The sequence below is a fragment of the Muntiacus reevesi genome, chromosome 3 (genome assembly GCF_963930625.1).
Source record: "Muntiacus reevesi chromosome 3, mMunRee1.1, whole genome shotgun sequence".
NCBI lineage: Eukaryota > Metazoa > Chordata > Mammalia > Artiodactyla > Cervidae > Muntiacus > Muntiacus reevesi.
The window spans coordinates 131,837,471-131,908,874 of NC_089251.1; the positions used below are offsets into that span (position 1 = coordinate 131,837,471).

The following is a 71,404-nucleotide window of genomic DNA, read 5'->3' on the forward strand; positions in this document are numbered from 1 at the left end:
ATGTGGGGTTGGGGCCTGCTTTAACGCCACCCGTCTTCAGATCTGCAGGGCTGACGCTGACAACCCCAAATCTGTGAGTCTCTGTCTAGTGCTTGCAGAGGGGGCGGGGAGACTGGTCGGCTGGCCACTCCCTAGAGGATGCTGGACCTTCAGACAAAGCCCAGGGTGGGAGTCCCGGGGGAGGGAATCACTGAGGAAAGTGAGGCCTCTCTGGGCAGTGTGGTGAGCAGGCAGGTATGGCGAGCTGCCAGCTCTGAAGTTCCAAGCAGGGACCTTCTTGACCCCAGGTTGCCTGTTGCCCACCGTCTGCCCACTCAGAGGCCTCAGGCTCCAGGTTCTCCGTGGCCTCAAATCTAGACATTGATCCGCAGCGCCAACAGGAGGTCTCGTCCCATCTCCCTTTGACTCAGGCCTCACTCTAGCAGAGGAGACCTGTCTCCACCACAACTGCCAGGTGACTGAGGGGGTCCGAGCTAGGACTGAGCCCCTGCCCCAGCTCAACCCGGGGAAAGCCGGCGGTCTGGGACAGAAGAGACTTGGAAGTTTCTCAGACAGCCAGGCCTGGAGAGACAGGCCTGGAGACATTCAGCCCCAACTCGGGGGATGACAGGAGGCCCTGCGTGGCCCCACCTCCTGTCCCCTCACCCATTTTCCCATCACCACCTCTGTGGTCTCCATGGTAACCCAGTGGGGCCAGCCTCCCGGGGGGGAAGCGGGCCTGGACCACCGCTCTCCCATCATGCGGCCATGAAGCCCCCCTCTCTATGTGGGGCAATGCCCCACATGCATCCGCTCAGTCCCCACAAGGGCTCCAGCTCAGATGAGAATTACAGAGAGGAGCGGGCCAAGGAGAAGCAACGCCCCGGTCTTGGAGAAGACACAGTTGGCTTCCAAGATTAAGGAGGCTGTATTTTGAGAGGTGGTTGTGCTGGGCGTTGTACTGTCTTTGTTTTTTAAAACCACTAAAGTGCAAGACTTATTTTGCACTTTTCTCTACTTTTTTTTTCTCATAGGTTTTTGGTGTCTTTTTTAAGCATCCTTTCTTGGTTCCCTAATGGAGTATGTAGTTTAGCTATTTCCACAGACTCTGGCCTCCTCTCTTTAACTTTTTTTGGATGGAGGAAAGGGGAGGTGGGGGGGTCAGCCACTCTGCACCCATTCACCCCACCTCTCTGGTCCCCGGCCACCAGCCTGAGTCCCGGACCGTCCACCACCACCACCACCATCACCATCACACAGTAGCCCACAAGGATAGACAGTTGTCAGACAAGATTCCTTCAGATTCCGAGTTGCCTACCGGTTTGTTTGTTTGTTTTTTAGACAGCAATAATCACAGCACATATTACTGTAGTTCTTTATAGTTTGACATACATACATACCATAGTGTTATTCTTCTCTTTTTTTGTTTTGACTTTCCTGTTTTTAAATAAATGCTCATAATCTTTACTGGTGAAAAGGATGAAAAATTAACCAGCAAACAAAACCTGTTTGTGGAATAAAAAAAAAAAAACGAAAAAGTGGGGGGAAAAAAATCGCCTGAATGTGGAAGAGCTCGCCTCCTATTTCGTGTTTTGTACCTAAGGAAATAAAACAAAACAAAAAACCCCTGAGGATCTCACGTTTTATTAAAAGAAGTGAAGATTGCTGTATGCTATTTATTCAACTTATAATTTATGTTACTCCTTGATCTTTGTCTTTTATCGTGACAAAGCATTTATTTAATAAAGTTATGCATTCAGTTAGCCTGCCTCAGCTTCCTCCTCGGGCCCAGGGAAGGTAGGTGAAGGGAGACAGAACAAGGGGAAGAAGGGACCAGTGGAGGCAGGACTAGGGCCTGCGCCCTCCAGAGGGACCCCCGGGACCCACCCTCCCACCCGGCACTCTGGTGCCCCCTTCTCTAGCTCTTCAAAACCTTTTCAGTGAGGATACATAGCACTTAAGAGGGCCAGTGGTCCTGCAGAGTCAGCTGCTATTACCCCTAGGACTATTACCATCATTACCATGTAAGCTTCACTCCTGCTGCTAAAGAAAGTCATATTATTTATTTATTGGCTTCGCTGGGTATTTGTTACAGCGCAAAGGCTTTCTCAAAGTTTCTCTAGTGGTGGCCCTCTGCCACATGGGATCTTAGTTTCTGGACCAGGGATCAAACCCCAGACTCCTGCATCGAAAGATAGATTTTTAACCACTGGACTGCCAGGGAGGTCCCTAAAGAAAAGTGATCTTAATTGACTCTCAGGTAGGACTTTAAGGAAGTCATTGCTAGAATGTTCCTCGCAAGATCTTAACTCCTGGGAACCTCTGGTCGAGGTGAATCCTACCTCCGGCTTCTGCCCAGCTCCCTGCTGCCGTTTCCACCCGGTGAAGAGGAACGTTATGAAATGGCTAACCCTCCATCGACGTAAAGTGCACAGTTCCTACTTCTGGCCCTCCCTTCCTCTGGCCCCTTCTCCTCTCAGGCTCTTCTCCGCATCTCCATGTCCCCCCTTCATCTGTGAGTCCAGAGTAGGCACCGCCCTTGGTGTACCCTGACTGCCCCCAACCAGGGTCTCCGTCTGTGGGCACAGCAGGGAAATGAAGCTGCAGGCATCTCCACTCAGCCGAGCCCGGACCTGGTACCCTGCCCCGTCCGGTCACATGGCAAGCAGGGTCATTGATGGTGCCCCTGCCTGGTGAGGAGCTGGTCTGTTGCCGGGCACACGGGCTCCTGAAGCACAGATGAAGCTCTCTCCCCTGAGACTGCCCAAGCCCGTGCACAACTTTGCAAACATACAGCCATTCAGCCGCACCCAACAGTGACGGAAGAGTTGGAGGGTGGGACAGCGGTGCTGGGAGGTCCCGCTTTCCTCTGCAGGGGTGCTGATGAGCTGGGGTGGGGGCAGAACGAGCAGCGTGCGGGAAGGCCATGCTGGTCCAAGTCCGGCCACAGCACACCTGTGGCCCGGGGCCTGTCTCCTGGCCCCTCTGTCGGCAGCTGCTCACCCACATGCTCCCTTGGGGTGGGGGGCAGTGAGCTAGGATTCTTGGCCCCTTTGTTCCTCCTTCAAGGCTTGTCCCAACCCCGGACCCACTCCACCATGCCCCCTGCCCCTACAACCCTCACCAACCAACACCCTGTTCACCTCCCCACGTCATCAGGAGATCTGGCTCCAGGCTGCTCTGCCCTTCAGCCTGCTCCTCCTTGCACAGTTCATCACTGAGACCCACAGTGCCTTGCTGACCATTCATTCATCTGGGGGCCTTGTGATCTGGACCCGGCAGGGGCCTGGGGTCTGCTCCGTCCCACATTCACCCTCAGGTGTGGGGGCTGATCGGAGACCACACTCTGTTAGCGAAAGTGGTAGTCCCTCCATTGTGTCCAACTCTTTGAGACCCCATGGACTGTAGCCTGCCAGGCTCCTCTGTCCATGAAATTCTCCAGGCAAGACTACTAGAGTGGGTTGTCATTCCCTTCTTCAGGGGATCTTCCCAACCCAAGGATCAAACCTGGGTCTCTTGCATTGCAGGTGGTTTCTTTGACATGAGAGAAGCCACACTCTGTTCCACACTCTATTAGAAATGTTCTCAACTCCACTGCAGTCCTCCATCCACTGCAGCCACTCTCTGAGCCTGGGTTCTCTCAGGGGTTCCACACGGAAAGTCTGAAGATGCTACTTTCCCATTCCAAGCCCAGCTAGCTCTTCAGTGAGAGAAATGAGGTGAGAGGGCTGCAGTGTCATCGTTTTACTCCGTGGAGAACGAGAGCCTTTGGCCTCCCTCATTCTGTTTCTCCATTCATCAATCCCCCCCCCCCCCCCCCCCGCCAGCTCGGCTTCCTTCCCCCAGGAGCCTGGAGCCCACGGGGCTCCCCCGTTAGCATCTGCTCGTCTGGTGTCCCTGCCCTGCGGCCCCTCGGCCCTGGGGGACCTCCCCTTGGCACTCCTGCCCAGCCCCACTGAGCCCTGCTGGAGAAAGTCCCAGCGTCGTGTGGGCTGACCCCACCAAGGGGTCACCGATCTCCAAAGCCCGCCTGGGGGTCCCCCCTCTCCTCATCTACTACACACCTCCATGCTCCGCCTCACACTGCCGTCTTGCTACCAGAGAAAACCAAGACCCACCTTTGAGTACGTCCTACTTCCCCTTCCCACCCCTGATGGAGTCAGCCACTAAACCACTCTCACGTTCGCTCACACCCTTGACATCACTCCTCCTCTGTTTCCAAGCGACGGTCCCCTTCCTTTTCTCTCTCCACCCATCCCCTCCACCAGCCATCCCCTCTCCTGCTGCACTGGCGACAGAGGAGAGGCAGAGAAGGGGACGCGCAGGCCGATGGGACTTGCTCCTGAACCAGATATTAGGATGAGAATGACGGGAGGGTCAAGGATATTTTCTCCACCCAAAATCCCCCAGACAACTCAAGTTCAATGTGTCCAAAACTGAACTCGTACCATAAGCTCATGTACTTTGCCCATCTGATTTTATACCTCAGAAGCACAAAGTTCAAAACCCGAACAAAATTTGGACTCGTCATCCCCCCCTTCCTGAACTGTTCGCTCTTCATCTCCTTTCTTCTCCTCCCCCCCATCTCTGCTCTTAAAGAATGGAGTCACCATCCACCCAGCTGCCTCGGCCTGGCTCTCCTTAACCACTGACACCTGGTAAGTTCCCAGATGCCAGGAATAAGCCACCTCGTTGACAGCTCTCCAGTCTGACTGTTCTCATCACCTCCCCTGCCCGCTTCAGACCATGCTCTCTTCCCACCTGGGTCATTGCAGTTTCTTCCTGCTGGGACCTTCCCTCCCCACTCGTGTCCTGCATGCTAAACACCACACTCGGAGTTCACTTTCTAACACAGAGATCTTGACAAACCTACACAGGATATTAAAAAGAAGAGACATCCTTTTGTCAACAAAGATCCATCTAGTCAAAGCTATGGTTTTTCCAGTAGTCATGTATGGATGTGAGAGTTGGACCATAAAGAAAGTTGAGCACCAAAGAACTGATGCTTCTGAACTGTGGTGTTGGAGAAGACCCTTGAGAGCCCCTTGGACTGCAAAGAGATCAAACCAATCAATCCTAAAGGAAATCAACCCTGAGTGTTCACCAGAAAGACTGATGCTGAAGCTAAAGCTTCAATACTTTGGCCCCCTGAGGCAAAGAGCAGACTCACTGGAGAAGACCCTAATGTTGGGGAAGATTGAGGGCAGGAGAAGAAGGGGATGACAGAGGATGAGATGGTTGGATGGCATCACTGACTCGATGGACATGACTTTGAGCAAATTCCGGGAGATAGTGAAGGACAGGGAAGCCTGGTGTGCTGCAATCCATGGGGTCACAGAGTAGGACATGACTTAGCAACTGAACAACAACCAGTCACATTATCCTCTGCCTAAATTCCTTGACTCTTGAGAGCTTTCAGTCCAAAACCCTTCAGCAAGACACCCAGGTCCTCCTGGTGGGTCTCCCTCACCTTAAACCTCCCATTCCACAGGCAGCCTCAACCTCAGGCAGGCCTCCACAGTCACTGTGTAGCTCACGCTGGTCCCTCGGTGTGAACCCCACCATACACACATGCACACACTCACATACACACACCACTCCTTTCTCCAAACGCCTACTTCCTCCTTACGCCTCTTTGCCTCCCCCAAGACACAGATGTCCCTCTTAATTTCACCAGGCACACTTCTGTTGGTGGCTGTTTCCCTCCACTAGAATGTCAGCCCCTCCTGGACAGGGATCATAATCTTTTTCTTCTTTATATTGTGAAACCCTAGCATTGAACACAGGATGCAGTACGTCTGCATGTGTGTGTGTTAGTCGTTCAGTTGTGTCCAACTCTTTGCAACCCCATGGTCTGTCCATGGGATTCTCCAGGCAAGAATACTGGAGTGGGTTGCCATTCCCTCCTCTAGGGGATTCTCCTGACCCAGGGATTGAACCCGCGTCTCCTACATTGCAGGCAGATTCTTTACCATCTGAGCTACCAGGGAAACCCACAACTGCAAGTAGGCAGCACTCATTATACGACAGAAATGACTTTATATTCTCAAAGCAATTCTTTGAGAGAAATTATCTCAATATCTAAAGATGAAACAAATGAGGTTCAGAGGTTAGAAATGTGTCCAAAGTCACCTAAGTCAGGGAATTCCCGGGCACTCCAGTGGTCAGGACTGCACTTTCACTGCCAAAAGCCTGGGTTCAATCCCTGCTCAGGAAACTAGATCACACAAGTTACCTAGCACAGCAAAAAAAAAAAAAAAAAAAATTCACATACACTACAAGTAGTACAGTCCCAATTCCAAGACCGCCTTATCTCCAAGCTCATGCTCTCAACTACCCCATCACATGGAGCTAGTATTCCAGACACATCTGACAGATAGATGTAGTCACTACAGCGGTGATTCTCCAAATTCAGAGGGTACAAGAACAGGCAGTCCAGAATAGATTCCATAGATCGCAAGTTTAACAAGCATCCCCAGCTGACTCAACGTGAACTCCTGGGACCAACCCTTAAGCAAATGACTCTTTGAGACCATGTAAACTCAGATGCAGTTCCCTATATTGCCACACAGTGGCAGTATAGCCCCAGTGTTCATCAACTTCCCGTCTTAAAACTAAAATTGGAAGAGGTAGGTAGTCCCAGAAGGTGAGCGATCAGCCTGACATCTCTGATCAGCAGAGATTACTGCCCAGCCAACCATCTTCCCACATGGGTGCAATTCAGCTTTCCCTCTGAAAAAGTTTCTAGGTCACACTATACATCAGTCAGCGTGTTTCCTGTAGCGAAAGCCACAGCAGAAGCATTTAGCTAACGCACCCGTAAAAAGAGTACAAGGGGGCTGTGGGCAAGTGACACGAAAATGGACAAAGAGACTGTGGCATCCTCGGGAGAACTCTGCAAAAAACATTACAGAAAGGACCCAAGCGAGTTAGCCACCTTGGGGTACGGGGGTCTGGCACGAGCACTGACCCCAGCTAATGGTCGAATCCTAACCTCCGTCATTGGGTACACTCATATAGCTTTCGGAGCACAACCTCATCTGTTGTCTCACATTGACACCACCCTGTTATCAATTGGGTGACATTAGGTATCAACCCTGTTGAGGCTGAATCCATCCCCATTCGACAGGTGTGGAAAACTGAGGCTCAGAGAAGGTGACTAATGTAGCTCTGGGCAAATGAATAGGTAAGTGGTGGGACAGAATTCAAACCCAGGTGTCTCAATTTCGGCTGGAAAGCACTAGAACCTTAATTAATTTAATTTAATTAATTAAAACCCCTTGCCTAGGGTCCACTCTAGACCAATCAGATCAGAATTTTTGATGGCAGGGCACACAGCCTCAGGATGAGAAATTTTCTAGTGCCTCAGTCGATTCAAATATTAATCAAGTTGAAAACTGCTGCCCCAGCCAGAACAGCAGCCACCGGCTGCCGACGACCGCTGAGGGGATCGGAGAAGGGTAGGGGGAGCACCCTCGTGGAGGGACCGGTGACCCACAGGGCACAGATCCAACCAGCGCCCAAAGCCCTCTAGCCTCTCCAGGAGAACCTCCCTGCTTCCGCCCGCAGAGGGCAGTATAACTCAGGGCTGAGCGGCAAGCCGGCCTAGGAGTCAGGGGCCCCGGCGCCAGGCAGTGCACGTTCGGCATCTCTGGGGGCCTTTTTCCTTATCTGCGAAGCCGAGCTAACAATAATAGCACCTTATTTGGGGATTCCTGAGGACTAACTGGTCTTTAATGCACTCCCGGGGCAGCCAGCCACTAGCCAGTACAGCCCAGAGCCTCTGGCTAGGGATCTGCCTGCTTTGGGGGACCTGCTTTTTTTTCTTCTCCAGGCCTGGCGTCCTTCTGCCTCTCCTTCCTGAGTTGCTAGGTGGCTGACCAGGAGGGTGGTGGCTCGGGCATGCCTGCCTCTGGTCCCCTCCTCCACGCAGTAAGGGGGAGGATGTCACAGAAGGGGCGCTGTGCAAAGTGAGGCCATGTGTGAACAGTGGGCCTGAAAGCACCCAGCACTTCCCCCGTGACCTCCTGCAAAGCGGAGTTGCTGTTTACCCGCCAAGTTGTGTCCATCTCCTTGAGATCCCGTGGACTGTAGCCCGCCAGGCTCCCCTGTCCATGGGATTCTCCAAAGCAAGAGCACTGGAGTGGGTTGCCATTTCCTTTCCCAGGCGTCCTCCCCAACCCAGGGATCAAACCTGCATCGCCTGCGTTGGCAAGCAGATTCTTCACCACTGAGCCACTAGGGAAGTCAGCGAAGTGGGGAGCCCCCGGAATTGGCCGGGGCTGGAGATGCCAAGAGAACCGAGCAGGCAGAATTCTGCTTCAGAAATAGGCCCGTGTCTGTGCCCCTTCCCTGGTCCCTCGGCCGTGGCCAAGGGATGCTGTTCTGGAGCCAGACCGCTCCGTGGGCCCCTCAGCAAGCAGGTCTGAGACTCGAGTCACAACAGCCCCACGCACTTCCCCTGGGGGTGATTACATGTCTCCTGCGGGGTAAGAGAACTCTCCTTGATTTGGGGGGCCAGAGGACCCCAATTCCAGCTTCTGGGATCCCTTTCTTTCTCTGCAGTGTCATCTCAATGTGAGATGAAAGAAGAGACACGGCTCCACCCCTCCTCCCCCAGAGCCCACCCGGGGGCAGGGGAGGTTGGCCAGACTCCTAGGACTGTGGTGGGGGGCTCCACCTGGATTCCGGACTTCCTCCCGACCCATCCATCTCATTTCTGTTATGAATGGGGACCCGAGGCTGGCCTGCCCGGCTTCCCCACGCAGTTGGAGTAAAGCTGGAAGGAAGGAGACTGGCAAGCCTCAGAACCTCTTTCAGGGGAGGGGGCGGGCAAAGACTCAGGCAAAAGACACACACGCTTTATTTTTCCTTCCTTTAATCTTAAGCAAAAGAGACACAGGGGTTCAAAAATAAAAATTTCTTATTTTCCCTCTCCCAAACATTTACCCCAGCTCCGCCACTGCAACCATCCCCTTCCTGCCCAGCAGGGCCTCGAGCAGGGAGGGTGCAGGCATCTCCAGCTGGGGAGGGGGAAGGCGGGGCGGGGTGTGCCAAGCTGGTGCCGGGCTCTTTCCAAATATAAATACACATGTCAGAACTCCTGGAAGCTCCGCCCCCACCCACCACGCATGCGCCCTCCATGCTCTGCCCGCTCCGAAGAGGGGTGGGGGTGGGGGTGCCAGGCACCGGCTGGCCGTGGTTCACTGCATCCGCTGGGTGTGCACCCCCCGAGCCCCCTGCTGCTCGTTGTAGAAGAGATGACACTCGGGGTCCCCCCGGATGGTGGGGGCTCCCTGGATCAGCTTCCCGGTGTTGGGGTTCACACACCAGCACTCCCCACGCTGCCCGTTCAGAGACATCTTGCACTGAGGAGAGAGGAGGACATAAAGGACACCCCGATAAAAACAAGGGGGGTCTCACTGAAATGCAGACTCCTGTTCCGAGGTCTGGGTGTGTCTGCCAATTCCGCACGGACATTTAAGCTCCAGTGGGATGCTGGTGATGCTGGCCCAGGAACTGCGCTCTGGTTATCACCAAGGCTGCTGGGGGTGGCTTCAAGAGAAAGGCTTGGCCCCCACACGTGGGGAGGTCCCATCCAGCAGACGACCCAGTGTACGGGATGGGTGGATGTACACTTGTAGGGAAGCCGAGAATGCATGTAATGGTAAAAGGTCTTGCTCTATGGGCGTGGTGTAAGCAATCTCTTTGCTGCTTGCTTACAGTCCCTATCTAACATACATTCATTGAATCCCCACAATCACCTTGCGAATTAGGTACCAATGTTTTACCACTTTACAGATGGTCAGAAGGAAGCACAGACTTGGCCAGCGGCACAGAGCTAGTGAGAGCCACAGCTGGTATACCAACCCAGGCATTTCCCTCCCAGGGTGCCTGCTCTTAACCCATGAGCCAATTCCTCTCGAAAATCCCATTTATCCATAAGGTTCAGAAGAAAAGATTGCTATTGCTTCTTTGGCACTCCAAAATAGCTGGCTTACATTTAGTAGGGCAGGTATGTGAACTAATAGCTTTTAATGCAAGGCTGATATTTCAAGGGACAAGATGCCTGGGCTAAGAAGATGGGGAAGTGAGATCCCCTGGGGGTCAGCAGAGCCCCGTACCCCATCTTCTGGCTCCACACACCCACATTTTTAGTTTTTTATTTGGTGTGCCAAGTCTTAGCTGCAGCATGTGGGATCCAGCTCCCTGATTAGGGATTGAACCTGGGCCCCCTGCATTGGGAGTGCAGTCTTAGCCACTGAACCACCAGGCAAGTTCCCACATACCCAGCTTTTAAGTCAGCTCCAATACCCACTAGGATCACCAGGAGAGCCTTTGAAAAGCCAGTGCCCAGAAAGCACCCCAGACTCACAAAATATGGATGTCTGGGGGTGGGGTCCAGGCACTCGTATTGTTTTAAAGCTCCCTAGAGAAGCCCGGTATGCACTTGGGCTCAGATCCTCCACTGGAAAACAGAATGGCTGGTGGACCCCACACTCTCTCAATCCTGCCTTACATGTAATGCACACGGACCTTTTCTCCCTACACAAGGGATGAGCTTGAGAAAGTGAGCAGTGGGCTAGGTTAGAGGACAATCCACCAAGATTGAACAACTGATAACAATCACCACTATAAACTCTATGTGGTTAGGTAAATACACATAGATCATTAAAGGCATACGAGCAGAGTGGAAGAGGGAGGAAAAAGGATTCTTTTCTTTTAAAAACTTAAACTTTCTTAATTTTCTCTAATTTACTCATGTTGTTGTCCACTGTTTAGTCGCTAAGTCATGTCTGACCCTTTTGACCCCATAGGACTCTAGACCATTAGGCTCCTCTGTCCATGAGATTTCCCAGGCAAGAATACCAGAGTGGGTTGCCATTTCCTTCTCCAGGGGATTTTTCCAACCCAGGAATCGAACCCCAGTGTCCTGCATTGGCAGGCAGATTCTTCACTGCTGAGCTACCAATGGAAGCCCTCTTCCATTACTTGTTTTAGTAATATTTCAAGTGGTGTTTCTCCATTCCTTGAGATATTGGAAAACCAGAGAGGCTACCTGGTTTTGAATGGTTTAAGTCAGTGATTCTGGAAGTGGGGTCCAGGGATCATCAGCATCTCTGAGAGCTGGTTAGACATGCAAACTCTCGGAACCCCCTCGACCTTCTGAATGGCAATCTCCTGCAGCCGAGTCCCCAGAATCACCTGCAGGTGATTCTAATGCTCAGTAGAAGTCAAGAGGCACTGTTAGGAGGCCCTATCTCTTCTCCAAGAGGCTCCCTCCCATGCTAACCGCTGCTGGCAGGTAGCCGGGGAAGCGAAGTCAGCCTCAGAAGGGACTGAAGCCAACAAGCCCCGCCCCCGCCCTCCCTGGCCTGGCAGCTGGCATCCCCACCCCTCCTCGCAGAAGACTGGTCTCGGGCTCAGCGCTGAGACCTCAGGGGCTTACTGGTGGCGTGGGGGGGCAGAAACAAGGCACACCCGGGCCAAGGACACCCTCACTCACCTGTTTGAGGTTGTACAGGCCATGCTTGTCACAGTTGGGGATGTGTAGGGAGTAGAGATGCTCCAGGGGGCCCCGCTCATCCGGAAGGCGCATGGTGGAGATCCGCTCCAGGACCTGGTCCAATTCCTGCTGGCAGGGGGTCTGCGGGCACAGGCAGACAGACAGGACGCTTAGAACAGGCTCACGCAACGCCAGCCCCGGCACGCTTCAGAAAGGAGCCCATGTGCAGAAGGCCCCTTTCCCAAGGCCACACAGCGAGCTGGTGGAACCAGGAACTTCTGACACCCAGCTCAGCAAGCTCACTGCCCTACCACCAGGCCCCGCCCCACTCCAAGAGAAAGTCAGCCTGCAGTCTTCTCCCTTCTCCTCCATCCTTTCAGGGGCCAAAATGGGATCTACTTGCAAACACTGAATTCAAGTATCTCTGCCCCATCCAGTGGCCCAACCATCATTCCCTTCCATAAACCCATCCAAGGGCCAAGACAGCAGAGCTGAGCTGGAAAAAAGGAAGAAGGGTAGCTGAGTGAGGGTAGTGTATTGCAACAAGAGTGGGCAAGTTCAAGTGGGGGTGGTGATGAGTTAGTTGCTAAGTTGTGTGTGACTCTTTCGACCCCAGGGACTATAGCCCGCCAGCTCCATGGATCCATCTTCATCTCTGGCATTTTTTTTTGGGGGGGGGGGGGGGCTGTATCTCAAAGCCAAGCAGGGCTTCCCCAGTAGCTCAGCAGTAAAGAATCCGCCTGCCAATGCAGGAGATGCAGGTCACTTCCTGGTCAGGAAGACCCCCTGGAGTAGGAAACGGAAACCCACTCCAGTATTCTTGCCTGGAAAATCCCATGGACAGAAGAGCGTAGCGAGCTACAGTCCATGGGGTCACAAGAGTCAGACACATCTTAGCAACTAAACAACAATGAAGCCAAGCAGAAATGTGGAAGCTTTAGAAGGGAGGGACTTCAAGAACCCATATGTCCAGCCCATTTCACAGCCAAAGATGCTGAGGCCCTCAAAGAAATACTGATGTGCCTGAAGAAACATTGAATGTTAGCAGCGGAATCAGAAAGTACTGTGCCTGCAGCACAGAGGACATGGATCTCATGGGACACTCCTTTGACTGTCCTCCCACCCACCCCTCCAGCCAGACCCAACCCTCTCTGACCCTGGCAGGTGGTGGCCGCAGCTTCTTGGGCTCCTCCAGGCCGAGGTGATGTTTGCCACCCTTGCCCATCTGCCGGTGCTGCTCCGTGACCTTCTCCCGGAACACGGCCAGCTCCTTCATGCCAGACTTGAGGGGCTTCCGACCGGCACCGCCTCCACCTCCCAACAAGTTCACGTTCCCATCCACGTGGTTCTCGACCAGGCCTCCCTCGGAGTGCTCCTCGCCATTGTCTGCAGAGAGGGAGGAAGAGACTGAGAGCTGCAGGTCTAGTGTCCCCAGATGTGGGCCCCCCAGGGACCGGCTGAACCCCTGACAATGGCAGGAAAGGGGATGACCGATGTCTAAGTAACAGCGCTAAGCAAGATACGTGGATGATCAATTTCAGTTTCACAGCCACTAGGAGTACCAGCTTCTCCCAGCTTCTACAGACGGAGAAGCTGAGGCTCACGGAGGACCGCTTCTTGACCAAGATCACAGTCCAGAATGTGAACGCGGACTCTCACTCCAGAAAAGAGCCTGGGTCACCTACTCTGCTCTGGCCATATCCCAGGAGGCCAGGCAGGGTTGAGGGATCGAGTGGGCAAGGCCCTCACCAGGGAACGGGATTAAGGCCATCAACTCTTCCCTAGAAAAGACCTCTCAGATTCACCCACCACTAACCTCCCCTGTTTAAAGTCTTCATCATTTATGGTCTGAAAAGGCATGGATTGGACGAGTTTGTGAAATTCAAGCCACAGAGAGCACTGGTGTCTGGTGGTTAGTGAGGCGGAGTCAGGTCGCCACCAGAACGCAGCGTCCAACACACCCTCCGCCGTCACTGTTCATCAGCCCGCCTGCCCCCTTCTTGTGCTGCCGGCATGGACACTCCCTCCTACAGCGCGAACCAGGGACCCTGACTTGTTTCCTGGTCTGTCTATGCATGCTGCCCGCCCCCCCATAACAGGGCTTCCCTGGCGGCTCAGATGATAAAGAATCTGCCTGCAGTGCAGGGGACCCAGGGTTCGATCCCTGGGTCAGGAAGATCCCCTGGAGAAGGGAATGGCAGTATTCTTGCCTGGAGAATCCCATGGACAGAGGAGCTTGGCAGGCTATAGTCCATGGGGTCACAAAGGGTCAGACACAACTGAGCGCCTACCACTTTAACCCACGACATCAAGAGCTCCCAGAACAGAACAAGGACCACGCTGTGGTTTCATCTTATTGCAGGGCGTGTAGCCTCATATCCAAATGACTCTCCAAGGTCCAGCCATTCCGTTTTTGAACTTTCTTAGACCCCCAGCCAGTCAGCCACAGGGAACAGCTCCTACTGTGTGCATAGCTCATGTGGCATGCCCCACACCCCCGCCGTCTCATGTAGGCTTAGGTGTGTCCAGCCAGGGAACAGTGAACGGTCTGGAAGGATCCTGACCTGGGAGACCATTTCCGGAGAGCTCCAGGTAGGCCAGGAGCCCCTAACAGACACAGCAGGGGCCTCGGGGCCTGAGGCAGCACTACAGCCCCCTGCAGGCCCAGGGAACACTCAGGGCTATCTCCAGACAAACCGTGCACATTTTCTCTTCCCCTTGAGTGCACCTCCAAAAACTTAGTCTGGGTAACATACCCAAATGTCTTACAATAAATACTCCTACACAAGCACTTCAGGCAAGGTGCTTAGCACTCGGCAGTCCCTTCAGAATTCAGGCACAGCGTGGTGGGCTGTCCCAGGTAGTGTTGTAGGGAGGAAAGCTGACCCTTGCCTGTAAAAGAAGGGCCGTGATAACCTCTCTGGGTTGTTGTGAGCTTTGGTGTTCACTCCCTCATCAGCTAAGGGGTGGGACCCTCCTCCATGCCTCGGGGAGCCGGTCCCTACATTCTCAGAGCATCTCCTTCCAGCAGACTCCAGGGGATCAGGCCAGCAGGGTCCCCGCAAACCCAGGAGTTCAACAAAGGCTGGCACCCATCCTTTCCCTTCACACGGGCCCTGCTGCCTGTATGTCAGCTCTCACTAGCCAGAGGAGAGGATCCCTTTAGAACCAGATACATTATTTCCAGAGACTGGTGAGCACTGGTTAGGAGGACGGACTCGGGCTAAATCCCAACTCTACCGTCTTTTATACCAGCCTGTATTTCTCCCGCACATATACTCGCTCTGTGCATCTGTTTCCTTAACTGCAAATTGTTGGATAATAATAGTTCCTACTTCACAGAACAGAAACGGGTGGACGCAGAAACTAAGTCCTGTTGGTGGTGATTACTTTGATGACGACGAAAATGGTAATAGTGATGAAGGGATGCTGACGACATCTGCCTCAGTGATCTGCCACGCTGGCCATGTGGAACCGGACCCAGAAACAAGCAGCAGAGGAAGGTAAGTTTCACGAGCATCAGGACGGCGGTCACCACACCCGAGCGTTGTAAAGCAGTGATGCTTTTCCCACAAGACAGGGAAAGTCAGTGCATGAAAAACCCTGACGGTTCACAGCAGTACTGCTCCAATAAGCCTGGTTTCTGCATGTCTGGTGTCCAAGGCCACCACAGAATCAAATCAACAAAATTAAAAGGAATAAGAAGGAAGGCATGTTGTTGGTGCAAGAAGTATCAAATGGCAGAGAGGATAGAGGACAGTTTAAAAAAAACAGAAGAACTCTGGGGATGTTCAGTGCCCCACAAACAACTCCACAGCCACTGATGACCTGACCCCTGAAAACGTCCACGTTGTGTGGCCCAAAATAAGACTCATGTTGATAATGTGACCTTGTGTGTGTGTTAGTTGCTCCGTCGAGTCTGACTCTCTGTGACCCCATGGACTGTACAGCCTGCCAGACTCCTCTGTCCGTGGAATTCTCCAGGCAAGAATACTGGAGCAGGTTGCCATGCCTTCGAGGCATGCAAAAAGGGAAAGGATAAACATGTCAAGTATTCAGTATTTTTTTTAAAAAAATTCTATCCAAAATTGTTAAACTTTAGGAAAGTAAAAATTGAAGTATTTAAATGAGTAAGCCTTCTGAAACCCAGAAAATGTTTCTCCAGAATGGCTATTTCCCCAGAGGCTCCGGGTAGCCCAGATTTCATCATAAATAACCAAATGCAGGTGATTTCCTATTCCAGAAACCCCAGCACCACCCGCAGGGGAACGCGGGTCTGAAGCATCTGACACCAGATTGGGTGGGAGTCTGGATCCAACATATTCTGTATCAACCTGCCCCAGACGCTCCTCACCCTGCCCACCTCCCCTTTTTGTCTCTGAGGCCCAAACGGCAGAAACCCAGAGGCCCTAAGAGAAGGTGCTCCTGGTTCCCCAGCTCAGGTACCAGCCATGTTCCCCTAATGGGGGGCTGGCTACAGCTTTCCTCTGGAAGTGTTCAGGCAGCTGAGGCCAACCACAAAGAAGGTAAGATACCCCCCTCCCTGATCAGATATCAGAGGTGGAGGGTAGCAGGCTGCAGCGAAGGTTTGAGAAAGTCTGAGATAAACCTGGTAAATAAACAAGGTGGTCTGATTCAGGTTACCCTCCATCTCCTTCATGTTAACCTTGACGGATGAGGAAGATGTTGGCACAAGTGAGAGAGAGGAGGACTCAACCCCACCCTCACCGCCAGTTCTGCCATTTCCATTTCTACAGGCTTCTTTGCCCCTGGACCCATGGGACAATTTCAGGCTCTGTCCCCATCTCTGCTGGCACGGTCCAGGGAACACAGGAGGAAAAGAGCAAGATGATTACAAGTCCTGCTTCCACACAGGAACCACGCAGGACCCCATAGGAAAGACAATACAGGAACCTGCGGATCGCCCTCACCCAGCCCCAGTTCACCCTGGGCACGACCCCAACCTCACCATATCCTGCCCAGCCAGCTTCCTACCCCACCATGGCAGAATTTCTGGAGACCTCAACACCACTTCCAGCATTCCAGACCATGCATTCTGCAGACCAGGGAACTAGGCAAGGGCTCTGGGAATCTCCCACCATTTCTGGAACCATCTGCTCTGCTGTCTGAAGCTGTGACTCTCAGAAGCTCAGCTGGCTCCTCTCTTTTCACGGGAAGCCACTACAGAGGCTTAGATCAACACAGCCCGTCTCCACTGTGGCTGTAATCACACTGCCTCAGGTTGGAGGAGGGCAGGTCAGCCTGCGTCCTCTCGAGGAGCTTCCGGAAAGGGCCTACTCGCAGGAACCAATGTCTGGAACATTCTTGAGGTTGGGGTCTCCTGACCTCAGCACTGCTGGCCTTGGAACCAGAAGATTCTTTGTTGGGAGCTGCCCTGTGTGAGGCGCCCAGCACCATCCCGGACTTCCACTCTCCAAAAGCCAGCAGCGCCCGCCCCAAGTTGCAATAATCGAAAATGCCTTTGAATATTACCGGGTGGCTCCTGGGAGGCAGAAATGCCCCCAGGTGAAAACCACCGTTCAGGAGTTAGGCTTTATTCAGAGGCCTGATGCTCTCCATGGCTCAGTGCTCAAGACCCCCGGCCCTTCACAAAGCAGCTCCGAGCTACACTGTACCCCCTGCCCCGCCTCAGCTAAGACCCCCTCCACCACGGCTCCAACCCCAGGCACGCCTCTGGTCTCCGAGCCCACCTTCTTGGCGATGGTGGTGGGGACCGCAGAGAACTGGCAGCCTGCTGACCCCTCTTTCCCAACTCTCCCGGCACTAGTATCACTGTGCCTAGAGGTGAGCCCCCAGTTGACACTCAGAACCAGGTCCTCGGAAAGGTCTGGAAACACTGGGTGGAGGCGAAGGGCACAGAGAAGAATGCTCATTCAGGGCCTCTGGCTCCTGGCAGGGCTGGCCTGTTCATTACGCACCACATGGGCACAGTACCCAGAGCCCCAAGAAATGTTTTCATTTCTTTTTAAAAACAGAAGAAAAAATAATAAACTTTTAGGTCACAGCAAACATCCTCATATAACACTGATACGTATCCAGTTATAAAAATATGATTTTAAAACATTTTTTGTGGGGAAGGGGCCCATGGAGGCAAACATGTCTAGGGCCCCCAAGTCATATAAAATAGCCCTATGCTGGGTCCCAGAGGACAGGGCTCCAGTGAGCAGTCTTATTCCAGGAGTACAGAGGTGGCTTCCTGTCCCGAGATCTCCCCGACCGCTCTGAGCTGAAGGTCAGTTTGTCTACCCGGAGGCCGCCTGGGTTCGGGTATGTTCCTGGAATCCACTCCTTTATTGATTTCATCATTGCCGATGAAAGCGCTAATAAGATGAGGAAATTCATGGGTCTGGTTCGCTGTCGCAGGTGCTGACACCCCCCACCTTGAAGTGGAAGCCCAGGGCCAGGGAAATGCAATCGTTTCCCGGGATGGAGATGAGAATGGCCTGTAGGCTAAGAAGAGCCTTGATTCCTTGACTGCTCCTATTACCAGCCAAAGAGGTTCAAGCACTCAGCCTACAAAGCCTAATCAGCTTGGCTGAATCCCAGCTTCACCACCGAGCCGTCCCACCCTGGACAAATTACCTAAGCTCTGTGCCTTCACTGCTCATCTGTAAAATGGGCACAAACAGGATCCACCCCCATGGGCGGCAGGCAGGATCCCAAGGGCTGCATGCATACACAGGGCCAAGCACACAGGGCTGGCCCTCCCTCGAGGACCAACCCACAGGGCACCCCCACCCTCTGCGGGACAAGGACATCGTCCCGTGTTACCAAGCTCTGCCCATCCGCCCTCTGATAGGTGGCAGGGCAGTCCGCAGGAAAACATTCCACAGGAAGAACTCCAGCTAGAGATGGAATTTGCCCTCAGGAACAAAAATACCAAGTTGCATTTTTTTTTCCTGCCTAGGAGAGTTTGGTTCAGAATAATATTTATTAAGCAACCACTTATGTATGCAGCTCCGTGGGCTGCAGTGCAAAGGTCACTCTAAGAAACGGTTCTGAGCAACCCGAATCATTGAACTGGAAGAGCTTGAAGGCTTGGAGATGACGGACAGGGAACTCCAAGCCCCCTGAAGAGATACTGCCTAAGGACTAGCAAGCAGTAGCTGTTCTCCTCTGCCTAGCGACCCAGGAAATGGGTCAGTGCTGCAGCAGGCAGTTTCCTAATGATACACAGAAGGTCAAGCTTTTCCAAGTGGGGAAGATGACAGGAGAGTCAAGTCGCACCTGTGGGAGGCTTGTAGGGCAGGGAGAAGGCTGGTCACGCAGTAGGGACACTGTCCCAACTTCACCCCTTACACACCCGGAGGAAAGTTGAGAAAGGAAGGAGGAAGAGAGGAAATGGATGAGGTGTCCCATTTTACAGACAGCAAACTAGAGGCCCAAAAGGACCAGTACCTGGGTCTCCAGGAGCACACACAACCTCTCTGCTATTGTCAGAAGTGTTCTATAATTGGCCTGGGGTCTCCACCCTGCTCTGTGACCCAGCCTTCCTAACCCACCCAAGGAGGGTGACATTCCAGCTGCCTACTTCTGTGCATAAATACTAAAACTTAATTTGGGGCACAGCCCTTTCCCCCTCACTGTCTTCTTGTTTGACTGCAGCACTGACAACCTTAATTAACAAAGACCTTTGTGTCCAACAGACCCTTCCTCTCATGAAATGTTACTTTCTCGTCCTGCGATGCTCTGACCCCTGCTCCATTTGACAGCTGGCAGATTTGTTTTCTTGAGCTCCAAAATCGCTGTGGACAGTGACTGCAGCCATGAAATTAAAAGACGCTTGCTCCTTGAAGAAAAGCTATGACAAACCTAGACAGCATATTAAAAAGCAGAACACCATGTTTGTATAGTCAAAGCTATGGTTTTTCCAGTAGTCACGTATATAGATGTGCGAGTCGGACCAAAAAGAAGGCTGGGTGCTGAAGAATTGATGCTTTTGAACCGTGGTGTTGGAAAAGACTCCTGAGAGTCCCTTGGACAGTGAGGAGATTAAGTCAATCTTAAAGGAAATCAACCCTGAATATTCATTGGAAGGACTGATGCTGAAGCTAAAGCTCTAACGCTTTGGCCACCTGATGTGAAGAACCAACTCACTGGAAAAGACTTGATGCCAGCAAAGATTGAGAGCAGGAGGGGAAGGGGGCAACAGAAGACGAGATGGTTGGATGTCATCATCGACTCAATGGACATGAGTTTGAGCAAACTGCAGGAAATAGTGAAGGACAGGCAAGTCTAGCGTGCTGCAGTCCATGCGACTGCAAAGAGTCGGACATGACTTTGAGACTGAACAACAACAATTTCTGATTTATAAGAAACCTTAGCACACTCTGAGGAAAACAAGCCTTAAGACTCTTAATGGCAACCCCCTACCCCTTCCTGCTTGTGCAGGGCTGATGAGAAAAGAAGACCTTTCCCAAAAACCATCACACATCATCATCATACATTAACACATCTCCTTTTTTATTCTAAAGAAACCCTAGCCATTTTCCAACCTTCTGTCTCACAATTATTCAGAAACCTAAGGGCTGAGGGCACCATAGAGATGATCTAACCCAACCCTACATCCATCACTCTCTCAGTGAACTCACTTCCTTCAACAGGTACTAGCATCCCCAGGCCCTGCGAGAATACATTGCAAGTAACAGGCCAAGGGAATGTTGGCTCCTTCCCTGGTTCCATCCCGGCTGGGTACAGAAGTCACATGGGTCTTTGTTGATTTCCCCCAGAAGGCACTTAAGCTTGACATATACGTTGGGCAAAAAAATAAATACTAACTACCATTTTTCTCCTCCCTCTCAGATAACTTCTCCATTAATATCCATGGCCGTGGACAATTCATTCACAAACTCGAATGGGCAGGAGTTAAGAGCCCTGAATCCCAATCCTGGCTTTGCCACTGACAGGTCACCTGTGATTTTGGCCAAACCCTTTAAACCTTTCTGAGCTCCAATTTCTCAAAGCTGAAAAAAAAAGAAAGAAAATCATCATTGTACTTAAGTGAAGGCTGAAGCTGAAGCTCCAATACTTTGGCCTCTTGATGTGAAGAGTCGACTCACTGGAAAAGACTCTGATGCTGAGAAAGACTGAAGGCCAAAGAACAGGATGGCAGAGTATGAGATGGTTAGATGGCATCACCAGCTCAATGGATGTGAATTTGAGCAGACTCTGGAAGAAGGTGGAGGACAGAGGAGCCTGGTGTGCTGCAGTCCATGGGGTCAGAGTCAGATATAACTTAGCAATTTAACAACAAAAGTAAAGGCTGCTACTTAAATAGTCTACACCATTTGTAGACTCCCAATGTGGACAACCAGGCCTTGGAAGAAACATGTGTATCATCTAGTTCTGGAATGAGTAAATGAAAGGTGCATTTGTCAGGCAGAGGGGAATGGAGGGTGATATCTGATCTGCAGAATAGCCAAATGCATGAAGTTGGGTGGAGGTGGGGGTGGGGTGGGGACTAGTGAAAAGAGAATTGTGCAAAACCATCTACTCAGGTATTTCTTCTGAAACGATTCTGTTGATTATACATATATATATTATGTTGCAAACATCGAAGCTCTCTGCCATCTGATGAAGTCCTTGGGCAAGGGTGGATTTGCCGAAATTACTTTAACTTTGCTTACAGAAACTAAGGGAAGGAAGGATGGGAGGATGAGGGGAAGAAAGAAGGGAGAAAGGGAGGGAGGAAAGACAAGTCTCATGCCGCTGTGCACACACAGGTGAGGCAGGGCTCCCAGGTAAACCTGCCAACAAGTTTTCTACTTTTGTTGAAGAGAATCTGAAGCCAATCCCTCCCTTTGTATGGCTGACTGTGCTCACCAGACTCGCCCAGCCTGTGGCCACTGTGTTCAGTAAAACAAGCTGCCCAGAGGCTGGGGTGGGTAATTCAGGCTATGCTGGGAGATGGGGAAGGTGGGGAAGGTAGGGGCAGAAGTTAGAAATGGGTGGGGTAGAAAAGGGCTTCCCTGGTGGCTCAGATGGTAAAGAATCTATCTTCAATGCAGAAGACCTGGGTTCAATCCCTGGGTGGGGAAGATCCCCTGGAGAAGGGCACGGCAACCCACTCCAGTATTCTTGCCTGGAGAATCCCATGGACAGAGGAGCCTGGCATGCTACAGTTCATGGGGTCACAAAAGAGTTAGACATGACTGAGCAGCTAACACATCCACACAGGGTACAAAGAGGGCCTATTTGTTATTCTTCAGCTAAAGTTAAACCTTGAGGTCCCTAGTCTCTCTGGGTGAGAGACATCACATGTCATCCTCTACTTTTTTTCAGATGGTCACGGGCGGCTGGCAACTCTCACAACCTCTCACATGGGAATCCTGAGCAGTGCGTGCATGCATGGATGTCAGCAGTGGTGACATTCCAGCCCAGTTAATGACTCTCCTATCAGGCCATCTACCCCCTGCTCATACCCAGATTCATTCCAAACTCCCTTCCCGTTCTTTCCCCCACTCTGAGCCCCTGCTCCCTGCAAGGGCAACCACTAAGCAAATCTGACATCTCTCAGATGCCACCAGACCAGTCGCTCCTCTGTACGGTCTGCAAACAAAGCAAGTTTCAAACAAAAGAGGTTTCTGACCACCCTCTACGTAAGGAAATGGCTGCAAATGAGCAGCCTCTTCTGATGTTCTAGACTCACAGAAAGGAGGGAAAGCTAGGAAGGCTGTTGACAATCTTGATATCAATCTCTCTGGCTCTTCAAGGACAGCCTGGCTCGCAGAGCCCCAGAGAACCGTGCTGAATTCGACCCAGGTGGTCACATCATACAGGTGCAGGTACTGACCCTTCTCACCTGAGGACCGTGCCCCTGCACCCCCACAGCTACCAGGGCCCACCACCAGCTGGAAAGCTGGGTGAAGTCTGTGGAGGGGGATGGCCAGTGGGCACCCAGCCCCATCCTCATGCTGGGAAGGAACCACCACTAGAGACAGCGACAGTGGACAACAGGAGGGCAGAGGACAACCACCTGCCAAGCCATTCTGAGCCCTTGCAGGATTTCCTTTGGAACAAGGGCTCTTGGGCTCAAAGCCTTGGCCAACTGGTTCCAGTGTGGTGGGGAGGGCAGTGCCGGCTGGGAAGCTGAAGCCCCCAGGTTCTGATCTTGACATCACCGCCAGGCCTGGAGTTCTGGGTGATGCCAGTTGGGTGTCTCAGATGTGCAGGCCCCCCGGTGCTCAGCTGTAAGTTCAGGGAGTGAGACCAGGCAAATGTCTCCTAATCATAGCTATTCATCAGATCTGAAGAGCTTGTGAAAAACAGAATCCTATACTCCAGCCCCAGGGCTCCCTTGATGGTTCAGCGGTAAAGAACCTGCCTGCCAATACAGGAGACACAGGTCCAGTCCCTGGGTCAGGAAGATTCCCTAGGGAAAGAAATGGCAGCCCACTCCAGTATTGTTGTCTGGAAAATCCCATGGACAGAGAGGAGCTTGGCGGGCTACAGCCCATGGAGTCACAAGAGAATCAGACACAGTGACTAAACACTACTCCAGCCCCAAAGCTTTGGAGACAGCAAGACCTGGGTGGGGGTCAGAGACTCTATACTTTTAACAGCCCCCTTCTAGTTCAGGGCCCCATTCCTGCCTCGGCTTCCTAAAGAATTTCTTGGTGGTGGGAGAAAAGGCTTCGGCTCAAGAGATCCGGCTTCACACGTACACCATGCAAAGACGAAGTCTCATGAGCTCTCTGCACCTGCTGACAGGCAGGTTCGTAAACAGACATGAGTCTACGCTTGGATGCACATAGAGGGGCCGTTCTTGGCCAGGCACCGTGGAGGTTTCTAGAGCAGCTCTCATCTCACCCCCTCCCCGCCAACCTGAGTGAGCAGAAACACAGCGCAGGGCCTCTCTGCCTCTGCGATCTCCAAAGGGCTGCTTCATAAACACCAGGGTCATTCCTGGAATCGCCAAGGCCTGGGGAGGGTCAGGGCTGAGGCAGACAGTTTGAGAAAACAAAAACAAGCTGAAATTCAGCACAGTCCTCTGGGGCTCTGCAAGCCAGGCTGTCCTTGAAGAACCAGAGAAATTGATATCAAGATTGTCAACAGCCCTACGCGCTTTCCCCCTTTTCTGGGGGTCCCAAGCATTTCTCATCTGGTTCAACGAAAGTCATCTAAGAACCTGGCAAGGGGACCTACCTGCTGAAGGTCCAAGTGAGCAGAGAATGTGCTTTGGTGCAAACTTGGACCAGAGGCTAACAGAAAAAAGAAGAATGTGCCTGACCCAGTAATTCTGCTTCTCTCTGACTTGTGCACAAAAACTTTCATTACAGCATCACTGTACTTGTGAAAACTATTTAGCAACTGGATCCAAAAGCCTTTCAACAGATGAATGGATAGATAAACCAATAAAGTAATACAATGAAATAATCAGAGCAGTTAAAAAGAATAGCTCTGACCTGTGTCTGTCAACATGGGTAGATCTCAAAAACCTAAAGTGGATGGGGGAAAAAGTTGCCGAAAGAAACCTTTTATGTACATTTTCCCATTTATTCTGAAAGAACTCTGAAATGACCAATTAGCAAATCTGTTTAGTTAAGGAAGAGAAGCAGTGAATAATGCTAACTGGTTGTCTAGAGCGCAGGGGCAGGGAACAGGGGGTGGCTGGTGGAGAGGAGAAGCTTTAAAAAAAAAAAAAAGATGGAGGTAAATATGACAACAAATATCAACCATTCCCAGCTATGGGTGGTAGACTGGCATTATTATGTCATTCCTAGTACTTCCTGCATTTTTAAAATTTTCTTTTAAAAGAAACTCACTCCATCCACTCCTCACCCTCCTTGTCAATCAGGGACATCAGTAATTACAAGGTGCTCTGTGAACCCCAATGGCTGAAAGAGGACCGCACCAGTGACATGGCCAACTTCACCCCCACTCTCAGAGGGCAGTGTCACCAGAGACACCTGGAAGCAGCAGGGGTGAGACTGACCACAGGCTCCTGGCGAGGTCTCTGCCGCATGAAAAACTGGGAAATGAATCCAGAAAGGCTTGAAGAGAACAGAAGAGGGCCACAGGGTCAAGGAGGGGAAGATGCAGGAATCGCCACTCAAGGGCCACTCACGCCCAATGAAGAGAGATGACTGTTCTGGCTTCTTGAGAAGCAGAGAGGTAGCAGCCTTAACCTAAAACGGGAGAGATCCAGCTTAGAAGCCATCCGAGAGTTTCACAGGAAGAACGAAAACGAGGGACAAACTGCAGGCGGAAAAAAATTACACATCCTCTGTAATGAAATTACACATCATCATTCAGGAGGAAGGACAAGGCCCTCCAAGTGTCCAACAGCCACTTGACTGAGTGGATGACTCGCATCCCTGGGCCAAGCACCCTTGTAATTGGACCCAGCTTCCTGCACAGCCCTGGAGCCCGAGCGTGCTGGCACAAAGCCCTGGGTCCATGCTTTTCCTTCCTCTCCCAAAGGAGGGAGCTTCTTGAAGACAAAAACTTGGACCTAGCTTCCATAGGGCTTTTTTTTTTTTTTAAAGTACTTATCACGAAAAGAGGGCAGGAAGGAAGACATATTGTGTGCTCAATTTTTTGGAAGAAAAAGGTTGTCCCTTCTTTCCTAAGACTGCAGATACTCTTCCTTCTGAGACTTCATCCACCAGAAAAGAGCCCCATTATTTCACGTCAAGATATTCCCAAGAGCCCCATTATTTCACGTCAAGATATTCCCAAGAGCCTTGGTCAAAAGGCTAAAAGAACCACTTGCATGAGATTTAAATACATCTCTACTGACTTGATTTCTTCTTGGATAATAATCAACTTTTTCAAATGCCTGTGTTGCTCCCCTCTACAATCCGAAAGCATGTGTCGTTGGGGAGGGACAGATTGGGAGTTTGAGATTGACAAGTACACACTGCTATATTTAAAAACAGATAATCAACAAGCACCTACCGTATAGCACAGGGAACTCTTCTCAATACTCTACAGTAACCTAAATGGGAAAAAAACTTGGAAAAGAACAGATACATATATATGTATAAGCAGGGCTTCCCCGGTGGCTCAGCAGTAAAGAATCTGCCTGCAATGGAGGAGACAAAGAAGACATGGGTTCAGTCCCTGGGTTGGGAAGATCCCCTGGAGGAGGGAATGGCAACCCACTCCAGTAATCTTGCCTGGAGACTCCCATGGACACAGGAGCCTGGCGGGATCCAGTCCGTAGGGTAGCAAAGAGTCAAACAAGACGAAAGCAACTGAGCATGCACACACATATGTATAACTGAATCATTTTGCGGTCCACCTGAAACTAATACGACATTGTTAATCAACTATACTCCAACATAAAATAAAAAATTTCAGAAAGCATGTGTTATAGGTGGTATGACTGTATCTGCAGAGTCAGTCTCATAGCTTGTACACGTGTTTAATCAGTGTTTAAACGTTAGGAAAACGGACTGTCTGAAAAACATCCCACCACTCTGGCCTAGAGCATTCTGTTATATTACTTCTTCTCATCTTTCTGGCCTCTCCCTCACCATCTAAGCCCCAGAGCATCGAGAGTGGTTAGGAGAAGAGAAAGGCATGAGCAAACTGAAGCATGAGCTGGAGGGAGAAGCCACTTCCCTCAACTGGGAATCACATTCAAACAGCTGTCCCTACACTCAGCTCCGATGCCACCACACACACCTCCCAGAGAGCCATAAACACTGGCTTCCACCCACTTCTCTCCTCCCACCTTCCCCTTCTGCCACCTCTTCTCTATCCCTGGGCCACTCCCAGATATCCCCGGGGCCTGCCAAACTGAACCCAGGGGATGCAAAAAGAAAGTAAAAACCTGCGGAGATGTCCAGGATTGCCGGCCACACTCTCAAACCAGCACAAGAAGCGTCTTGAATATAAATAAGTGTCTTTAAATAGGTCACCATGCTTTCTTTTCCTTCAACTAAAAGTTCACTAATTTTTGTCTGATATAATCCTGCAGCACATCCATTGTCTTCCTTGGTTTAGAGGCAACAAAGGAACCGGAGATAACTAGCAGGGCCTCAGGTAAAAACCCTCCCTTCTGGGGATTGAAGGTGCCCTGGTGAAAACACAAGGTGGAACAATGGTACCAAAGGTCGCGACTGCCCTCTGGAACATCGTCCACCACGGACTCCATTCTGAACTTTCCAAAGCAAAGGGCAGTGGTCCAGGTAAGCCACACCCTGTGGAAGTTAACTGTGCAGCTCAGACTGAGACCTGAACCCACGGTCTTTTAACTGAGATCACACACCTGGTCTCAGGACTTTAAGAAGCTCAGGTTCTTGATGTCTCATCACAGAAAGAATTCAGTGAGAGACAAAGTGACAGGTAAGAAGCGGATTTATTTAGAGAGAAACACACTCCACAGAGTGTGGTCCACCTCAGAAGGCAAAAGCGGCCTTGAAATATGGCATGCTTAGTTTTTATGGCCTGGTAATTTCTGGGGCTGGGCTTCCCTGGCGGCTCAGACGGTAAAGAATCCCCCTGCAATGGGGGAGACCTGGGTTCGATCCCTGGGTTGGGAAGATCCCCTGGAGAAGGGAATGGCTACTTCAGCATTCTTGCCTGGAGAATTCCATGGACAGAGAAGCCTGGTAGGCTACAGTCTGAGGGGTCACAAAAAGTCAGACAGCAACTTTCACTTTCTTCCAATGAGTGGGAGGATTATTCCAACTATTTTGGGGAAGGGATGGGGATTTTCCAGGAATTGGGCCACTGCCCACTTTCTGGCCTTTGATGATTGGCCTCAGAACTATCATGGCACGGGGGGGTGTATCATTTCACATACTGATGTATTAAGATAGACTGATGCTCAAGGTCTAATGGAAGCCAACTCATCCACCATCTTGGACTTATTTGATTATAATCAGTTTATGTCATGTCCTCGGGTTATGTCATTCTTTTAAAGTTTGTGCCCTTCCCTCCTTTCAAAAGCAGAAACACTTCCCTGAGATTCTCAAGTGCTCCTTCTGAGTTTCTAACCCTGTGCTAAGTAGTTTGTGTATAGAAGTCCGTTTTATCATCAAGCAATCACGTGAGATTGATAATTTGTCTCCTCTCACACTTGACTAAGAAGCCACAGGATGTGGGGCCCATGGCACAAAATCACATAGCAACAGCAGAGCCAAAACCAAAGCCCAGGGGCTTTACCTCCACAGCTCTTAACCAGCCAGAATGGCACTTGCTCACTGGCATCATGGAAGACTCTTGACAGAGACCGTGTAACCTCAAGGCTTCCCTTCTTCTTCCTTTCTTCCCCGTCACATTGTCCCTTCCCACCTCCACAGGACCCTCTCTTGTCTTCTCAGAGAAGAAAGCCATCAGTCATAAGTGGCCCCCTACCCAACCTCTAAAGCATTTAGGATCCAGTAAGCCAATCCCTCCTAAAGAACACTTGGCTGAGATGGTAACGAATCTGCCTGCAATGCAGGAGAGCCGGGTTCAATCCCTGGGTAGTGAAGATCCCCTGGAGAAGGGAATGGAAACCAACTAACATACATCCCTCCCCACCTTCCTTTATCTCGCCTGACACACCTCTTGCCACTGTTGTCATAGAAACCACCCAGAGTTATCAGGCAAATGCAAGGGCAGGGCCCAGGGGAATTGCCATTTTCATTTTATCATGGCCTCAGGCACTTTCGAGAGAGTAAATCCTCCATCTACAGGCATCTTGGCACCTCTATCCAGAAGTCAAGACAATAGACCTAAAAGAAACTCCCTGGGGAGTTGCATAAAGAACATTTTTGAGAAGTTATGCCTTAATTACTACCTCCCAGGGAAAAGGAGCTTTTCAGAGCAGCAGTATATAATTCACTGCTTCTCTGCATGTGTGAATCTGATGGGATGGAGCTCTGGAATGAGAAGCAGGAGCCCCAGACTCCATCCTGGTCTGTACTTGCCTTGGCTTTGGAACCTGAATACAGCCTTGATTTCTTCACCCATCAAGTGGGGAGAATCCTGAGGCTAAAACAGTTAGTGGCTGGGGGGGTGGGGGGGAACCCTACTGGCATTTAAATGGCAGTGAACAAAGTCTAGAAACAAAAGCAATTTAATTATGATTCTTTTGCCATTTACCCCGTGAGGTAGACCCTTCACTCCCTGCAGTCCTACAAGCTGGGATCACTGCCGCTGGAAAGCACCGATCTCCCCAATCCCTATCAGGAGGGAATCTCTGCTCCCCACCCTCCTCTCCCCGACTTACCAAGGCCTTCCTGGGCTCAGGGCCCCTCCTCTCAGGGCTTCCTCGCTCCCAGAGCTCAGTTCCTTGAATGAACACAGGCTGACACACCTATACCCGTTCACTAATTAGAAACCTCCCCAGGCTCCGCTCGGGGCCAACTGAAGCAGAGCCTGCGGGCCAAGTCCCCAGCCCGGCAGCTGGAGGCCTGCCAGCCCCTGCCCCCCTTTCTCCCCAACCTTCACTCCTGCCCTGCCTCCCAACAGTCAGGAAGAGACGAGGGGCTGGCAGCCAGAAGGGGCCCCAAGGGCTGCCAAATGCCCCCCTCCCCCCTGCAAAAAAAAAAAAAAAGCAGGGGGAAGGGGAAAGGAAACAACTCTTGACTACAGTCGACTCTGTATTTCTTTCCGGGGGAGCCGGCTTTCTGAGCAAGGTCTCCCTCTGCGTCCTGACTGACACCCAGGAGCGGAGCCAGCCCAGATCTTCCCTGGCTTTGTTAAGGATCAGGAGTGGCCCAGGAGGAGGGGGGAAGGGAGGGCTCAGGAGCCAAGTGGGGGGAGGGGCAGACAGAGATGGTCCATTTTCCAATAGGGGAAAAAAAAAATGTCCTATGGCCCATCCACTCTATTCACAGTGGGGGTGAGGGTGAGGGAGGGGGCAGTTACTCTGGAATCTGAAAGCCAACACATTTCACTTCCCTAGACCCACCGCCCCATCTGTACGGAGGGCGTATCCTCTCCTCCCCTCCCCCACCACCAACACCAAGGTGTCTAAGAAGACCCTCCACCCCAGATTCCCCGGGGCAAATTCTGTGCCTTGTCCCTACTGGTGTGGGTTTCACAAGTTATCTGTTGCCCCCTGAAGACTCAAGCACCCAGCTTTCTCTGCTTCCTGGGGTCTCAGCTCCATCAGAGGTTTGACACTGAGTCGCTGTCATGTCACTAGCCAAACAGGCCATTCAGAGGGTTTCCCGGGACCACGGGTGGAATCGGACATTAGGAAGAACCCCAACGCCCAGAAAACAAGCCCCCACATCTGTTGAGAGCCCTTCAGTCCCCAATCCACTCAGAAGTGAGGTCAATGCTGGAGAAATCGGAGTAAGGAAACATCACTTTTTTGGACAGAACATCTGGTTTCTTTGCCAGGATCATGTTCAACATTCTGGCACCCGAGGCTCAGACAGGATGAACCTGAAAACCCATGTTCCTGGAGCGGGGAAATGGCGCCATGGGGTCTTCACTGGCTGCGTGGACAACACAACAGCTCATCCTGCACACACCCTATGTACCCAGTGTGTTAGCACACGCCGCTTCTGATCCGCGTCTGCTGAAGCTGGGTCCTGGCAGGTGTCCTGTGGAGGCCATCCGTGGAGGACAGTGCTGCCCGGCCCCGAAACGTGGCCTCAAGGACTCCCCAGTCCGCTGAACGCCAGCGACTGGAGGGCTGGGTCCTAGAGTTCAGCTGGCAGATGAAGGCAGGACTCTGCTTCTGGGCACTGGGGTAAGTTCCTAACCATGTCTGACTGCACCCATCCCATTTCTGAGCTGCACAACTGTCCAGGTCAAACTCTGGGGCCCCCTCTGCTCCCACAGCCACTCCACCCACATCCTGGACACTACAGTCTCATTAGAAAAGACCCTGATGCTGGGAAAGAAAGAAGGCAGGAGGAGAGGGGAACAACAGAGGATGAGATGGTTGTATGGCATCACCAACTCAACAGACACGAGTTTGAGCAAACTCCGGGAGATGGTGATGGACAGGGAGGCCTGGCGTGCTGTAGTCCATGGAGTCACAGAGAGTTGGACACAACTGAGAGACTGAACAACAAGAGTGAAGCTGCCAGAGGAAGGAGGGTCAGCCCCAGACCGTGATGCACAAGCCCTAAAGAGCACGCCTAACTCATCCACGGGCTTCCCTGATAGCTCTGTTGGGAAAGAATCCGCCTGCAATGCAGGAGACCTGGGTTCGATCCCTGGGTTGGGACGATCCCCTGGAGAAGAGAAAGGCTACCCACTCCAGCATTCTGGCCTGGAAAAATTCCATAGACTTTATAGTCCATAGGGTTGGAAACAGCTGGGCACGACTGAGCGATTTTCACTAACTCATCCATAAAACATGCAAGTCTTGGACCTGAGTCTTCTGTTTACTGTCAACTGGGTTTATGCCGCATCGAAAGCACAGTTTCATTACCTTTTCTCCCAACAGCCTCACTACAGTCTGTGAAAGTGGATCCAATGTGGATGCTTCCAATGTATAGAGAGAGAGGTGGAAATCAAGTGAATCATTCCAAAAAGAAACTACACCCAAGTGCTTAGGCTTTCTATGTACTATTTATCTTTACACACTCGCATACACACATGCAGACATGACTATATGCAGTTGATGCTATCAACTCTTCCTTTACAGATAAGGAAACGGAGGCTCAGAGAAAATATATCTCTTGCCTTGGGTGGCAAGTATGTGGCAGAAACTGGGGTTTGAACCAAAGTCACTTCATACCAGGATGAGGCCCCGCAACGCCAGGTACAACCTGCAGAGACAAGTGGCCTACCTGACACAGCCAGTTTGACCTTTGTTTTAAAGGCTGGCTGACTAAGCATCAGAGAGAAGTCGCTTGCCAAGATTAAGGCAGCTAAGAGAACCTACTACGTGCCAGGCATTCTGCATTATCATAGCTGATCTCACACACACCCCATTTAAGAAATACAAAAGACAAGACTCACATCACTCAGGGTCTGAAACAGGCTTGCATTGGAACCCAGGTCATTCCACCAGCCAAGGCCAGGCTGCTTTCACTGTCATTCCCTGCCCACCAGCTCCTCTCCAGAGGCCTGTGCTGGGGCCCTTCTGTCTCTCCTGGCTGCTGCACACTGGCCACTTCCATTTCTGAAATCCCCAAGTTCCAGGACTTGTGCCTCTCAAAAGAGCTGAGGGAATCCAAATTACTGAACGAACAGTGGGCCAAGCATCACCTGCATGTGGCAGGTGTCCAAGAACAAACCTTCTGGTTGATGGGGTCACAGGCTTTTGCTGCCAAAGGCCCCCACTCCTGCTTGGTCATGGAGGCAGAGGGGTTCAGAAGAAAGGGAGCCAGGTTAGCTTCTCACCTCACTACTTACCTGCTAAGGTGACCCCTCCGCTGAGCCCCAGAGTCCACACCTGTGAAATGGAGGTAAAAGGCCTTCCTCGCAGGGTTGCTGTTAAGACAGGAGATGAAGTAGGCAAAGAAGTTGGTTGCGACCAGGACAAGGACAGATGAGAGGCTGCCTGCCATCTCAGCGAACTGGCCAGAGATCACAAGGAGAAGCAGAGGGGCTCTGAACATCTGCCAACCAGACCACCAGCGTCCTGGGGCATTAGAAGTATAACCTCACTGATCTGTGTCTTGGCTGTGGCAGAAGCAGCCTGAGCAGGAACTCCCTGGGAGGATAAGGCTTCCCCCCTCCAACTCCCACCAAGCCCAGCTCCTGCAACGCCAGCTAACCGCCCTTCTCATTTAAGAGTCAGGTTTGGTTCAAACATGCCAATCCCCAATTATCTATATGGTCTCCATCTACTTTTGGATCTCTGAGGATGGCTGAGCCAATCTATTTCCCACGTCATTTTTTTTCAAGCCATGTCCACCTGCTTAGCATCCAGCAAGGTGTTCTAGAGCCACAAGAGGAGAAGCATGGGAGAAGAGAATGGTTTACAGGCTGGAGAAAGCAGAGGTGGACAGAGAAAAGAAAGACTAAAACTAAATGCAGTCCCTGGATATGCAGTCTCCTTAAAAACAATAATAATGATGACCAAACATATTTTTTCCCGTAGTTTTGTAGTATGTGAGGAGCACCAACAACAAAACCAAACGTGGGCCCAAGCCTGTTCATTTTCTGCTTCTCTCTTTCCCTTTAGCACTTCCTGCCCTGCCCTCCCCTCCTGCCCAACACCCCCCCAATCCTGCATTTCATTAAACCAAGAATTTTTGGAACTTGCTCATATCAAAACTTAGCAATTGTGTGTCCCATTTTCTATGGCTGCTGCTGCTAAATCACTTCAGTCGTGTCCAACTCTGTGCGACCCCAAAGACAGCAGCCCACCAGGCTCCGCCATCCATGGGATTCTTCAGGCAAGAACACTGGAGTGGATTGCCACTTCCTTCTCCAATGCAAGAAAGTGAAAAGTGAAAGTGAAGTCGCTCAGTCGTATCAGACTCTTCCGACCCCACGGACTGCAGCCTACCAGGCTCCTCCGTCCATGGGATTTTCCAGGCAAGAGTACTGCAGTGGGTCGCCATTGCCTTCTCTGTTTCCTATAGCAGAGAATAGCTAATCTGAGAAATGACTAGAAGCTAACCTGATCAATGGGCTAGAGAACAGAGATGCTCTCAAAGTCATCCTCTGTCGGACAGCTGATGACTCTAGCTGAGTAACCGCAGTTACTCTCAGAAACCCTGTAGGCATTTCTAGAGGAATAATCTCCCCCAAAGAAACTGTGTGCCTGAAAAGTTTATTTTAAAGCTGAGTGCTAAGGTAAGCTAACAGTGACAAAATCTAAGCCTCCCTCTTCCCTCTGCCTGCCAGGAAACTCAATGATCCAATCAGGTCAAGAACCACTGCATAGAAAGACACGCATGTCCACAACAGACAAGTTCTTCTTTCCCCCTAGACTCCACCACTTATCCTAGTTCAGAGGCTCCTTACCTCTGGTTTTGTTTCTCTAAGTTCTCTGACACTGTTATATAGGACTTTTTTTTCCCTCAAAGCTCACTTGAATACCCCATTAAAGGAATAGATGGGGTCACTGTTATTTAGTCACTCAGTCATATCCAACTCTTTGCAACCCCATGGACCGCAGCACACCAGGCTTCCCTGTCCTTCACCATCTCTCAGAATTTGCTCAAACTCACGTCCACTGACTCAGTGATGCCATCCAACCATGGGTCATTATTTCTACACAAAGGGAACGAGCTCAGTGAACTCGAGGCAGGAGTGGAAGGTGAACAGGGAGCCTGCAGGCAAAGACTCCAACACTGCCTGCCTCTGCCAGGCTGGTTCAGAACCTGGGGAGTCACGCCCTCCAGACCAGTCCTGCCTCCAAGGCCATAGCGCAGCCCGGAGCCACACCCAGCTTGATCCTGTAGTCCAGGAACTGTAAGTCTCCGGCCTCCCCAGAAGAACCCAGGAGCAGCAGCCCTCTACTCCCCCATCTCCCCTTCCAACATACTCAGGCAGAGCGGCTTAGCAGAGCTAGTTCTGGGTGTTCCGTCCAGAAGGGGGTGGGGGTGGGGGGGCCGGAAGGTAGTGATGCTAGCAATCACTGACAGTGGGTCCCACTCATTCCGCGAGACTATTTTACGACTTTGAACTCAGTATGCAAATTTATGCAAGACAAGATGCAAAGCAGTGCTCCGAGCCAGAAGTCCCGTTGCTTTTCTCCCCCTTCTTTGAAGCTGCACTGAACCACTGTAAATCAGCCCTCGCCTCTGCCCCCCTTTATGCTGCCCCAGCAACTGCAGAGGCAAAGCCTCCCCTGGCCCGCCCGCCGGCCCGCCGGCCCGCCTGCCCTGGGACTTTGAATGACTGCACATTTCTATAGCACCTTTATAAGTGCAGCGGGCCAGACGGCCACTTGGGCGGCTCCGCCCCTCGGCATAATCCCCGGCATTGTACGCGGCGGGGAAGGAGGCTGGGGAGATGCTGGAGGGAGCCAGTCCGGCCCGGCCGAGGCCCTGAATTCTGAAAGGGCCCGGACCGGCCCAGGCCTGCTTCCTTTTCTTTCCCCAACATTTCTAGGCACTTCTGCACACTCCGCTACCGAACACACCCACACATTTCTTAGGTCCAGACTTCAAGCAGGTCTCAGGGTCCCCCTGCTATTTTTCTTCCAGGCCCACCTACTCCAACCCCCCTTCCAGCGCAGCCCCCCCTCGCCTCCTTGTGACTTCTGGGTTTCTTTGAAACCAATCGGTCCCAGCCCATCACCACCATGGGATGCAGGCTCAGCACCCGCTGATGTGCCCAGCCCCACCCCCAGCATCCCAGCCATCCCCAGGAAGCCAGCAGCACAGCCCCTGAGTCCTGGGAACAAAGACAAAAGAGCTAACAGCAAAGCCGGAACTGCTGGGGTTTGCTGCCTCGAAATAAGAAGGGTGTGTTTAAAATGCTCAAAAAGCAACCTGCTCACAGAGGAAGGCAGGCTGGGATGGGGAGGGGGGCGTTATTCTTCAGAGTGGGGGAGAAGAGATGGGTGATGGAGTGGAGGCAGTGGCGTTTAGTGCTAAGGTCTCATCTGGGCCACCCCACCCAACTCGGACCTCCGTATTCTTCACTCATCATCCCAATCCCTGCCCCAGCCCAGGACCCTCTCCTGCAGAGGAACCTCCAAACTCGCCCCTCTCTCTTCCCTGCACCCCCACCCCGACCCCTCCCCACCCCTGCAAGCCCAGGCTTCTCCCAACAGTGTGCCCTCCCCCCAGCCCTCCTCACACTGCAGACACCCTGCTCTTGGCACTTCTTTCCAGGGCACCCACTCAGCTTCCACCCCACATTCCCCGCCCCCCCCCCCCCCACCCTGGTGTCCCCTCTTCCCAACGTGCAACACAAGAGAAAAATGCGGAAGGCGGCTGTCTGGCCATTGGGAGGCAGCTGGGGCTAGCTGGCGGAAAGGAGTCCCATAACCAGGCAGAAAATCCTGTGACATTCTTCCCGTGAACTCACCCCATTGTCCCCGAGTTCCCCTGGCGACTCCAGCGAGGAGTGCATGGGGAGAATTCCCCACATCTGGTCCCTTCTGAAGAACCTTAACCTGCCTCGGGGGTTGGGAGGCAGGAGAGTTGGTTTTTCAGGCAGAAAGTGAGAAGAACGAAAAACGAAAAAAAAAAAAAAATACTAAAACGTTTAGGAAGGACGTGTACTACCGCACTTGGTTACAACAGTCAAAATCCAAAGGATTCTATGAACTTGGAGGCCTTTTGAACGAAAGTTCACCCTGCTGGGGGAGATGTTTCGTTTGTCAGAAAACCACAGTACCCCCGGTGGACCACGGCGGGGGCGGGGAGGGGGGTTGCGGACGCAGGGCTGGGGGGATGGGCGCCCGCAGTGAAAGGACTTTGCAGATTCTTTTCCCTGGCATTAGCGCTTTCTACGAGAAGCTGGAAGGGTTAACCTCCAGGCAGGCTGGGGAGGGAGGCAAGCCCCAGCCAGAAGAAAGGGACTGAGGGGTTCCGCTGGAGGAAGCCCTGACTTGCTGTGCACTCAAGGTCAAAATGCGACCGTAAAAAAATTTCAACTCTGACCCCTACTTGTCTTCTCAAGAAGAGGCAAAAAACAATAGCAGGCTGAAGGAACGGGGTGGGGGGTGGGGGGTGCGCAGGGGGAAGGGGGTCAAGACTAAGAAGGGAGCAAGAATTTTTCACTTTTTCTTTTCTTCCTTCCTTCTTTTTGTAAATGTCTCTAAGTTCGAGAAACTTGGTCAGACTCGCTTGCTTTTTAAACAACGGCAGCAGGCAGTGAACACATTTCACCACTGTCTCCAAGAGGAAAGAAAATAATTACAGCTTCCTCCAGACCACTGAAGCAGGAGGCTTTTGTAATTAAAAAAAGAAAAAGAAAAAATACAACAACAACAACAAAAAGTGAGATATTTATAGTCTGGTTGTGTCCAAAAAAAAAAAAAAACTTGTTGGGGGAAGGGGGGCGGGGGCTAGAGCTCCTTACAAAGAATCTCGGAGCCCCGATTCTATGGGACAGGAAGAGCTCCGTCTATTAGGATGGGACGGCGGGGGGCGACACCTCGCTCCGGTAAGGGTAGTTGCGTCCCGGCTGGGGCATCCTCCCGCCCGGACGCCCGGGGGCCCAGATGCTAAAAGGAGCGGCAAGGCTGCCCGCGCCCCAGACTGCATGCAGCCGACGACCTGGCTTGAGTTACAGTGACTCAACGGTTGGGGTCTCCTTCTCGCCTCCCAAATGCTCTTTCCACCCAACACAAAAGCGAGCGCCTTCTTCGTCCTCTCTGTAAAATAGCAGCGTTCCTTTTTTTTTTTTTTTAACTCCTCCTAGGCAGCCCACCCTACAAAAAGTATGCACAAGTCTTTTCTTCTCACCTCACAATCCCAGAAGGAAGGGACCTCAATGCGCCGCTGCCTTCTCCTAGCGCCCCCTTCTCACTAGAGGTCCCTGGTGTCACCGGTACCCGCCACCCTCCGCCCCCGCACCCCCCACCCCGGGCAGCGTCCTCCACCAGGACCTCTCCGGGAACCTTCGGCCGGCGACCACCAGCTCAAGTGGTGCCCCAGATAAGCCTCAAGCTCCTACTCCCATCGATCTTACCAGCACCCTCCTCCCCAACAAATCCCCCCTCCAAAACAGAAGTCGGGTACCTTCCACCAGGGAAGTCTATGGTAACAGGGATGCCTTCTCTCTCCGTATTATCCCCCACCAAATTAGTAGCCGGGGATCTTCCGCCCCCTCCAGCTCCAGTTCCTCTCCCCGGGCCTGACTTTCGGGTCTTCCCCCCCTCCCAACAACGCCCCCACCCCACCCCCACCCAGAGCCGGCCCAGGACCCTGCTCTTCCTCCGTTAGAACGGTCTCTGAGGTCCCGCCGTACACTCCTTCCCTCCAGAAGGGCCGCTAGCCGGGCTCCCCACCCCCCCGGCCTCTAAGTTTCTCCCAACTAGTTGTCCCAGCCCCGCGTTACCTGCAACCTGCTCGGGGCTGGCGCTATACTCAGCATCCCCGTGCTTCTCGCAAGTGCCCTCGCCGTGGACCAGCGCCCGCAGGGGCAGCTCGGAGCCCGGGTTGGGATAGCAGCGCAGCCCCTGGCCGCAGCGCGGGGTGTACACGCCGCACCGCTCGCCCTCCAGCCGGGCGCACACGGAGCAGCAGCCGCAGCCCGGCTCGCGGACCAGCTCGCAGGGCACGCGGGCGTCGCCGGCCGGCCCGGCCGCGGCGCCGGGCGGGGGCTTGCAGGCGGCCAGGCTCTCGGGCGTGCAGGGCGGGCAGCGGAACAGCACCTCGGCGCGCGCCCCGCAGTCGCCGCCGCCCGCGCCCAGCAGCAGAAGCAGCAGCAGCGGCGGCAGCAGCGGCAGCGCGGGGCCGCCCAGTCTCAGCTGCATGTTGGCGGCGGTGAGCGCGACGGCGGCGAGCGAGCGGGCAGGTGGCACGGCCCTGCGAGCGCGGGAGCCGCCTCCTCCGCTTCTTTCTCCACCCCCGCCGCCGCAGCCGGGTCCTAAAGGGCCCTGCTTCTCCCCGCCCCCTTGCCTTCTCCCCTCCCCCTTTTGGAGACCACCCCCTTCCCCCGACACTCCCGCGCGCGGGCCTCTGCGTGCGCGCACGCCCACTCGCCCACCCCCACCTCCTCGCATGCAGCGTGGGTCCCCTACACCCTCTGGCCTCCGTCCCTTCACGCACTTCCACCCCGGGCTTCCTGACTCCAGGAAGATGAGAACAACTTGGGGGTTTGGGTTAAGATCGGCGCGGGAGAGGGCAGGAGTGGGTGCTTTTGTCTCCTGTTTTCGGTTCAATTCGGAAGGACTTCATTTGTGCGCTTCCCATGTGGCCGGCGCTGGGCTCACTGCTGGAGGGAATGCAGAGGACGTCAGGCATGACCTTCAAGTAGATTTCAGTCTACTCCCAGCAATTCCCTCCATCCTCGGGTTTTCCCCCACTGCTGACGTGCTGCTTGGGACAGTGACTTCGGAGTCGGGAGGCTGTTCACGTCCTCTAGATCACCCTACCCCCGAACTGCCCCTCTTAGGGACTATTGCAATTTCCCAACCCTGCAGGCATCTGGTAACGTGTAAGTACCTGAAATACAATTTCTGGACACTAAGAAATCTCCTCTCTTCCGGGCTTACTCAGCTCCACACCCCTCCCTCCGCAGAGAATCCCTTGGGGACTTGCCCCACCACACCCACTGCAGATCACCCTGGACAAGCAGGACAGAACACCCTGCTTCAGGGGTCTGAGGTCAGAGGTGTGGGAGAATGCCCTGCAGTAAGGTCGTTTAGAGCTCACTCCATTAAATGCAGGTGGACAAGAATGGCCTCTCTTCATTGTTCAGCTTGATTTACTGACTCATCCATCCAAGCTGTCCCCAACTCACAGAAATTCCAGACTGGACCCCACTTGAATTATCACACATCTCTTGTGACCCTAACAAAGATTCTTTTCAGATTCTCTTGGTAGGGATAGGGATTCAGATTCTCTTGGTAGGGATTGAACTGCCTCTAGCCTGGGTCTGATTTCTCAATACCTCCATGCCACCCTTCCACGTGGCCACCTGGCCTGGAAAGTTAGCACCATGCCCCAGGAAGGCAAGTGCCTGATCTTAAGGAACCAACAATGTTATGGGGGTGAGTTTGGTGAGATGAACAAATAACTGGTTGTCAGAGGCTTTGAGGAGGAGAAATGTTTAAATGGCAAGGTGATGGGGATTGCAGGGGTGGATCAGAATTTAAATTGAAGCTTGGAATTCTACCAGGGGACATACAGACATAGCAAGGGCGTCCTGAGCAGAGGGACCTGCTAAAGCAAAGACCTGAAAATAGGAAAGCAAGGATGGAGAAAGGCTTGGAGGCAGGGGGAGGACTGGCAGGAAATCCAGTTGACTTGGGTGGAGGGTTGGCTTCATATAGTGGGCAGGGAGGTGCAGCCTCCATGTTTGGGCAGAGGAGTGAAATAGAACTGGACTTCTGGAAATCACAGAGCTGTATCTAGTGCAGACCTGATGGAACTAAGAAGGGACAGGCATGGGAAGCTGTTGGTCACCCTTCAGTGACCCTAGCATCCTGTGCCAACCTTGTAACATTTGTTTCTATTGGTCTCATCCGCTAGAGTCTGAGCATCTTCAGAGTAGACACACTCTGGCATGATGCTGTCCAATAAAAATCTATTGCAAACCACAAACGTGAACCACATGTGCAATTTTCAATTTTCTAGTAGTCATGCTAAAATATAGTAAAAAGAAATAAATGAAACCCATTTTAGTATATACTTTATTTAGTTTCTTCAAAATATCATTTCAAGGTGTAGTCTATATTAAAAGTTATTAGAGATTTAACACTACTTTTTTCATACTAAATCCTCAAACTCTGAGGTGTATCTTATGCGTATGTGTCTGTGTGTGCTCAGTTGTGTCCGACTCTTGGCAACCCAAGACTGTAGGCTTGGGCTACAGCTACAAGGACTGTAGCCTACCAGGCGCCCCTGTCCATGGGATTTCCCAGGCAAGAATACTGGAGTGGATTGCCATTCCCTTCTCCTGGGGATCTTCTTGGTCGAGGGATCGAATCCACATCTCATGCATTGCAGGCAGATTTGTTACCACTAAGCCACCTGGGAAGTGCCAATTTTCTGCTTATAGCACATTTCAATTTGAACTAGCCTTGTAGGCACTCAATAAATGTGCTGAATGAATGAAAAGTATGGTCTCTGGAAATACTCTCAGGGCCCTGATAATCCGTTGCCATTGCAGTGCCCTGTAGCTAGAGACGAAAGGTAAGGCTCAATCATGAGGCTGTTGAGAGGATAGGAGAGGCATTCATTCATTCGTTCAGCTCCTCACTTATCTTTTGAGATGCATTCTTCTTCCATCTCCTTTAAAGTTCTTGATCTCTTAGCCAAGAACCATGGAGATGAGCAGGCAAAGTAAGGCTAATTTGACACATGCCAAGTGCTCAATGAAAATTTTCTTTCTGATGAGTCTGAAGATCCTCCACCAATTCTCTTTGTTCCCTGATTAAGAGTAATCCTCCTCCCTGTGTATGCACATTCGGTCGCTACCAGCAGCCCCATCTTTTTTAAGTCCTTTCCTAACCACCCTGAAGTCTACAGTCCTACTCCAGAAAGTCCACCTTCTGCTGCGGCTTCAATCACAGAACATCCTCAGTGGACTAAAGTCTCAAGAAGAGGAGCAAGGGCTTGACCAAGACCCCATGCAGGTTACTAGCTGGCCTGGGACTCCTCCGTTTTGTTCATCACTGGAGTTGCAGGGCCTGGAACAGCGCCTGGTACACACAGACTGGATAAATCCTGAGTGAACTCAGGTACTCAGCTCCTAGCCCCCTAGAGCATATCTATCTTTACATTTCTCATGAGTTCCTCTGTGATGTCCTTAGGCCTGTCCTGAGAGCCTGTCTGTGCTGAGGATGAGGCAGTGAGGACTCCTTGAGAGATGGGGACAGGCTGCAACTGGTTTACTCCCCTCCCCCTAATCCCTGCCTATTTTCCATTTGAAAAGTGCTTCACAAACCCCACCCTCACAAGGTTTACCGTAACTAAGTACCACCTGTACTATTATTTACATAATATTTTCTTAATGAAAGTCAATCCCCCCCTTTTTTTTTCCTTTTTTACTTAAAGCTTTTTTTAATGCAACTTTATATCACTACCATAAATGGAAGAGCAGTATTGATGGATGGCCATATATAGATAGCAACCATAAAAATAAACACAATGAAAACAAAACAATGTTACTCAGTTCAAGTTGCTTACCTCTTGCTTGCTGCAGCCTCTGAGGCTGGCATACTCCTCTGGTTAACAAAAGATGAGCCAAGTCTAAAGAGCAGTAGTAAAGGCAAGCCTGACACAAGCTGAAATTTTTCTCCATTAAGTCATCAGAAGGAGAGGAATATTTTTTAAAACATTTTATTGAAATGTAACATACATGCAAAAAAGTACACATATCATAAACTCGAGGACTGTTTGAGGAATTCCATATAACCTGATGAAGAAAGATCATTAACAGCAACAGAAGACCCCTGCCTGCTGCCTTCTGGTGTTACGTCCCCACCAAGGGAAACCACTATCCTGACCTCTACTAGCGTGGATGAGTTTTGCCCATTTTTACATTTCATATAAATGAAAACATAAAACATGTAGTCTTTTTGTTTCTGACTTCTCCTGCTCAGCCCTACACTCATGAGATCTGTCCATAATCTTGCGTGTAGTTGTTCGTCCCGTTTCCTCTTAGGCACACATTTCCGTGGCCTCCCTACCTAGATGTGAAATTTCTGGATCATGACATGTACCGATGCTCAGCTCTCGGAGATCTGGCCAGAAAGTCATGCCAAATAAATGTATGAATCTATCCTCATAACAACAGTTTTATAAGGGTTCCACTTTCTCCCTATCCTTACCAACACTTGGCATTTCCCGTCATTTCTCAATGTATCCGTTCTGGTAATATGTAGTTGTATCTAATTATGGTTTTATTTTGGAGTTCCCTGATGACTGAAGAAGCTGAGCACCTTTCTAATGATAGAATAGGAGGAATTTTCAAAGGGAATTGTGTCATATAATGTGATGTAATGTCATGTCCATGTATCATGATTATACATCTTGAGTAGCACCTAAAATCATCTTGCATGTAGGAGTTGCCACCTTTTTTATTATGGGGTTTTAACTGTAGTTGTTTCAGGAGGAAGGGAAAAGAGAAAAGATTAAGACTATTGCTTGGGCAGAGGAAGTGTCTTCTACTCTCTATCCATCCAGTGAAGTTGCTCAGTCATGTCCAACTCTTTGCAATCCCTGGGACTGTGGCCCACCAGGCTCCTCCATCCACAGAATTTCCCAGGCAAGAGTACTGGAGTGGGCTGCCATTTTTTTCTCCAGGGGATCTTCCCTACCCAGGGATCAAACCCACGTCTCCCGCATTACAGGCAGATGCTTTACCGTCTAAGTCACCAGGGAAGCCCTTGCTGCAGACCAGCTATCCACTTCTTTGATGCGTCCTGAAACAAAATGGACAGGCAAGAGGACCTTCTGATTCAGTGGTTGGAAACCCCACCAACCAACATGAAAACTGAAGAATGTGCTCTCAGAGGCCAAGGCTGCATGCTCTGTGGGGGTTTCCCAAATGAGCATGGTGTACCAGGGCAACAGCGTGATCAGATCACCATCATCATCTTTGTCTTCAGAACATCTTTACCAAATACCTCTCCCCAGATGCTGGCTTGGGCCTTTGTGCAACCCTTTCCCTTAGAAGTTACTGAATCAAGCTGGATGACTCTAACGTGACCAAAAGGAGAGGACACAAAGGGAAAGAATCGGATGACAACGTGAGCACCAGAGGCTGGTGGAAGAGTTCAGAGAAGGTTCTGCAGCCGGACTGCCTGGATTCGTGTCCAGCTCCTCCCCTCCCTGACTCTATCATTTGGGACAAGTTAACTTCCCTTCTCTGAGCCTCAGTTTCCTCATCTGTCATAAGGAGGTGATAATAATAGTACCCATTTGAGAGAGATGCTGCAAGGAGTGAATGAAATGATCAAAGTGAGTCCTTCACACTCTACCTGGCACACAGCCCTAAACAACAAACAGTCAGGCTGTTATTATTACCTGATGCTCGGGAGACTGAGAGTTCCTCCGTGTGGGGTCAGGAAAGTCTCACATCCCTTCTTCTAACACAGCTGGTGAAATGTCTGCAGGGGGAGGAATTCACCGAGCTTGATGGGGAAGGGGGAGTGGCTCCCTAGTCTCTAGAGAGGTAGGGCGGGGATAACTGCATGTACAAGTGCAAGAGTGACAAGGAAGAAAAAGACACCAGAGCATAGATGCCTCAGAGGCCTGGCAGAAAGCACAGATTCAGAACCTTCTCCCTCCTGTAATAGAAGGTCCAGCGGACCTACACGGCCAAAGCAACAGACAATGAAGTCCAGTGATGACAGGAAGAAAAGAACAAAACTAGGAGCAGTAATTCCATGCAAATACTTTCACAAGTATTACTTCATTTCTCATGAATGTCCTCAGAGGCCCAGAGAGGTTCAGTGACCTATCTGTGGTCACCCAAATAGTATTACCTTTCTACAACCCCAGAGAAGCCAAGAAACCAGCATTCAGTTCAAAGTTAGCTGCTGACTTCAAGGTGTATGACCCTAGTCATCCCGCCTGCTCCTCACGGCCCCTACTGCCTGTTTCCTGGTCTGGTTATTTCTCACTGTGGACCCATCATCCCAAAGCTTAAGTCTTAAAACAAACGTATATCATCAGTCATGGTTCTATGGATTGGTCAGGCTCTGCTGGGTCATCGTCACATGGGTTCCTCCGTGTGGCTATAATAGATGGAGTCTGGGACCTGGGTCAGCCTAACTAAGCTGAGCATCCAAGAGCACTGTCCTGGCCAGTAGCTGAGCCAGGTGATTAAATGAATCAGTGCTTTTCCTTGCACTGGGTTTTCTCCCTCCCAGCCTCCAGAGCTCACTATCTTACACCTAGCAGAGCGGAGTTCCACACGGCAGAAAAGAGGTGCTACCCATTAAACAAGTCACATATTTTCCCTCCTTTTTTGGGAGGTTGTTGAGGTCAACATGTTGTGGAAATTCCTGATGGGTTTGGGACCTTGGTTCGGTTCAGTTCAGTTCAGTAGCTCGGTCAAGTCTGACTCGTTTCGACCCCACAGACTGCAGCACACCAGGCCCCTCTGTCCATCATCAACTACCGGAGTACTCATTGCCTATGAAAGAGAGGTGTTGAGCAGAGCATCCCCCAGCCTTCATATCAGGGTCCAGAAGACATTTTTAGTTTTAAAAAACCAAACAAACAAAAAAACCCTTCGGTAAGTATTTTAGGCATTGCAGGCCTCATATGGTGTCTGTCACAACTGCTCACCTCTGCCATCCCAGCCCCAAAGCAGCCAAGGATTATAGTCAAACAAAGGAGCGTAGCTATGTTCCAATTATGTTTCACTTATGAGAACAGATGATGGCCCAGGGACAACAGGATGCTGACCTCTACACTAGGGCCTCCCTGATGCTAGGGAACAGGCTTTCAAAGACGGTCAAACCCAGGAGATAATATAGACCCTGGAGTGCTATTCCGCAGTCTGCATCCAACTGACCGCCCATTAGATCGTACCTACATGCAACCGCAAGGGAGCAACAAGATGCCTGTTGGAAAGACCAGCTCTGTCCCCTCTCCAGGGATCCTCTCTCCTTCCCAGAATCCCACAGTGAGCTGTCTAGATCCCCAGTGTCACCAGAAGACAATCTCAATCCAGCATCTGGCCAGGCCCAGGGAGACCCCCACTACTACCCCCACCACCCAACCCCAGTCATAGAAGACAAGACTCAGAGTTCAATAGGATGCTTCCTGAGACTTCGTGGAGGAAGAAGGCTGGACAGGCGGCACCAGGAGGCAAGGCAGATGCCATGGACCCAGTGAGACAGCACTGACTTCCCTGAAAAGGTTTTGAGCAGGGTGCAGCATCTGTGAAAAATTTGAGCAGGGCCACTGCTCCCATTAGATGGGCCTGCCCCCTCCTCCAGGCTGCAGCTTTTCTTTCGAGGAACAAGACTACATCTGTTTGGCGATACTCTATCTGGAATCGTTAAATAAACCTTTCAGACCCTGGCAAACAACAGCCCATCTTATTCCGATGGGGGAGCTCCTGAAACGCACCAGACTTCTTAATCCTAAATCTGTCTGCACGCCCCCCCCACCAACTCCCCTCCAGGCAAATCCCCACCGCCCCCACTCCCAGCCCTCCACTGGGGGAAAGGCTGCTCACCCTCGCCACCTTTGGCCCCTCTCTACGGGAACAGATTCTTGGCTTTGAGTGTTTCTTTGAGTTTACTTTTAGTATTGTCGTACTTGGGGTTTTTTTTTTGCTCCCTCCCCCACTCTTCCCAGGGGGTCTCTCTCCCTCGCTGGCTTGTTCAGTGAATCGCAGTCACACAATACTGTCTAAGCAAACTTGCTCAGGGCCCCACAATTATCTCATCTTCCCATTACCCCCACCCTCACCCCCTTGGGGCCACTGAGAAGCCGGCAAAGCTAAACAAATAAAGGATGGGAGGAGGGACGCAGCCAGCTTTTCCAAGGCCCTGGCCATGTGGCTCGGTTCAGCTTGCCTTCTGCTCCGCAAGGGCACCAGCAGTCCACACACACACACACACACACACACACACACACACACACACACACACACACACACCCTGAGCTCCTCCTACAGCTGAAACCCAAGTCCACCACAAAAGCCAGTTGCAATGCAGGCCGAGGGATCTGTGTGTCCAGCTGTGCACACAGACCCCTGCATACACACCCTTCCCCCACCTCCGGTCGTCTCTGGCTTCCCCCACGGTGGCACACACTTCATCGCCTTGACTCCCCTTTCCAGGAAATCTGTTGCCTCCGCTGAGAGTCAGGGAAGGCATGAGGTCGCCGTGGGCACGCTTGGGCTCTTGCAGAGTTGCTGGTGACACATGGGTTTGAACGTGCCCTTCTGCCCTCCCGTCCCCCTTTCCCACCTCGGGGAGGATGGCGTGGAGGACACACAGTGATCCCACATGCACTGCTTTGCTCTGCAATTACAGCCCAGACTCTCCCCTCCGATCAGAAGCCCGCTGGTGAGAGGGTCACTGCTCAGTGGAGGTTGAGGGGGAAGGGAGGGAGATTTGAGCAGAGAAGGAAATGATGAAATCAGCCAGCCAGTCTGGAAGCTCAGTCATTGAGGGGGTCGGAGGTAGCAAACAGGCATTTCCTCAGGGAAGAGGAGGACCCCCCCCACAATTTAGAGACTCTAAACAGGCCAGTGTGAAGATGAGGGAAGTTTCCTGGGAGGCAGACGGGGAGCCGTGAAGACTCTCTTCTAATAGCATTCTTGCTCCACTCCTTGTAGAGCACCTTGGGCGGGGACGAGGCCAGCCCCATGTGATGCTGCCCATTGGGCCGAACACCTGAACACTGGCATTCAGGACTGGAGCTCTGTGGCAGCTATCTAAGATCCGAGTTTATGTTACTTTGTGTTTTTGTGTTTTCCACCCATCTCCCCATGCACTGTCAGTGTACACACCTCTTCTGCCTGGCTTTGCCCACAGTAGATGGAGACTATCCCACCCTGCCTAGGTGCTAACACGTGGGCAGGCTCAGCGAGTCCTCTTTGCACAAATGGAAGAACTGCAGCCTGAGGAAGAACAAGCTCCTCCTGGTTCAAGGTCAGGGGGCCAATCTGCGGTTTCACTCCTGAAGCAATGGTCACTCCATTTGGCACTCCTGTCCCCTTATCTTGGCCGTGGGCAGGCCATAAACCGCATTGACTGGACTGTTGCTGACAGAGCAGAAGCCTAGCAGTGTTTCCCAAACATCAGTCCTTTGGGGACCTAGCTTGAGTGACTTCAATTATTTCTTTAATATTTACCTTTAAATCAACTCACATATTTTATTTAAATAAAATACTGCAGTAGTAATATTTCTGAAAACAGGTTTCATATGTTATGTTTCCTTTACACATGAAAAAAAAAAAAACATAACTTAAAAGATGTTCTTCAAAATACACCTAAAATCACCTTGTGTACCATACTCCAGTACACAATATAGAAGATATTTTAACCTTTGGGCCAGGTGAAGTATTTCAAGCAAGTCTCTGAAATTCAGTCCTCTCATCCATAAAATGGGAATAAAAGTACCTTATTCTGCCTTCTTGAGGGTGTCAATACCCCACAAAGGACAGTGGGCGCTATACAGAGTTATCAAGTAGAAAGGGGATTTTTAACAGAAACCATAGCCGGGAGAATGTCCCAAAATTTAATAAGCATGGGAACTGTGAAAAGTATAAGTTGCTAAAAGAGGAAGGAGTAGAGAATGCTGTACATACTCAAAAGAACAGGAGCCTTGCACAGATCCTGCGAAGGAGATCTAACAGAAATAGTAGAGAAATGTACAGGCTATTAAAAGAAACAATACACTCCCACATGAAAAACACAAATAAAAGAACCTATAGAGATTTCTGACCCTGATTAGAATCTCTTGAGCCACAAATGTGAAGCGAGGGGATGATGAGGCATTGGGTGACTCGGGGGGAGCCCCACAGCCTAAACAGTGGCCTGGGAAGGCTTCCTGGAGGTGGTGTCAGAAATCAGAGCTCTGGTTGTGAGGGTGGCATCCTTAATCCCTTCTCCACATCTCAGCTCCACAACCCCCTTGGGCTTCTGCCGCGGACAGCGGGTGCGTGTTGGAATCGACTTTTCTGGAGGCTGGTGGTGGTTGGCAGGACATCAGGGCTGCGTTTCTGGGGTGTCACCCGGCACTCAGCACCCTCTGCTGCTTCTCCACAGCCCCCCACGCACCCCCTCACCCACAGCCTCCCGAGTGCACGTTCTTCCCACTGGAAATCTCTCTGATTGCTGCCTCCAGGGAAACTTGTCTTCCTCATTTTCTGTAGTGTTTCTCTTCTTTGCAACTGTCAGGGTGCAACTATTTCTATCTCCTCTGCTGGTGCCTCTCTCTGCTACTCTGTAGCTTATCTTGGTCTTTTTTTCTCTGTGTTCTCTGCCTCCTTTCTCCATCCTAGTTATCTTCTTTAATGATATCCTTTTCATACCTTTCATCCCACGCTGACCCCCAACTCCAGGCCTCTTTCTATACCCCGTGCTTTCCTTCTATAGAGAAAAGTCCCAGGGACTCTGCTCTATTGTAATGATTATCAGTGGCTATGGGACTCTAAGGTATTGTCCTCTGGGATCTGGGCAGAAGGGAAGGTTCAGAGTCACACTGAATCCCCTAACACCATTACACACACACACACACACACACACACACAGCGCGGCATTGGGCGTTTTGCCAACACTTTCCAAATTGTGCCTCCTGCCCACGGTCAGAATGAAGAATCGATAGTTATTTCCATCCACATCTTTACAAAATAGCTACAACCCAGAAGCTCAGCCAAATGACCTCAGTTTCTGCTTTTGGTCCAGAATCCTGATCTCTGGACCCTCAGTGTGTGAAGGGGCATTTGAGTTGTAACGCTAAGGACTTCATAGCTTGAAACACCCAGGACAAGCCCACATACTTTAGAGGCGGCTCTGTGGGGTCCCAGTGCCGATTCTGCCCAGGATGACTTTATAAGTCACCAAACAGCTTGGAGCCTCAGTTTAACCATCTGCCAAATAGGGGTAAGAACACGTAGCTCACGGGGGCTTCTGTAAGGATTGAGTGGAATCATCCATGACAGCTTCTGGCAGGATGTTTATTCCGAAGAGCAGGTTCAACCTACTGTCTGCTGAACCCAAGGGGGCTCTTACTGTGAGGATCTGGCTTCTCAGAACAGTCAATCCCCTGTCTGTGAAAACTTTGGCCCAGGACATGGGGTGTCTGGTATCCTTCAAGGCCACCTGTGGGCACCTGAGCCTCATCCCACCTCCCCTTCTGGCTGGAGCAATGCTGAAGCTTCCACCCACCGGCACGACTTCCCCTGGAGACCTTCACCCTGTAAGTTCCACCTGATGCTGCCTGTCCGCTCTGCCCGGTCCGAGCCATCTGGAACAGGTCCTTCCCTCTGCAAAAAATATTATTGTTTTTTTGGCCACTTGTTTGATCCTCCAAAGTCAATATTTGTGAAGATAAGCAGCGTGTCCCATAGCAGGGCAGTTGTTTATGATTCTGTCCACATCCCATTTGATTCCAGTTCCTTCTGGGCCACAGTGGGAGGTAAGGGCGCATTTCACCCACAGGGGGTCCCATTCCTCACCCAAACTATCTCATCCAATGAGGAGGAAGGGCTGAGTTCAGTCTTCTCCAGATACTGGACGTGTGCTCCCAGCCCTCCCTGACAGAAGCTGGACAGGAATTTAATGTGACCTTCCAGGAATCGAACCCGAGTCTCGTGTCTCCTGCGTTGCAGGTGGCTTCTTTACCCGCTGAGCCTTCAGGGAAGCTCTCCAGGAAGCTGGCAGTCTGGACTCCTGTGCGTCTAGGCCTTTTCTGTTAACACATCCCAGGTCGACCCCAAACTTCTCCACTAGATGATGAAGCCCCAGACTGGTCCTTTCTATAAAAATGAGATTTTCTGTTTCCACTTCACATAAAAATGCCTGGTGAGACTTTTCCACCCAGACTAGAGAGCTTATTTCAAAGGATTTGACTTAAAATATAGGTTGTGAGGGCTAAGCAAAATTCCCTTTGAAGTGGCCTGCAGGGGAGGGCATTCCCCCGAGGGTGGGGTGGGCAGCCATTCTCTTCTGCAGCTACACGGGAGATGCCATGGGAAGCTGGGATGACATCTGATTTAGGAAAGACACACTACATATATTAAGCTGTTGAGAGCAGAGAAAGCAAGTGTGGTTTCAAGTAAAGCCCCAGAGTAACAGGCATGAGGACATGCAAGATTGCAACTGAGCTGTTTCTCAGGTGGGCAACTCTATATAATTATAAGGGAGTAGAAGCAGGAATTATGAATTAACCATGGTTCATGGCTTTCTGGGGGGGGCTTCCCAGGTGGCACTAGTGGTAAAGAACTTGCCTGCTTATGCAGAAGACATAAGAGATGTCAGTTTGATCCCCGGGTCAGGAAGATCCCCTGGAGGAGGGCCTGGCAACCCACTCCAGTATTCTTGCCTGGAGAATCCCATCGACAGGGGAGCCTGGTGGGCTGCAGTCCATGGGGTCGCAGAGTCAGACACGACTGAAACAACTCACCACACATGCACACAATGGCTTTCTGGAGAGACACCAGGGAAGCTAGCTAGTGAATAATAGCAATAGCAACAGCAACAGGAGAGAAGGAAGAACAGGAAGGGAAAGGAGAAAGAAGGAGGAAGAAAGGAGATGGCGGGGGGAAGAGAGCAATGGGATAGCTGAGTGGTCTGCTCTGTACCAGTCTCTTAGCAAAAAGACTTAGAAAAATAATCTCATTGAGTTACTTAATCCTCAGAACAACCCCACAAAGCAGTTCTTATCACCCCCATTTTTCAGATAAGGAAAGTGAGACCCCGAGAGGTTAAAGTGACCTATCCAAGGCATACAGCTTGCAGAAAGCAGGCGCCAAATGAGATTTTGCTGACCTAGATCAAGCAAACTCCCAAAGATTCATTTTTGCAGAACTCATCATTCTGTACTGAAGACAGGCCCTTATTATCCTGTCTTAGTCATTTCCTTGATTATTCTTCTTTCTCCCTTTGAGACAATGGGATCCTTTGAATCCTTGGCCTGAGCCCATGCTAGGCTCCAGGACAAATTATTCAAATGAGTCAAGATGACCCATGCCTGTCTTAGCCACCCATGGATCTGAGATTGCCATAACCCTCCCTGAAGCACTTGCAAAGTTTGGAGACCTTCAGGAATTTGGGGCAACTGCTATGTACCAGGAACAGTTTTCTTTGTTTGGGATAAATCAGTGAACAAAGTGGACAATGCTCCCTTTCCTGGGGGAGCTTATGTGGGAGGAGGTTAGGGGACTAGGGGGTGGTGGGGAGAATAGGCATGACTGGCAGACAGGTAAGGGGGTTTCTCCTCATGGACTTCCTTTTAAGAGAGCTCGACCCAGCTCCCACCTGCTCTCCACGCTTCAACCAGAGAGGATTCTGTTACAAACACAACTACAAACAACTCAAATTCCTGCTCAAAAAGTGGCTCCCTTTGCTCTTAGGATAAAGACTCAAAGCCTCAGATCTGCCATCAAGGGCCTACGTGGGGTCCCCATCCATCTCGAGGCTCTCTGCACACCGAGCACCTCCTTTCTCTAACTGGCGCTTCCAGTCCCTTCCCTTTTTACCAGTCAGCATCTCCTTCAACCATCTCTTCCATCATCTAAACCTTCCCATTGGTCAAACCCTCCTTACAGACTCCCCAAGCACCCTAGACCTCTCTGTGGCACTTCCCAGCCATATGGCTTCACCCTGAGATAGGCACGTAGCTGATGACTGTCCCCCACACTGGACTGTAAGCTCCTTAACAGTCTGACCACATGGAGGTAAGCTCCACACAGGACTGACTGTTGCACTCACCACTGTGTGCCTAGAACTTAACCAGGACCTGGTCCAACACAGTCTGCTGAGTGAATGACCATTCCCTGCACCCCGTACCTATAATGACCTTCTCATCTGAGGAGTGCAAACCTCCCTTTCCTAAAAAGTAAACAGGCATGGGGGTTAAGAGCTGAGGGCAGGGTGCCCATGACACTTCAACCTCCAACCTGGATCTGTGGTCTCAGAGTATAGGTGCATATATAAGGACAAAGACAGAATGTCTGACCACCCACAGTCCAGGTCATATGGTCACAGCACCTGTGATGGAAAACATTCCACTGCAATGCAAAATCCTGGAAAAATAACAGGGTGAAATGAGTCACTAGCCAAATTCATCTCTATAAAAATGCTGAGCAGAAACCCTCCAGCCTCATGAAGCTTAGAGTTGCACACCCAAGAGCTCTGTCGCATAGCACCTACTCCCCTTTCATTGGAAAAGCACAGGCCTGGGCTGCAAAAGCTACCTTTTAATTGGAGAAATAAGAGGCATATCCCTTTGCTTATTCATTGAGTTAACATGCATTGATTAAGCCCCTACTGTGCTTTTGCTGTTGGTCAGTTGCAAAGTCATGTCTGACTCTTCTGAGACCCCACGGACTGTAGCCCGCCAGGTTCCTCTATTCATGGGATTTCCCAGGCAAGAATACTGGAGTGGGTTGCCATTTCCTTCTCCAGGGGATCTTCCTGACCCAAGGATCAAACTCACATCTCCTGCACTAGCAGGTGGAATCTTTACCACTGAGCCAAGAACCCTTCCTGTGCTTTAGGGATATAAAAATAAAAGACCATGAACTCAAAGTCCTGCCAAATGAACAGAGCAGGCAGGCTGGGTGGAACAAGGGGTGGGGCAATGAGGCAGGCAGCTACGTCAGCACAGGAAGGGCCTCTTGGAGATGATAAGGCTCAGGAAGGGTCTAGAGACAGATAAGGGTTGGGTTGGGTTGCAAAGGGCTTGCCAAGCCATTGGAATGGCACAGACAAAGTATGGCGGGAGGCAGAGCCTGGGCTGTGTTGGGAACCGCTGGAGGTTTGTATTGCTGGGAAGTTAAGGGTAAGACTGAGAATGGGAGGAAGGGAGCTGGAGCAGGGGGGAGACAGGTCTTAGAGCAACTTAGAGCAACTTAGAGTGAAGAATTGTGAAAACGTTCATGTCCAAACAAAGGAGGAGCATTGAGCACTTTAAGCAGGAGAATAACACGGATAAAATTGCATTTTAGGTGGCTCCTAATAGAGGGATAAAAGATTTGTAGGGGGACCAAGAAAGGCCATGCCAAAGAATGTTCAAACTAATACACAATTACCCGCATCTCACACGCTAACAATGTAATGCTCAAAATTCTCCAAGCGAGGCTTCAACAGTACTTGAACCGAGAACTTCCAGATGTTCAAGCTGGATTTAGAAAAGGCAGAGGAACCAGAGATCAAATTGCTAATATCCACTGGATCATAGAAAAAGCAAGAGAATTCCAGAAAAACATTTGCTTCATTGACTAGGCCAAAGGCTTTGACTATGTGAATCACAAAAACTGTGGAAAATTCTTCAAGAGATGGGAATCCCAGACCACCTTACCTGCCTCCTGAGAAATCTGTATGCAGGTCAAGAAGCAACAGTTAGAACCAGACATTGAACAAAGTACTGGTTCCAAACTGGGAAAGGAGTACCTCAAGGCTGTATATTGTCACCCTGCTTATTTAACTTATATGCAGAGTACATCATGTGAAATGTTGGGCTGGATGAAGCACAAGCTGGAATCAAGACTGCCGGGAGAAACAGCAATAACTTCAGATATGCAGATGACACCACCCTCATAGCAGAAATCAAAGAGGTACTAAAGAGCCTCTTGATGAAGGTGAAAGAGGAGAGTGAAAAAGTTGGCTTAAAACTCAACAATTCAAAAAACTAAGGTCATGGCATCTGGTCCCATCACATCATAGCAAATAGATGAGGAAACAATGGAAACCGTGACAGACTTAATTTGGGGGGGCTCCAAAATCACTGCAGATGGTGATTGCAGCAATGAAATTAAAAGACGCTTGCTTCTTGTTAGAAAAGTATGACAAACCTAGACAGTATATTAAAAAGCAGACACATAACTTTGCCAACAAAGGTCCATATAGTCAAAGGTATAGTTTTTCCAGTAGTTATGTATGGATGTGAGAATTGGACCATAAAGAAAGTTGAGCGCCAAAGAATTGATGCTTTTGAACTATGGTGTTAGAGAAGACTCTTGAGAGTCCCTTGGACTGTAAGGAGATCAAACCAGTCCATCCTAAAGGAAATCAGTCCTGGATATTCATTGGAAGCACTGATGCTGAAACTGAAGCTCTAATAGTTTGGCCACCTGATGCAAAGAACTGACTCATTGGAAAAGACCTTGATGCTGGGAAAGGTTGAAGGCAGGAGGAGAAGGGGACGACAGAGGATGAGATGGTTGGATGGCATCACTGACTCAGTGGTCATGAGTCTGAGCAAATTTTGGGAAATAGTGAAAGACAGGGAAGCCTGGCATGCTGTGGTCCATGGGGTGGAAAAGAGTCGGACTTGACTGAGCGACTAAACTGAATTGAAGGGGACCAAAGAAAGGAGAGAAGCCAGTTTAGAAAGCTCTGGCCGTGTCCCCAGATAAGAGACAAGAGCATAGTATTGAGTTATAGGAGAGGCATTGGGGGAGGTGTTCAAGGAGGGTTTAGAAATCTATACTCAGAACAACTAGGGTATAATAAAAGCAATAACCCACACTTTACAATTCTGAGTTCTTTCTACATGCTGGCCACTCTGAAAAGCTTTATGCACATTATTAAAAGTTTATATTTTTATCCAAGTAGGCGGGGGATCCAAGATGAGAAAGGTCTGGAAGCTCTGGGACCCTCTACATAGGGTCTAAATATCTTTAAAATACTCTACAGATGCTAATGTCAACTGAGGTTAGATTAGGGGAGAGGAATGAAGTAGGCGATGGAGTGTAGAGTAGAAATGAAAAAGAGCAGGTCCCCATGAATAACGAAGAGAAGAATTTCATTAGGGACTTTGGGAGAAAGTAAGTTTGGACAAAAGTTTGCAAAGTCAAATGTGTCTGTGTGCCAGAAAGTGAACGCAAATTCAACAGGCAAAAGGCCAGACAGTCAGGAGCGGTGGGGACTGTGGCAAATGGAGAGTCCACATGTCATCGAATGAGTCAGCTACTGCTCAGGCCTAGTGACAGTAGCCATTCGAGAAAGAGGGTTCAAGGTAATCAAACTGGCTGATGTTCAAAGCAAAACCATTCTCCAGACTTTTGCCTGAATTCTCCCGACCTGAAAATGCTGGTAACTACTTGAAATTTTGGAAAAGAAAAGAAAAACATTGTACAAAGTGCCCCAACCTGCCTCCAAGTTGGACACCAGCCTAGGATTGGCAATGTGAGTGCTCTACTGTCGCCTCTCCATCCAGCAACTGAGTCCCTCAAGGAGAGGGAGACTCTGGACCGGGCACACAAGTGCAACCAGGATGATAGGAGCGGCTCAGGGTCCTGGAGGCCTGCCAGCTTCCTGACCAAATGCCATTTGGGAAGGAGAGATCAGGCGTGGTAATGTCTCATTCCCCCCCAAGTGACAGGCTCTGCAGAGACATGCCTTCCTAGGATGAGTGAGATCTGTCACGCTGTCAACAGGGGTTGTCAGACACCAAGAATATCTTCAAGATCTAGAAGCTCAAGCAGCAAGGTACATGCTCAGCATCTGAAAGGCAGCTGCGAGTGGGCTGGACTGCCTGGTGGAATTCTGCCACCATCTCCCATCCCTGTCTCCTGGGGCCATCCTCCACTGTCTTTGTGGGGTCCCTATTTCACTTCCTGTCCTGTGACTCAGGTCCAATGACCCTCACCCCCATCCCTCCCTCTAGATGTCTTCTCTTCAGACCCAGTGACTGCCCCTGGCTCTCCTCTTCTGGTCTACCCCTGACCTCCCTGACTCTCCTAGTCGTGAACCCACTGCTGTGGGCTGACCCCATGACATAGGTGTCATCGTGTTGTCTTGTGATTTAAGGCAGCAACTGGGGAGTCTAGGGAGAGAACCAGAATCAGTACTTACTGAAACAGCAAAGAGTGGGAATAGAGTTATGTCCTCAGAGAGCTCCAGAAAGAGGGTTAGTGGAGAATGATCCTGGAGATTCAATCGACTCAAATCAAGGAGCCTCGGGTGGCTCACATGCCCCTCAGTCTGTGCCCGGCAGTCCTGGTGCTCCTCTGCTGAACGTGGAGAATCTGAATGCTCCCAACATTATCCCACTTTGCAGAGGAGAAACCCAAGTCCCGGTGGAGAGGTTAAGTCACACACCCGAAGACCTGTAGCCTCTTTCCCAGCCCAGACTCTTCAGGGTCTGCTCTTAAACAGTGCTTCTCCAGTTACCTCTGATGGAAGACCAGTTTTCCCCCAATCCCTCAGGGACCTGACTCTTGTAAAATACAGTAATAGATGAATTAACAGAAAAAGGTTCATGTGCTTGGATGGCGTGGGCAACTGGCAAATTGCTCTGAATGTTTCTGGATGCTTCAGTTTCTCCACCTATCATGTCAGGGTGCAGAGCAGCCCAGAGCCACGGGGACTGAGAAACGCTAATCCACCCACTGTATCCTCGCTCAGCTACCGAGGATGGGAAGGCATGAGCTGGGCGCTGGGGAAAAGAAAACAAACACTTGTACATATTCCAAAGGCTGAACTGTTCACCTCACTCCAGTGGCGCACACTCCAGTACTCAGGGTGCGCCAGAGCCTCCCGCCCCGCGTCCCCGGTTCGGGTGACTTAGGGCAGGGGTGCCCGGTTATTGTCCAGGGGTGAGATTCGTTAGCTCCAAAAGGCCCTTCCAAAACCAAAACGCTGGGATTCGGCCTCCTTTTGCAACCCCCCAGCTCAGCAGAAATGTTTGCAAGGGCCAGCTGTTTTTGCTCCCGCATTCATTAATAAAAGTAGTGAATGCAGCCAGGGCCACCCTTTTCTTTCCTTTGTCCTGTCCTGAAAAGGGGCAGGGAGGGAACAGGAGAGCCTGCAGACGCAGGGGACGTGCCAGACGTGCAACAGGAAGGGCTCGGAGATGAGGACGGAGAGGAAGGAAGGCAGGTGGGCGGATGGAGGGGAGGGGGGGGGGCGGGCGCGGGGCAGGGGGAGGGGCCGGGTGACAAAGGCGGAGAGACACGTGGAACTCATTCCCCGGGGCCATGGGGTGGGGGTGCACCTGAGGATTGAAAAACACCTGGCAGTTTCTGGAAACAGAGGAGGATTAAGAGCTGCTGAGAAAAATGGGGCCGATGACAGAGCAGGGCTGGGTGGGGTGGGGGGACCCTCTAGGAACTGCACATCGAACTCTGAAACCTTCTTTTTGATCCCTTAGTGATTGGGGAGAGGTTAACAGTACATCAGTCGGCGGGTAGCGGGGGATGGCGGGGGGGGACACTCTAGGTCTTTTATTCAGTCTTTAAAGCAGGGAATTGGCTACAGAGGTGACAGAAAGTTTCCTTGGGCTAGAGGGGGCACAGAGGAGTTGAAGGAGCAAGAATTCTCTAAGAGTTCCCACCACATAGAACACCAGACGCTGGTTAAATTTCAGAGAAAGAAAGTATTCTTACTAAAAGAACTTTTGTTTTAAAATATTTTAGTATATAATGTATTAAATGCCACAAACACCACAGAATTGTACTTTTTAAAATGATTTAAAATGGTGAATTCTATGCTATGCACATTTTACCATCATAAAAATTGAATATAACATTTTCTTTTGTTTATCTGAAGTTCAAATTTAACCAGTGCCCTGTGTCTTATTTGCTAAATCTGGCCACGCTACACACAGCAAGAGCTAAGAGGATGCCAGGGGGCTTCCCACATGAAGCTGGAGCCACAGAGACCCAGCTGCTGCTGCAGGGGGTGGAGAGAGACAGGAAGTCCAGGGAAAGGAGGGAAAATGGTGCTGCTTCTCCTCTCCAGTGACCCCCGAGTTCGTCCCTCTCACCAACCAAAGTTCCTAGAAGCCCAAGGGCAGAGGAGTCTCAGCAATGCAAGTGCAGGGAAAGATATAAGAGCAAACTTGCAATTGCTTTACATGACCCAGGAAGGCTACCCAGTGACCACAATTTTATTTTATCTGTGTCAACCGAAATAATAATAATAATGACATTATGATGATGCAAGAGGCCACAAATAAGAAAAGAACTTATTTGTGGTTTTAAGATTGCAGTCTGGAAAATACAAATCAGGGGTAACTGCAAAAGAGTGTTCCAGAGAAGAGAAAGAGTCAGGGGCTTATAACGACAAAAAGCCATGAGGTCCCTGGGTCAGGAAGATCCTCTGGAGAAGGAAATGGCAACCCTCTCCAGTATTCTTACCTGAAAAATCCCATGGGCAGAGGACCCTGGCAGACTACAGTCTAACAGGTCACAAAGAGTTGGACATGACTAAGTGACGAAGTATACACCTTAAGAGTTGCCTGGCAAGAACTGTGATTGATTTTGACTCGAGTCAGAAAATATTTGTCCTTAAGGATTCATGAGTTGTTTTAGGGTAAGGGTCTAATAACTATAGACAGGCTAACATCTGGCAGATGTTTGGGATGTCTTAACATCAGGGCAAAAGGTCAGATTCCATCCAGGCTGAGACATGCATAAGTCACACTTCCTTAATGTCTCTAAAATGAGAGCTCTCTTAGCAATACCAACTTCGCTTTGATTTTCTTTTCACATTTCTCCCTTTTGATTGATTTCTTCCTTTAAAAAGCATCAGTGACCAATCACTTAGGTTTTGGGCATCAGTATGAACTCCATCAGGACTGGGAAGGCTCATTCCCGGAGAGTTGTGTCCCACAGAGATGGGAGCGGGGTGGTTTCTGGGAAAGGTCTGCTTTTAGAGAGTTTATAACCATATTTGAGCAACAAGGGGTTGTCCAGTAACAGAGTCTTAGGCAGTGTTCCAAATGGGCATGGATCTTTATCAGGAGAAATCTTATAGGAGTGAGCAATCACCTCCAGATGTCAATCTATCATGATTTCTGAACTGATGCCTTCCAACTATGAAGCTGGAGAAAACTCTTGAGAGTCCCTTGGACAGCAAGGAAATCAAACCCATCAATCCTAAAGAAAATCCACCCTGAATATTCATTGGAAGGACTGATGCTGAAGCTGAAGTTCCAATAATTTGGCCACCTGATTCAAAGAGCTGACTCATCAGAAAAGACCCTGATGCTGGGAAACATTGAGGGCAGGAAGAGAAGGGTACGACAGAGGATGAGATGGTTGGATGGTATCACTGATTCAATGGACATGAGTTTGAGCAAATTCCAGGAAGTAGTGAAAGACAGGGAAGCCTGGCATGCTGCAGTCCGTGGGGTTGCAAAGAATCAGACTCAAATGAGCAACTGAACAACCACAGCGTCGAGAAACACAAAATCCAAACAGTTTAAAAACAACAAGGAGAGAACTATTAGAACAGTGATTAGTAAAACTGGTTGCAGTTCACATTGCACTAAGCTACCAAGACCAGAGAGGAGTCAGCTGAAGAAGACTTCTAGATGTCAAGGTCGAAGCATCTTTTGGAGTTTGAGATGTCTCTGATGACATGATCAGTTGTTTAGGTAAAGGCAGTTTTAGTTGTCAAGGATTCCAAGGATGGGAAAAAAACTGGAAATGTTTGGAGAGCCATAGATACTGGAGGAGTGAGAATTCAGGATCTAATCTAGTGCTAAGTCACCTCAGTCATGTCCAACTCTGTGTGACCCTACGGAATGTAGCCTGCCAGGTTCCCCTGCCCATGGGATTCTCGAGGCAAGAATACTGCAGTGGGTTGCCATTTCCTTCTCGAGGGGATCTTCCCAAGCCTGGGATGGAACTCAAGTCTCAAGTCTCCTGCATTGGCAGAAGGGCTCTTTATCACTAGCACCAGCTAGGAGGCCCCAGGAGCTAATCCAGTTTACAGGTAAATACCGAAACCCCAAAGAAAATTAATAGCACTTAGAACCTAATATCCACAAAGGTATGATATTGAAACGTACTTTTTCTCACTAAAATCACCATTATTCCCATCAAATATAGTCAAAATGATACTAATTTGTTTGCAAAATAAGTATGGTGTCAATAATGTGGCCTGATTACATAAATATAACAAGAATACTGGTGGTCAAGAGCTAAAGATTCTGCCTGCCAATGCGGGGACACAGGTTTGATCCCTGGTCCAGGATGATCTCATATGCCGCAGAGCAACAAATCCCCTGTGCTATAACTACTGAGCCCTGAGCCTGGAGTCCGAGAGCTGCAACTACTGAAGTCCGAGTGACCTAGAGCCTGAGCTCTGCAATAAAAGAAGCCACGGCAATGAGAAGCCCACACACTGCAACTAGAGGGTAGCCCCTGCTCGCAGCAACTAGAGAAAAGTCCACCTGCAGCCACTAAGACCCAGTGAAGCCAAAAGTAAATAGATAAAAGTATTTTTGTCTTAAAAAAAACCATAGCAATTGATCTTATAGGCTCTTTTATTATTTTAAATTAATTAAATATTTATCTGACTGTGCCAGAGCTTGTAGGATCTACTTCCCCTGTGCTTTGGGAGTGTGGTGTCTTAGCCACTGGACCACCAGTGGAAGTTCATTAAAGGCTCTTTTATTTTATTTTATTTTTTTTTATTTTTTTTAAAGGCTCTTTTAAATTTCTTTGCTGGAACTTTTCGTAAGAATCTAAGATTGAACATTTAAAGGCCTCTTGGGGCTAGGAGAGCAATACCTATAGATTTATGTGAATTCTTCTTTTCTTGATGTCCCCAAAATATCTTGAAGTTCCTGCACTGGAAAGGAAAGGCCCCTCGTTACTCCCTGGTAAGGCTGCTGGGTACCTTGTAAGTAAGGTATCAGGCTGTCTTTCCATGGGTCTTCATTGGCTCCATAAAATCAGTCTTAGCTTTTTAAAGCTATCTGATCTTAAATATCTGAGTCTATGCATGTTTCTCTCAAATATAACATTTTAGTCAAAATCTTGATAACATAACCAAAGTTCCCAATTGTATTCTGTTATAAGAACAGATTCTTATTGAACTTATACAAATAGCTATGTTACCATCAATATAAGAATATTCACTAGGAGTTTCCAAATTCTGGAGGGAACAGAAACAGAGGAATCAGAAAAACCATAAATGTTTTTTCTTTGTTGACAAGGGTATGCTTTATCAAACTGCTGCAAGTCAAAGATAGCTTGGGAGAAAAGGTTTCCTTAAATCTGAAAAAGCAAAACATAAAAGAATCAACAATGTTTAAAACAAAATGTCACACAAATTATAATTATCCCCATCCCTTCATTCAGTCCCATGGAATTAATTCTTGATCTGATCTTTTATTAGCAATTATATGAAGCCGTCAGTTTCTTTGTTAGTGTTCTATAAATTCTTACCCAGTTCAGTGGTAAGATCTGAAAGTGTTTCAGAAGCCTCTCCTCTAGAGTGTTGATGTCCTTTCCATGAATCGCTCTGAATATGAAATATGTTTGCAAAAGCATGAAGAGTGAGACAATATTGTTGTTGTTAGCCACTCAGTTGTGTCCAACTCTTTTGTGACCCCTTGGACTGCAGCCTGCCAGGCTCCTCTGTCCATGGGACTTCCCAGGCAAGAATGAGTTGCCGTTTCCTTCTGCAGGAGCTCATCCCAACCCAGGAATGGAACCTGTGTCTTCTGCATTATCAGGCCAATTCTTTACACTGAGCCACCAAGGAAGCCCCTTAAAACAGTAACTGTCTCTAAATGATAGACGTCTTAAGAACACACACTTTTGAAGATCTAAGAGTTTCATCATAATGGAATTGAAAAGGAAACGTGGTTATTTTTGTGACACAAAACAATTGACGATAATAGCTAGAATTATGACTGATAACATTATACTGCTAAGTCGCTTCAGTCGTGTCCGACTCTGTGCGACCCCATAGACGGCAGCCTACCAGGCTCCGCCGTCCCTGGGATTCTTCAGGCAAGAACGCTGGAGTGGGTTGCCATTTCCTTCTCCAACATTATTCTAGGACATATCAGATATCCAGAAATTTCACATAGTTACTGGAACACTTACATATACAGACACAATGTAAAGAAGGTTTCGTGTTACTTCCTCAACAATCCGTCCCATGTAATTTAACATCTAAGTCTAATTAGTTTAACTCTCTTTTCATAAAGAGAAAATAAATCTTTGGATTCTCCAGGCAAGAATACTGGAGTGGGTTGCCATTTCCTTCTCTAGGAGCTCTTCCTGACCCAGGGATTGAACCCAGGTCTCCTGCACTGTAGGCAGACACTTTACCATCTAAGCCACCAGGGAAGTCCTGAGATAGTTCGGGGGCCCTCGGAAGCATCTCATACCTCAAATGAGTTCTAAATTTAAAAAAATAAAGTAAAACTTCACTTAGAATTTGATTTGGAAAAATTTGTCAAAAGTATCAAAAGCTTTAAAAAAAAATTTGGTCAAATAGAATCATAGGTCATTGTGAAACAATGCTTAATTACCTATTTAACCAAAATAACTATTAAAGACTTCATGGGCAGATTTCCCTGGTGGTTCAGAGGTAAATAATCCTCCTGCCAATGCAGGAGACACAGGTTCGATCCCTGATCCTAGAAAATCCCATGTGCCACAGGACAACTAAGCCTATGTACAACAACTATGAGCCTGTGCTCAAGAACCTGGGAGCCGCAGCCACTGCAGCCCACGCGCCCTAGAGCCGGTGCTCCACCACGAGGAGAAGCCCGAGCAATGAGAAGCCCGTGCATCACAACGACAGAGCAGACCCAACTCGTTGCAACTAGAGAAAAGCCTGAGCAGCAATGAAGATCCAGCCCAGCCAAAAATTATTAGATAGAAACATAAAATTATAAAAGAAAATGTATTAAAGGCTTCATGGGCAAATATAAAAAGTTGTATACTTACAAAAAACCTTGTGCTGTGCTTAGCCGCTCAATCCTGCCCGACTCTTTGTGGTCCCATGGACTGTGGCCCACCAGCAATTATGAAGCAATTATGAACTGCCTTTTATATTAGCATTCTATAGATTGGCAAACTTATAAATATCTTTTATAATCTCTAAAAGCCTGTGCTTTTTTTTATAGAAAATTTCTCAGTATGGCACTAAATGCATTTACTAATAGCCCCAAATATCTTTAGTCATTAATGTTTCAGCATCTTATTTTATTGGGGAATGATCTAGGTATTTAATAACTTTCCATCATTTAACTTAACCTAGCAAAAGTCTAAAGTTTCAAGTTACCAAAAAGATTTGAGGAAACGGTTTTAAGTAGACATATCATAAAACATAATTATTCTTAAAGAGTTCACCTAAAAACTTTTATCCCATTTACATGTACTTAATTGATTGATACTTAGGAAAATATCATATCAGTTTATTTTTCTTGATGACAAATTCTGTAACAAAGATAACACATGAACTTATTTGACTTTTAGTAAAGCTAGGTACAATGAAAATATTCTACTTAATGCTGATGACTCTAAAGACATGTCTGTACTAATTAAACCAAAATCTTAAACTAGCTTTAAAAGTGAATATTAGCTTAATACCAAATATTTCCCAGATTCTGTAAACCTACAATTCATTTGGATTAGTTTCTATTATATTTCTGCAAATTTATATAAGTGCTTATTTTCTTTAATCCAATTAAATAGAACTCCTTTACAAATTAATTTTGGCAATACCACCTACTGTATCTTTAGAAATAGACACTATAGATATAGATATCTGTAATGTATATACGTAGACACACATACATACAGATAGACGCAGACAAAGGTCTTCGAGTTTTCATTTTAAAACTTCAGTCATGAATCAAGTAGTTTATAAATAACAACTAGAATAAATTAAGTCTACTCACTCAAATGGCCTAAGTCTTTCATTTTTTTTGCAGAGAAGAATTTTTAAATCTGTATTTGCCCTTGACAAGCAATGTTAAGGAGACTGGGCAAAAGAGTCCTTTTTACAGTTTGCATTTTTAATAGCCTCTTTTCTTCTTCTTTTTTTTTTCTTTTTCTTTTTTTTGTTGTTCAGTCATAAAAATTAGAGATGATTAAGATAGTTCCCTGAGATTACCAGGTAGAATATTTACATCTCAAAGACACAAGGAGAGAAAAGCAATTTCCTCTAAGAAGGGCTTTTGTTCCTTTAAGGTCAAAACTTTAAAATAAAAAATGTGTTTTCCAAATTGCCATAATAATGATAGACATTTTTCTTAGGCCATTGGATGCATCATTGCCTTCTGCAGCAGCTCAAGCTCACCATCATAAAACAGAAGTTCAGAGAGAAATGGATAGCAAGGAGGAGAGCATGGTGGTAGACATTCTGAGGTACACGAAGGAGCAGAGGGATCCGGAGGGAGAGAGGGTGAGCTTTCAGAAGCCCCAGAGGACTTTTCCAATTTGGAAATCCTTTGAGATAATTGCCAGTTTCTCTAAGGGAAGCAACAGTGTATACCTTATTATGTTTTTGGAGATCTCAACATACCAATTGAAATATGCTTCCATTCTTGTCTTACATTCCTTTTCTAATTGACCATACAGACAAACTAATTTCAGAATTTCGAAGGAGTCCAGGTTGGTCAATTTAATTGCAAACATCCTGGGTAATCATAGTTCAGCAAGACAAATACTTGAAGGACTAGGGCCCATAATTCTTATACACAAAAACAGCAGAAGTTCCAGGAGGCTGCTCTGAAGTCTTGCCCTTAGAAAGTGAACTCCCCGTACTACAAGAGCAATTACACAGCAGAACAAAAACAGGGGATGAAATCCTGAGAACAGAAGCTGGCAACCCAAACAACATGGGAAGCAAAATCCTGAAGGCCATTCAAACAAAACAAACAAAATAGGAAGTGAAATCTCAAAGGTCACTTAAACAAAACAAGAGTAAAATACCAGAGTTCACTTAAACAAAACAAACAAACACAAAATGGGGAGTGAAATCCTAAAGGTCACTCAAACAAAACAGGAAGCAAATTCCTGGAGGCCCTGTATGTAAAACAAACAAAAGTGAAAAAGTTAAAGTGTTAGTCACTCAACTGTGTCTGACTCTTTGAAACCCCATGGACTATATAGCCTGCCAGGCTCCTCTGTCCATGGAATTCTCCAGGCAAAAATACTGGAGCGGGTAGTCATTCCCTTCTCTAGGGGATCTTTCCAACCCAGGGATCGAACCCAGGTTTCCTGCATTGCAGGCAGATTGTTTACCATCTGAGCTACCAGGGAAACAGAAACAAGCAAAATGAGAAGCAAAATCCCAAAGGACAGAAGCTGGTCCCAGAGGGCAGTCAAATAAGCTAGAACCTCTACCAAGGTGGAAGGAAGCCTCCACCACCACAGTCTGGGAACACTGAGAAAATGATAGCGTCCAGTTGTCTCTTGTGTGGACGCGTGCCTGCTAAGTCACTTCAGTCGTGTCTGACTCTGCAACCCTACGGACTGCAGCCTACCAGGCTCCTCTGTCCATGGTATTCTCCAGGCAAGGATACTGAAGTATGTTGCTGTGCCATCTTCCTGAGGGTCTTCCTATTCCAGGGATTGAACCTGTGTCTCTTACATCTACCTATATTGGCGGGTGTGTTCTTTACCCGGGAAGCCCCAGTTGCCTCTTACCTTACACAAATCCAAGGCAGTGCTGGAGAGTGGGTAGGCTGGTCTATATCCCACTTCTGACACCATATAATGTCAACCAAAAAATAATGCAGGAGGTTGCAATTAAGAAAAGTGTTTATTTGGAGCTTTAAGCATTGCAATTCAAGAGATACAAATTCGGGTAATCCCAAAAGAGTGTTTTGGGAAACAGAATTAATCAAAAACGAGACAGGAGCCATGAGTTGCCTGGCCTGGCAAGAATTGTTGAAAATGTTAAAGAGTTGCCTAGTGAGAATTGTGACTGACTCTGACATGGATTAGAAAATATTTGTTCTTAAGAATCACAGTTGTTTTAGAGTAAAGGCCTGATAAGTAGACAGGCTGTCATGAGTTTCTGGCAGATATTCTGGATGACTTTATAAGATTAAAAGGTCAGATTTCATCCAGGCTGAGATGTGCGAAAGTCACACTTCCTTAATGACTTCCCAGCTCCATTTTTAGAGAGCTCTCTTAGCAATACCAACTCCATTTTTATTTTCCTTTCACATCTGCAGGCTGAAATGAAGTCCCAAGTCTCAATCAGGTCATTCTCTGAAGTCCTTGACCTAGCTCACTCTCATGATCAATCCACGAGCAAGTAGTTACTGCTTGCTGCTCAGACAACAGATAAGAGCACATTTGTGAGCATCCTTAAACTAAGAATCAAAGAGAAGTGCTTTGTTTAGAAAGAGGAGGCTATGGTTCCTTTCTTGAAGCTGGAACCCCCAATGTCTATTCATTCTTTTATTCAATGTCTACTTATGTGATAGGCATTGTCCTTGGCAATTCAGTGCATGTCAGTAAATTAAACAGCTGCATTCCACATTCTTAAGATGCTTACAATTCTAGTCGATTGAGGGGGTATAAAATGCATGAAACTTTGCTAGCATATAAGATGTAAATGACAAATGCAAGAAATGACAGAGAAGCTCATAATGAATAGGAAATAGATGCCTTAGGTGATATCTAGAGTAGGTATACAGTGTGCCCAGCTTGGTGCTAGGCACTGGGGGCAGCAGAACAGATACGGACACATGACCCTTCTCTAGGAACTCATGATGTTTACAAGAATCAGCAACAGATATTTGTCCACCTGTCCTGACTCCTTAAAACCTCGTGGAAAGCCATTGAACAAAGCAAGCAGATTTAGTTGCTCAGAGGTCTTGGGTTCCCACCAAGCTTTGCCTCCAGCTCTGTGAATCCTGGGGCCTCTCTTCCCCATGGTGGAGGGAAGCTCTGGCCTTGTTGATCTCTGCCTCCTCCTGTTCTGTTGTATTGGTTACTTCTCTGTTTCAAGTCCCTGATTACCTCTGGCAACCCCCTGAGAAGTGACAGGAGCTGAGTCACATCACTGATAACCCTGGAGCAACAACCTCAAAGCTGTGAACAAATGACTTGCATATTTATGGCCACCCTGTGCAGGAGAAGCAGAAAATAGGAGCAGGGCTCTGGTGTCAGGCTGCTGGGGTTGAATCCTGGCTCTGCAGATGACCAGCCTAAACGAAGTTATGTAAACTCTCAATGTGTCAGATTCCTCATTTGTAAATAGGAATAATAGTGCTCTATCCATTTGTAAGGCTGAATAAGACAGTGACTGTGAAAGTGTGTAGAACACTGCTTGTTAGCTATCATTATTTTTTATCACCTTTCATAGATTTAGAAATAGATAATACATTCATTTCACCTTCAACTGCCTGCCTCCAGGTCATTGCTTTGGCAGGATCCTAGTTCTCAATAGTTGGTCAAACCCAGACCCTCGTTAGTGGAAGTGTGGAATCCTAATCTCTGAACTCTCCAGGTCATTTCTTTTCAATCGATGGGTTATAAACCACTGAAAGTGAATGTTGCTCAGTCATGTCCAACTCTTTGCAACCCCATGGACTGTAGCCTGCCAGGTTTCTCTGTTCATGGAATTTTCCAGGTAAGAATACTGAAGTGGGTAGCCGTCACCTTCTTCCCAACCCAGGAATCGAACCCAGGTCTTCCACATTGCAAGCAGATTCTTTACCATCTAAGTGAAATCACTTTAATAGGTATTAAATTATGCATTTAAAATAAATATTATAGCTATATGCCAAAACACAGGTATGTAACAAAAAAAGGAGAAAGATAATAGAATATCATCTATTATTAATATTATTTTATTATTAATAAAATAAAATACTAATGCATCACATGCAGTCAGAGTAAGTATTCTGTTGAACTAGGGGTTCAATTGTGTGTGTGCATCTGTGTATACCATGTTGCAATGTAAAATTTTTCTCTCATTGTGAGTCATGGTCAAGAAAATTTAAAACCACTGTTTTAGGTTAAATCGCTATTGCTCTTAATTCTACCTTTCCCACTTTTCAACACCCTTGCTCCTTCTGACCCCCAGGCACATACCACTTACCCTCTTCCTCACACACATATTCATCCCCTCCTTTCCCTTCCCTTCCTCCTTGGGATCCCAGAGACCTGGTCTCCCCTAAGTGGTCTCCTTCCTCTGCTGTCGGACACCAGAAAAGTGCTCTGGGTACCAGACATGGACATGTGGAAGGCCGCAGAGTTGTCCCCAGATATCAGCGGTCCTGGGAGGGGGCGAAGGCAGTCAGGAGGTTTGGCTTAGGGGAGGACACCCTGGGAAGCAGGCTTTGGGTTCAGTTGATGGAGGGGAGTAAAGGTCTGGGTCTGGGTCACTTCTGAGGGAAAAACATTCCTGAGGGGGGAGTGGGCTTAACCTGAAGGGAGGCTAAAGAGGAAAGAAAGTCCTGGAAAGAATACCTGGAAGGGGAATCCCTGAGACGGGAGTCAAGGAGGAGCTGGAGAAGGGAAGTCCTGTGTGCAGCAGAGGAAGGCTGTGTCTCCGGGGTGGGCGGAGGCTGAGTGTGCAAGGCCCACCAGCAGGAAGGGGTTTCCAGAGAGGCCTGGAGACCACCTCTGGCCTTGCGGGGGGTGGGGGGGATCCTTTTCCCCTGCTTTCCACTCCTCCTCTTCCTCCTCCCTCTTCTTCTCCCCTCCCCCCTCTGTCAAGTGAAGTAATAAATAACCCAGGTTGTTCAGGGTTAAGTCAACTTAGCTGCAGCCGTCATGACTTTAGCACCCCCGCCCATTGGCTTTGTTCACTCCAGCTCTGGGTCTGCTAGTGCTGTGGGATGCCCAGCTTGCGTGATAAAGTCTGCCGTCCAGGCTGGGCCCCTGCAGATGTCCAAGACTCTCTTTAGCGCAGCCGCCTCTCCCATCGCTCTTTTCCACCGAGGGTATCTGTCAGGTTGAGAGCAGAGAAAATTAACAGACCCACTCTCCCAGCTTGCCCAAATGTCAGGCCAAGGGAAATGGCCTTGATCATCCAGAATCTCATCCTTGAAAGCATTCCAGTGGATCAACATTTGGGTCCCAGACTGGACAGGCAGGACCAGGGACTCTGGGAGGCGCTAGTTCTGAGAGCGGATCCCTTCGCTTCGGTTTCCTCAAGAGGGCAGATCCGAGAGGTCTCTCACTTTGCACTCGCTTTGAACTTATTCCCGATGGCCACCCATGCCACCTCCCCTCTGCGGGCTCTGCTTTGTCATCCGTGTGAGGTGGGGCTCCCGTCGAATGACCTGTAACACTCTTTATAGAAAAACACTTCTGTTACAGGTGTTACCCAGGGTCGAGACAGGTAAGGGGAGTGATTGAAGCTGGGCAGCCTACAACAGGGAGCATGGGATGGGTCAAATAGGAGAACCCCTGACTGTCTCGAGGGGCAGCTGCTCTTCCACTCTGCCACTGGCAGAGAAGCTGGAAATCTGAGATTTAAAACACTGACACTTAATTTTAAACACTGACACCTAATTCCAGATTTTTCAGCCATCATTACAGGCCAAGCTTAATCATCTGCCAGTCTGACTCAGCCTGTGGGTACCAGTTATCTGCCACATCCAAATGGTTCTCAAACTTAAGCCTGCATCAGAATTACTCCAGGGGCTTGTTAAAACATGGGTTACCAGGCCCCACCCCCAGAGTTTCCAATGCTATTAAGTCTGGACTGGGGCCTGAGGAACTGCCCTTCTAACAGGCTCCCGGGTGATGTTGCTGCAGAACATACCCTGATCCAGGGAACATACCCTGACCCAGGGAACATACCCTGACCCAGGGAATATACCCTGAGAACCACCGCTCTACTTTATGGGGTTCCCTGGTGGCTCAGATGGTAAAGACTCTGCCTACAACCTGGGTGGGGAAGATTCCCTGGAGAAGATAATGGCAACTCACTCCAGAATTCTTGCCTGAAAAATCCCATGGACAGAGGAGCCCGGCGGGCTACAGTCCATGGGGTCACAAAGAGTCGGACATGACTGAGTGAGCCATACTCTATAGGAAGATGACCACTAGCCTATGTAATTCTTTACATGATGCCAAAGCAGCTTCTCAGGAGGCACTGTCAATATTCGAATTCCCTGATTTGACAAGTAGAGTGAGGATGACAGTGATAATCACAGGGATGAAACAGATATCGGCTAACTTCCTAAAATGCGTACTACAAATAGCAAGTATTTTACATGCATTATGGCTGTTAGTCTTCAAAGGCTTCAGAGGTTGGGATTATAAACAGTCCCTAATTACAGGTGAAAATAGGTAATACATAGTGGATTTGAAGCCAGACTGAGACATCAGAGGTCACCTTCCCCCAACAAGGAATCACGGTTTTCTTAAACACCCCATCACATAGTCAAGTTCTCTAGATCAGTGGTCCCCAACCTTTTTGGAACCAGGGACTGGTTTTGTGGAAGACAATTTTTTTCATGGATGTTGACGAATTAATTTCAGAATGATCCCAGTACATTACATTTACTGTGTGCTTTATTTCTATTATTACTACATTATGATATATACTGAAATAATTATACAACTCACCATAATGCAGAATCAGTGGGAGCCCTGAGCTTGTTTTCCTGCAAATAGAGCAGCTGTAAATACCGATGAAGCTTTGCTCACTTGCCCACCACTCACCTCTAGCTGTGATGCCCGGTTTCTAACAGGCCATGGACTGGTACTGGTCCGTGGCCTTGGGGTTGGGAACCCCTGTTCGAGCTCATACCTTTCATGAGTAGATCTCCGTAAGTCAAAGCAAACTATGTATTGGTTAATCACTCATTCACTCAATGAATGCTTGAGTTTAAAATATAACTGCAAGTCAAGCTATATGAAGTAAACACAGCAAGCAAGGTAAAAGCACAGATAGTGATGGGGGTAGGCGGGCAGGCTATTTTGAGACACAGCAGTCAGGGAAGGTCTCTCCAAGGAGGTGACATTTGCACAGAGGCCAAGTGAAAGGAGGAAGAGGAAAACAGGGCAGCAAGCACAAAGGTCCTGGGGTAGAAACAAGTGTGGCACATCCTAGGACCAGCAAGAAGACCCGTGCGGCTAAGAGTGAGCACAGAAGAGGCTGGAGAACAAAGCAGGCATCCTCAAGTCCACACCAGCGAATCTGCCTTTTATTCCAAGTGAGATGGGGGAGCCGTGGGAGGGTTTTGAGTCAGAAAGTGATCAGCTCTGATTAGGTTTGGGCCAGAATCCCCCTACTCACAGGGAGGCTAGAGTGGAAAACACAGAGCTGATGTCTAAATGACAAGCTCCTCAAAGATGCCTGAGCTGTGAGCTGTTGCAGCCTGTCTCAGCCTCGGTGGGCAGGGGAGAGAAGCGGAGAGAAGGAAATGGATGCCAGATACAAAATTAATGCTATCTGGATGTGGAGTTCTCTAGTGGTCCGGTGATTAGGACTTGGTGCTTTCACTGCAGTGGCCCAGGTTCAATCCTGGGTCAGGAACTAAGATCCCACAAGTCACACAATGTGGACAAAAGGGGGGAAAAAGCTATCTGATAAATGAGGGCATGGGTCCCCATCAGGGGGGACAGAAAGATGGTAGGGCCCCTTCTAAGGGCACCAGCAACTCAGGTCTCCTGACTCCCGATCTCAGTACCTGGTACTTGACCTTGTCGGGGACAAGAGGTGTCTGTGTGAGGTTCAGATCTGCAGAAAGGCAACTCCAATCCTCGGACTTATCTCCTCTTAAGCCTGTCTTAAGCGCTCAAAATTTCCCATTATGAAGATGGGAAATATTTGAAAACTGGATTTTGGTGAAGGCTGCATTAACTGTATAGATTTACTAAAAGTCATGGAATTTACTAGGGGGTGAACATAATGGTATGTAAATCCTACTTCAATAAGGTTGCTTAAAAAAGAAAAAATCTTAGCTCACAAGGGAATCATCCTTTGACCTTGAACAGTTTATCTATCACTAAAGAGCCCACAGCACTTTAAAAATATACACGGTAACATCCACTGAATGCAATAACAACAAGAAGTATGGCAATCGATACTTTTGAAGAACACTTGAAAATATAGATATAAAACTATGTATGTAATTTCAATCCTAT

At 49.4% G+C, this 71,404-nt stretch overlaps 2 protein-coding genes across 3 annotated transcripts in view; one reads left to right on the forward strand and one right to left on the reverse strand.

Moving 5' to 3' along the window:
• Positions 1–1,742, forward strand: part of IGFBP5 (insulin like growth factor binding protein 5) — a 22,912-nt gene extending 21,170 nt beyond the window's left edge. For both annotated transcript variants that reach the window (XM_065930611.1, XM_065930612.1), the window contains exon 4: positions 1–1,742. This exon is cut by the window's left edge and continues 2,893 nt beyond it. The gene's annotated coding sequence lies outside the window, so the exon portion shown is untranslated.
• Positions 1,743–9,032: 7,290 nt separating this feature from the next.
• IGFBP2 (insulin like growth factor binding protein 2) lies at positions 9,033–37,834 on the reverse strand. Its single transcript, XM_065927664.1, has 4 exons — positions 37,328–37,834; positions 12,642–12,871; positions 11,486–11,626; positions 9,033–9,347 (listed from the first exon to the last, which is right to left on the reverse strand). The coding sequence occupies exons 1-4, from the start codon at positions 37,743–37,745 to the stop codon at positions 9,183–9,185; spliced, it is 954 nt and encodes a 317-aa protein (XP_065783736.1). The 5' UTR covers positions 37,746–37,834; the 3' UTR covers positions 9,033–9,182.
• Between the last annotated feature and the right edge of the window lie 33,570 nt (positions 37,835–71,404).

Bases quoted from the DNA above. Each gene is read 5' to 3' on its own strand.
- IGFBP2 (XM_065927664.1), bottom strand. From the start codon at position 37,745: ATGCAGCTGAGACTGGGCGGCCCCGCGCTGCCGCTGCTGCCGCCGCTG. The intron at 12,872-37,327 runs GTAACGCGGGGC...CCCTCTCTGCAG, and splicing joins CAGCCCCGAGCAGGTTGCAG to ACAATGGCGAGGAGCACTCC. The intron at 9,348-11,485 runs GTGAGTGAGGGT...CTCTCTCCTCAG, and splicing joins GCCTGTACAACCTCAAACAG to TGCAAGATGTCTCTGAACGG.